Genomic DNA, 72089 nt, shown 5'->3' on the forward strand with positions numbered 1-72089 from the left:
TCGGGACGTCATAGGGAACTCGGATAGGTTTAACTCATAACGCTCACTTCTTTTTAAAGATTCAATCTTTATATATAAAAGGTCCAGAGGACAAAATAAGTCCCTTGATTCAAGTAATTTCAATCAAAGATTCAATCTTTACTCGTTGAAATACTCTTCGGGATGTCATAGGGAACTCGAATAAGTTTAACTCAAAACATTCATTTTCTTTCCAAGATTCAATCTTTATACATTAAAAAGGTCTTGTGACATAATAGGTACCTTTACTAAGGTATTTTCATTCAAAGATTCATTATTTAGTAATTAAAACACTGTTCACGACTTCATAGGTAAATCGAATAAGTTGAACTCAGAACTATCATTTTATTCCAAAGATTCAATCTTTAGACATTAAAAAGGTCTAGTAACATAATAGGTACCTTTATTGAGGTGTTTTCATTCAAAGATTCAATCTCTATTCATTAAAACACTCTTCGCGACTTCATAGGTAACTCGAATAAGTTAAACTCAAAACTCTCACTTTCTTTCCAAGATTCAATCTTTGTACATTAAAAAGGTCTAGTGACATAACAGCTACCTTGATTGAGGTAATTACATTCAAAGATTCAATATTTACTCATTAAAACACTCTTTGGGACGTTACAGGGAACGTGAATAAGTTTAACTCAAAACTCTCATTTTCTTTCAAAGATACAGTCTTTATACATTAAAAAGGTCTACTAACAAAATAAGTACCTTTATTGAGGTATTTTCATTCAAAGATTCAATCTTTAGTCATTAAAACACTCTTCGCAACTTCATAGGTAACTCGAATAAGTTGAGCTCAAAACTCTCATGTTCTTTCAATGATTCAGTCCTTATACATTAAAAAGGTTTAGTGACAGAATAGGTACCTTGATTGAGGTAATTTCATTCAAAGATTCAATCTTTACTCATTAAAACACCCTTCGTGACGTCAAAGGGAACTTGAATAACTTTAACTCGAAACACTCATTTCTTTTCAAAACGTCAATCTTTATAAATTAAAAAGGTCTAGTGATGTAATAGCTACCTTGATTGAGGTAATTTCATTCAATGATTCAATCTTTACTCATTAAGACACTCTTCGGGACGTTACAGGGAACTCGAATAAGTTTAACCCAAAAATCTCATTTTCTTTCAAAGATTCAATCTTTATACATTGGAAAGGTCTAGTAACAGAATTGGTACCTTTATTGTGGTATTTTTCATTCAAAGATTCAATCTTCAGTCATTAAAACACTCTTCGCGATTTCATAGGTAACTCGAATAAGTTAAACTCAAAACACTCATTTTCTTTCAAAGATTCAATCTTTATACATTACAAAGGTCTAGTGGTAGAATAGGTACCTTGATTGAGGTAATTTCATTCAAAGATTCAATCTTTACTCATTAAAACACTCTTCGTGACGTCAAAGGGAACTCGAACAGCTTTAACTCAAAACTCTCATTTCTTTTCAAAGATTCAATCTTTATACAATCAAAATTTCTAGTGACTTAATAGGTACCTCGATTGAGGTAATTTCATTCAAAGATTCAATCTCTATTCATTAAAACACTCTTCGGGATGTCAAAAGGAACTCGAATAAGTTTAACTCAAAACTCTAATTTTCTTTCAAAGATTCAATCTTTATACATCAAAAAGATCTAGTAACATAATAGGTTCCTGTATTGAGGAATTTTCATTAGAAGATTCAATCTTTGGTCATTAAAACACTCTTCGCGACTTCATAGGTAACTCGAATAAGTTAAACTCAATACTCTCATTTTTTTCAATGATTCCATCTTTATACATTAAAAAGGTCTACTGACATAATAGGTACATTGATTGAGATAATTTCGTTCAAAGATTCAATCTTTACTCATTAAAACACGCTTCGTGACGTCAAAGGGAACTCAAATAACTTTAACTCAAAACTCGTAGTTCTTTACAAATATTCAATCTTTATACATTAAAAAGGTCTAGTGACATAATAGGTACCTTGATTGAGGTAATTTCATTCAAAGATTCAATATTTACTCTTTAAAACACTCTTCGAGACGTCGCAGGGAACTCGAATATGTTTAACTCAAAACTCTCATTTTCTTTCAAAGCTTGAACCTTTATACATTAAAAAGGTCTAGTGACATAATAAGTACCTCTATTGAGGTAATTTCATACAAAGATTCCATCCTTACGCGTTAAAACACTATTCGGGACGTCATAGGGAACTCGGATAGGTTTAACTCATAACGCTCACTTCTTTTTAAAGATTCAATCTTTATATATAAAAGGTCCAGAGGACAAAATAAGTCCCTTGATTCAAGTAATTTCAATCAAAGATTCAATCTTTACTCGTTGAAATACTCTTCGGGATGTCATAGGGAACTCGAATAAGTTTAACTCAAAACATTCATTTTCTTTCCAAGATTCAATCTTTATACATTAAAAAGGTCTTGTGACATAATAGGTACCTTTACTAAGGTATTTTCATTCAAAGATTCATTATTTAGTAATTAAAACACTGTTCACGACTTCATAGGTAAATCGAATAAGTTGAACTCAGAACTATCATTTTATTCCAAAGATTCAATCTTTAGACATTAAAAAGGTCTAGTAACATAATAGGTACCTTTATTGAGGTGTTTTCATTCAAAGATTCAATCTCTATTCATTAAAACACTCTTCGCGACTTCATAGGTAACTCGAATAAGTTAAACTCAAAACTCTCACTTTCTTTCCAAGATTCAATCTTTGTACATTAAAAAGGTCTAGTGACATAACAGCTACCTTGATTGAGGTAATTACATTCAAAGATTCAATATTTACTCATTAAAACACTCTTTGGGACGTTACAGGGAACGTGAATAAGTTTAACTCAAAACTCTCATTTTCTTTCAAAGATACAGTCTTTATACATTAAAAAGGTCTACTAACAAAATAAGTACCTTTATTGAGGTATTTTCATTCAAAGATTCAATCTTTAGTCATTAAAACACTCTTCGCAACTTCATAGGTAACTCGAATAAGTTGAGCTCAAAACTCTCATGTTCTTTCAATGATTCAGTCCTTATACATTAAAAAGGTTTAGTGACAGAATAGGTACCTTGATTGAGGTAATTTCATTCAAAGATTCAATCTTTACTCATTAAAACACCCTTCGTGACGTCAAAGGGAACTTGAATAACTTTAACTCGAAACACTCATTTCTTTTCAAAACGTCAATCTTTATAAATTAAAAAGGTCTAGTGATGTAATAGCTACCTTGATTGAGGTAATTTCATTCAATGATTCAATCTTTACTCATTAAGACACTCTTCGGGACGTTACAGGGAACTCGAATAAGTTTAACCCAAAAATCTCATTTTCTTTCAAAGATTCAATCTTTATACATTGGAAAGGTCTAGTAACAGAATTGGTACCTTTATTGTGGTATTTTTCATTCAAAGATTCAATCTTCAGTCATTAAAACACTCTTCGCGATTTCATAGGTAACTCGAATAAGTTAAACTTAAAACACTCATTTTCTTTCAAAGATTCAATCTTTATACATTACAAAGGTCTAGTGGTAGAATAGGTACCTTGATTGAGGTAATTTCATTCAAAGATTCAATCTTTACTCATTAAAACACTCTTCGTGACGTCAAAGGGAACTCGAACAGCTTTAACTCAAAACTCTCATTTCTTTTCAAAGATTCAATCTTTATACAATCAAAATTTCTAGTGACTTAATAGGTACCTCGATTGAGGTAATTTCATTCAAAGATTCAATCTCTATTCATTAAAACACTCTTCGGGATGTCAAAAGGAACTCGAATAAGTTTAACTCAAAACTCTAATTTTCTTTCAAAGATTCAATCTTTATACATCAAAAAGATCTAGTAACATAATAGGTTCCTGTATTGAGGAATTTTCATTCGAAGATTCAATCTTTGGTCATTAAAACACTCTTCGCGACTTCATAGGTAACTCGAATAAGTTAAACTCAATACTCTCATTTTTTTCAAAGATTCCATCTTTATACATTAAAAAGGTCTACTGACATAATAGGTACATTGATTGAGATAATTTCGTTCAAAGATTCAATCTTTACTCATTAAAACACGCTTCGTGACGTCAAAGGGAACTCATATAGCTTTAACTCAAAACTCGTAGTTCTTTACAAATATTCAATCTTTATACATTAAAAAGGTCTAGTGACATAATAGGTACCTTGATTGAGGTAATTTCATTCAAAGATTCAATATTTACTCTTTAAAACACTCTTCGAGACGTCGCAGGGAACTCGAATATGTTTAACTCAAAACTCTCATTTTCTTTCAAAGCTTGAACCTTTATACATTAAAAAGGTCTAGTGACATAATAAGTACCTCTATTGAGGTAATTTCATACAAAGATTCAATCCTTACGCGTTAAAACACTATTCGGGACGTCATTAGGGAACTCGGATCGGTTTAACTCATAACGCTCACTTCTTTTTAAAGATTCAATCTTTATATATAAAAGGTCCAGGGGACAAAATAAGTCCCTTGATTCAAGTAATTTCAATCAAAGATTCAATCTTTACTCGTTGAAATACTCTTCGGGATGTCATAGGGAACTCGAATAAGTTTAACTCAAAACAGTCATTTTCTTTCCAAGATTCAATCTTTATACATTAAAAAGGTCTTGTAACATAATAGGTACCTTTACTAAGGTATTTTCATTCAAAGATTCATTATTTAGTCATTAAAACACAGTTCACGACTTTATAGGTAAATCGAATAAGTTGAACTCAGAACTATCATTTTATTCCAAAGATTCAATCTTTAGACATTAAAAAGGTCTAGTAACATAATAGGTACCTTTATTGAGGTGCTTTCATTCAAAGATTCAATCTTTATTCATTAAAACACTCTTCGCGACTTCATAGGTAACTCGAATAAGTTAAACTCAAAACTCTCACTTTCTTTCCAAGATTCAATCTTTGTACATTAAAAAGGTCTAGTGACATAACAGCTACCTTGATTGAGGTAATTACATTCAAAGATTCAATATTTACTCATTAAAACACTCTTTGGGACGTTACAGGGAACGTGAATAAGTTTAACTCAAAACTCTCATTTTCTTTCAAAGAAACAGTCTTTATACATTAAAAAAGGTCTACTAACAAAATAAGTACCTTTATTGAGGTATTTTCATTCAAAGATTCAATCTTTAGTCATTAAAACACTCTTCGCAACTTCATAGGTAACTCGAATAAGTTGAGCTCAAAACTCTCATGTTCTTTCAAAGATTCAATCCTTATACATTAAAAAGGTTTAGCGACAGAATAGGTACCTTGATTGAGGTAATTTCATTCAAAGATTCAATCTTTACTCATTAAAACACTCTTCGTGACGTCAAAGGGAACTTGAATAACTTTAACTCGAAACACTCATTTCTTTTCAAAACGTCAATCTTTATAAATTAAAAAGGTCTAGTGATGTAATAGCTACCTTGATTGAGGTAATTTCATTCAATGATTCAATCTTTACTCATTAAGACACTCTTCGGGACGTTACAGGGAACTCGAATAAGTTTAACCCAAAAATCTCATTTTCTTTCAAAGATTCAATCTTTATACATTGGAAAGGTCTAGTAACAGAATTGGTACCTTTATTGTGGTATTTTTCATTCAAAGATTCAATCTTCAGTCATTAAAACACTCTTCGCGATTTCATAGGTAACTCGAATAAGTTAAACTCAAAACACTCATTTTCTTTCAAAGATTCAATCTTTATACATTACAAAGGTCTAGTGGTAGAATAGGTACCTTGATTGAGGTAATTTCATTCAAAGATTCAATCTTTACTCATTAAAACACTCTTCGTGACGTCAAAGGGAACTCGAACAGCTTTAACTCAAAACTCTCATTTCTTTTCAAAGATTCAATCTTTATACAATCAAAATTTCTAGTGACTTAATAGGTACCTCGATTGAGGTAATTTCATTCAAAGATTCAATCTCTATTCATTAAAACACTCTTCGGGATGTCAAAAGGAACTCGAATAAGTTTAACTCAAAACTCTAATTTTCTTTCAAAGATTCAATCTTTATACATCAAAAAGATCTAGTAACATAATAGGTTCCTGTATTGAGGAATTTTCATTCGAAGATTCAATCTTTGGTCATTAAAACACTCTTCGCGACTTCATAGGTAACTCGAATAAGTTAAACTCAATACTCTCATTTTTTTCAAAGATTCCATCTTTATACATTAAAAAGGTCTACTGACATAATAGGTACATTGATTGAGATAATTTCGTTCAAAGATTCAATCTTTACTCATTAAAACATGCTTCGTGACGTCAAAGGGAACTCATATAGCTTTAACTCAAAACTCGTAGTTCTTTACAAATATTCAATCTTTATACATTAAAAAGGTCTAGTGACATAATAGGTACCTTGATTGAGGTAATTTCATTCAAAGATTCAATATTTACTCTTTAAAACACTCTTCGAGACGTCGCAGGGAACTCGAATATGTTTAACTCAAAACTCTCATTTTCTTTCAAAGCTTGAACCTTTATACATTAAAAAGGTCTAGTGACATAATAAGTACCTCTATTGAGGTAATTTCATACAAAGATTCAATCCTTACGCGTTAAAACACTATTCGGGACGTCATAGGGAACTCGGATAGGTTTAACTCATAACGCTCACTTCTTTTTAAAGATTCAATCTTTATATATAAAAGGTCCAGGGGACAAAATAAGTCCCTTGATTCAAGTAATTTCAATCAAAGATTCAATCTTTACTCGTTGAAATACTCTTCGGGATGTCATAGGGAACTCGAATAAGTTTAACTCAAAACAGTCATTTTCTTTCCAAGATTCAATCTTTATACATTAAAAAGGTCTTGTAACATAATAGGTACCTTTACTAAGGTATTTTCATTCAAAGATTCATTATTTAGTCATTAAAACACTGTTCACGACTTCAAAGGTAAATCGAATAAGTTGAACTCAGAACTATCATTTTATTCCAAAGATTCAATCTTTAGACATTAAAAAGGTCTAGTAACATAATAGGTACCTTTATTGAGGTGTTTTCATTCAAAGATTCAATCTTTATTCATTAAAACACTCTTCGCGACTTCATAGGTAACTCGAATAAGTTAAACTCAAAACTCTCACTTTCTTTCCAAGATTCAATCTTTGTACATTAAAAAGGTCTAGTGACATAACAGCTACCTTGATTGAGGTAATTACATTCAAAGATTCAATATTTACTCATTAAAACACTCTTTGGGACGTTACAGGGAACGTGAATAAGTTTAACTCAAAACTCTCATTTTCTTTCAAAGAAACAGTCTTTATACATTAAAAAAGGTCTACTAACAAAATAAGTACCTTTATTGAGGTATTTTCATTCAAAGATTCAATCTTTAGTCATTAAAACACTCTTCGCAACTTCATAGGTAACTCGAATAAGTTGAGCTCAAAACTCTCATGTTCTTTCAAAGATTCAATCCTTATACATTAAAAAGGTTTAGCGACAGAATAGGTACCTTGATTGAGGTAATTTCATTCAAAGATTCAATCTTTACTCATTAAAACACTCTTCGTGACGTCAAAGGGAACTTGAATAACTTTAACTCGAAACACTCATTTCTTTTCAAAACGTCAATCTTTATAAATTAAAAAGGTCTAGTGATGTAATAGCTACCTTGATTGAGGTAATTTCATTCAATGATTCAATCTTTACTCATTAAGACACTCTTCGGGACGTTACAGGGAACTCGAATAAGTTTAACCCAAAAATCTCATTTTCTTTCAAAGATTCAATCTTTATACATTGGAAAGGTCTAGTAACAGAATTGGTACCTTTATTGTGGTATTTTTCATTCAAAGATTCAATCTTCAGTCATTAAAACACTCTTCGCGATTTCATAGGTAACTCGAATAAGTTAAACTCAAAACACTCATTTTCTTTCAAAGATTCAATCTTTATACATTACAAAGGTCTAGTGGTAGAATAGGTACCTTGATTGAGGTAATTTCATTCAAAGATTCAATCTTTACTCATTAAAACACTCTTCGTGACGTCAAAGGGAACTCGAACAGCTTTAACTCAAAACTCTCATTTCTTTTCAAAGATTCAATCTTTATACAATCAAAATTTCTAGTGACTTAATAGGTACCTCGATTGAGGTAATTTCATTCAAAGATTCAATCTCTATTCATTAAAACACTCTTCGGGATGTCAAAAGGAACTCGAATAAGTTTAACTCAAAACTCTAATTTTCTTTCAAAGATTCAATCTTTATACATCAAAAAGATCTAGTAACATAATAGGTTCCTGTATTGAGGAATTTTCATTCGAAGATTCAATCTTTGGTCATTAAAACACTCTTCGCGACTTCATAGGTAACTCGAATAAGTTAAACTCAATACTCTCATTTTTTTCAAAGATTCCATCTTTATACATTAAAAAGGTCTACTGACATAATAGGTACATTGATTGAGATAATTTCGTTCAAAGATTCAATCTTTACTCATTAAAACATGCTTCGTGACGTCAAAGGGAACTCATATAGCTTTAACTCAAAACTCGTAGTTCTTTACAAATATTCAATCTTTATACATTAAAAAGGTCTAGTGACATAATAGGTACCTTGATTGAGGTAATTTCATTCAAAGATTCAATATTTACTCTTTAAAACACTCTTCGAGACGTCGCAGGGAACTCGAATATGTTTAACTCAAAACTCTCATTTTCTTTCAAAGCTTGAACCTTTATACATTAAAAAGGTCTAGTGACATAATAAGTACCTCTATTGAGGTAATTTCATACAAAGATTCAATCCTTACGCGTTAAAACACTATTCGGGACGTCATAGGGAACTCGGATAGGTTTAACTCATAACGCTCACTTCTTTTTAAAGATTCAATCTTTATATATAAAAGGTCCAGGGGACAAAATAAGTCCCTTGATTCAAGTAATTTCAATCAAAGATTCAATCTTTACTCGTTGAAATACTCTTCGGGATGTCATAGGGAACTCGAATAAGTTTAACTCAAAACAGTCATTTTCTTTCCAAGATTCAATCTTTATACATTAAAAAGGTCTTGTAACATAATAGGTACCTTTACTAAGGTATTTTCATTCAAAGATTCATTATTTAGTCATTAAAACACTGTTCACGACTTCAAAGGTAAATCGAATAAGTTGAACTCAGAACTATCATTTTATTCCAAAGATTCAATCTTTAGACATTAAAAAGGTCTAGTAACATAATAGGTACCTTTATTGAGGTGTTTTCATTCAAAGATTCAATCTTTATTCATTAAAACACTCTTCGCGACTTCATAGGTAACTCGAATAAGTTAAACTCAAAACTCTCACTTTCTTTCCAAGATTCAATCTTTGTACATTAAAAAGGTCTAGTGACATAACAGCTACCTTGATTGAGGTAATTACATTCAAAGATTCAATATTTACTCATTAAAACACTCTTTGGGACGTTACAGGGAACGTGAATAAGTTTAACTCAAAACTCTCACTTTCTTTCAAACATACAGTCTTTATGCATTAAAAAAGGTCTACTAACAAAATAAGTACCGTTATTGAGGTATTTTCATTCAAAGATTCAATCTTTAGTCATTAAAACACTCTTCGCAACTTCATAGGTAACTCGAATAAGTTGAGCTCAAAACTCTCATGTTCTTTCAAAGATTCAATCCTTATACATTAAAAAGGTTTAGTGACAGAATAGGTACCTTGATTGAGGTAATTTCATTCAAAGATTCAATCTTTACTCATTAAAACACTCTTCGTGACGTCAAAGGGAACTTGAATAACTTTAACTCGAAACACTCATTTCTTTTCAAAACGTCAATCTTTATAAATTAAAAAGGTCTAGTGATGTAATAGCTACCTTGATTGAGGTAATTTCATTCAATGATTCAATCTTTACTCATTAAGACACTCTTCGGGACGTTACAGGGAACTCGAATAAGTTTAACCCAAAATCTCATTTTCTTTCAAAGATTCAATCTTTATACATTGGAAAGGTCTAGTAACAGAATTGGTACCTTTATTGTGGTATTTTTCATTCAAAGATTCAATCTTCAGTCATTAAAACACTCTTCGCGATTTCATAGGTAACTCGAATAAGTTAAACTCAAAACACTCATTTTCTTTCAAAGATTCAATCTTTATACATTACAAAGGTCTAGTGGTAGAATAGGTACCTTGATTGAGGTAATTTCATTCAAAGATTCAATCTTTACTCATTAAAACACTCTTCGTGACGTCAAAGGGAACTCGAACAGCTTTAACTCAAAACTCTCATTTCTTTTCAAAGATTCAATCTTTATACAATCAAAATTTCTAGTGACTTAATAGGTACCTCGATTGAGGTAATTTCATTCAAAGATTCAATCTCTATTCATTAAAACACTCTTCGGGATGTCAAAAGGAACTCGAATAAGTTTAACTCAAAACTCTAATTTTCTTTCAAAGATTCAATCTTTATACATCAAAAAGATCTAGTAACATAATAGGTTCCTGTATTGAGGAATTTTCATTCGAAGATTCAATCTTTGGTCATTAAAACACTCTTCGCGACTTCATAGGTAACTCGAATAAGTTAAACTCAATACTCTCATTTTTTTCAAAGATTCCATCTTTATACATTAAAAAGGTCTACTGACATAATAGGTACATTGATTGAGATAATTTCGTTCAAAGATTCAATCTTTACTCATTAAAACACGCTTCGTGACGTCAAAGGGAACTCATATAGCTTTAACTCAAAACTCGTAGTTCTTTACAAATATTCAATCTTTATACATTAAAAAGGTCTAGTGACATAATAGGTACCTTGATTGAGGTAATTTCATTCAAAGATTCAATATTTACTCTTTAAAACACTCTTCGAGACGTCGCAGGGAACTCGAATATGTTTAACTCAAAACTCTCATTTTCTTTCAAAGCTTGAACCTTTATACATTAAAAAGGTCTAGTGACATAATAAGTACCTCTATTGAGGTAATTTCATACAAAGATTCAATCCTTACGCGTTAAAACACTATTCGGGACGTCATAGGGAACTCGGATAGGTTTAACTCATAACGCTCACTTCTTTTTAAAGATTCAATCTTTATATATAAAAGGTCCAGGGGACAAAATAAGTCCCTTGATTCAAGTAATTTCAATCAAAGATTCAATCTTTACTCGTTGAAATACTCTTCGGGATGTCATAGGGAACTCGAATAAGTTTAACTCAAAACAGTCATTTTCTTTCCAAGATTCAATCTTTATACATTAAAAAGGTCTTGTAACATAATAGGTACCTTTACTAAGGTATTTTCATTCAAAGATTCATTATTTAGTCATTAAAACACTGTTCACGACTTCAAAGGTAAATCGAATAAGTTGAACTCAGAACTATCATTTTATTCCAAAGATTCAATCTTTAGACATTAAAAAGGTCTAGTAACATAATAGGTACCTTTATTGAGGTGTTTTCATTCAAAGATTCAATCTTTATTCATTAAAACACTCTTCGCGACTTCATAGGTAACTCGAATATGTTAAACTCAAAACTCTCACTTTCTTTCCAAGATTCAATCTTTGTACATTAAAAAGGTCTAGTGACATAACAGCTACCTTGATTGAGGTAATTACATTCAAAGATTCAATATTTACTCATTAAAACACTCTTTGGGACGTTACAGGGAACGTGAATAAGTTTAACTCAAAACTCTCACTTTCTTTCAAACATACAGTCTTTATGCATTAAAAAAGGTCTACTAACAAAATAAGTACCGTTATTGAGGTATTTTCATTCAAAGATTCAATCTTTAGTCATTAAAACACTCTTCGCAACTTCATAGGTAACTCGAATAAGTTGAGCTCAAAACTCTCATGTTCTTTCAAAGATTCAATCCTTATACATTAAAAAGGTTTAGTGACTGAATAGGTACCTTGATTGAGGTAATTTCATTCAAAGATTCAATCTTTACTCATTAAAACACTCTTCGTGACGTCAAAGGGAACTTGAATAACTTTAACTCGAAACACTCATTTCTTTTCAAAACGTCAATCTTTATAAATTAAAAAGGTCTAGTGATGTAATAGCTACCTTGATTGAGGTAATTTCATTCAATGATTCAATCTTTACTCATTAAGACACTCTTCGGGACGTTACTGGGAACTCGAATAAGTTTAACCCAAAAATCTCATTTTCTTTCAAAGATTCAATCTTTATACATTGGAAAGGTCTAGTAACAGAATTGGTACCTTTATTGTGGTATTTTTCATTCAAAGATTCAATCTCCAGTCATTAAAACACTCTTCGCGATTTCATAGGTAACTCGAATAAGTTAAACTCAAAACACTCATTTTCTTTCAAAGATTCAATCTTTATACATTACAAAGGTCTAGTGGTAGAATAGGTACCTTGATTGAGGTAATTTCATTCAAAGATTCAATCTTTACTCATTAAAACACTCTTCGTGACGTCAAAGGGAACTCGAACAGCTTTAACTCAAAACTCTCATTTCTTTTCAAAGATTCAATCTTTATACAATTAAAATTTCAAGTGACTTAATAGGTACCTCGATTGAGGTAATTTCATTCAAAGATTCAATCTCTATTCATTAAAACACTCTTCGGGATGTCAAAAGGAGCTCGAATAAGTTTAACTCAAAACTCTAATTTTCTTTCAAAGATTCAATCTTTATACATCAAAAAGATCTAGTAACATAATAGGTTCCTGTATTGAGGAATTTTCATTCGAAGATTCAATCTTTGGTCATTAAAACACTCTTCGCGACTTCATAGGTAACTCGAATAAGTTAAACTCAATACTCTCATTTTTTTCAAAGATTCCATCTTTATACATTACAAAGGTCTACTGACATAATAGGTACATTGATTGAGATAATTTCGTTCAAAGATTCAATCTTTACTCATTAAAACACGCTTCGTGACGTCAAAGGGAACTCAAATAACTTTAACTCAAAACTCGTAGTTCTTTACAAATATTCAATCTTTATACATTAAAAAGGTCTAGTGACATAATAGGTACCTTGATTGAGGTAATTTCATTCAAAGATTCAATATTTACTCTTTAAAACACTCTTCGAGACGTCGCAGGGAACTCGAATATGTTTAACTCAAAACTCTCATTTTCTTTCAAAGCTTGAACCTTTATACATTAAAAAGCTCTAGTGACATAATAAGTACCTCTATTGAGGTAATTTCATACAAAGATTCAATCCTTACGCGTTAAAACACTATTCGGGACGTCATAGGGAACTCGGATAGGTTTAACTCATAACGCTCACTTCTTTTTAAAGATTCAATCTTTATATATAAAAGGTCCAGGGGACAAAATAAGTCCCTTGATTCAAGTAATTTCAATCAAAGATTCAATCTTTACTCGTTGAAATACTCTTCGGGATGTCATAGGGAACTCGAATAAGTTTAACTCAAAACAGTCATTTTCTTTCCAAGATTCAATCTTTATACATTAAAAAGGTCTTGTAACATAATAGGTACCTTTACTAAGGTATTTTCATTCAAAGATTCATTATTTAGTCGTTAAAACACTGTTCACGACTTCATAGGTAAATCGAATAAGTTGAACTCAGAACTATCATTTTATTCCAAAGATTCAATCTTTAGAAATTAAAAAGGTCTAGTAACATAATAGGTACCTTTATTGAGGTATTTTCATTCAAAGATTCAATCTTTATTCATTAAAACACTCTTCGCGACTTCATAGGTAACTCGAATAAGTTAAACTCAAAACTCTCACTTTCTTTCCAAGATTCAATATTTGTACATTAAAAAGGTCTAGTGACATAACAGCTACCTTGATTGAGGTAATTACATTCAAAGATTCAATATTTACTCATTAAAACACTCTTTGGGACGTTACAGGGAACGTGAATAAGTTTAACTCAAAACTCTCATTTTCTTTCAAAGATACAGTCTTTATACATTAAAAAAGGTCTACTAACAAAATAAGTACCTTTATTGAGGTATTTTCATTCAAAGATTCAATCTTTAGTCATTAAAACACTCTTCGCAACTTCATAGGTAACTCGAATAAGTTGAGCTCAAAACTCTCATGTTCTTTCAAAGATTCAATCCTTATACATTAAAAAGGTTTAGTGACTGAATAGGTACCTTGATTGAGGTAATTTCATTCAAAGATTCAATCTTTACTCATTAAAACACTCTTCGTGACGTCAAAGGGAACTTGAATAACTTTAACTCGAAACACTCATTTCTTTTGAATACGTCAATCTTTATAAATTAAAAAGGTCTAGTGATGTAATAGCTACCTTGATTGAGGTAATTTCATTCAATGATTCAATCTTTACTCATTAAGACACTCTTCGGGACGTTACAGGGAACTCGAATAAGTTTAACCCAAAAATCTCATTTTCTTTCAAAGATTCAATCTTTATACATTGGAAAGGTCTAGTAACAGAATTGGTACCTTTATTGTGGTATTTTTCATTCAAAGATTCAATCTTCAGTCATTAAAACACTCTTCGCGATTTCATAGGTAACTCGAATAAGTTAAACTTAAAACACTCATTTTCTTTCAAAGATTCAATCTTTATACATTACAAAGGTCTAGTGGTAGAATAGGTACCTTGATTGAGGTAATTTCATTCAAAGATTCAATCTTTACTCATTAAAACACTCTTCGTGACGTCAAAGGGAACTCGAACAGCTTTAACTCAAAACTCTCATTTCTTTTCAAAGATTCAATCTTTATACAATCAAAATTTCTAGTGACTTAATAGGTACCTCGATTGAGGTAATTTCATTCAAAGATTCAATCTCTATTCATTAAAACACTCTTCGGGATGTCAAAAGGAACTCGAATAAGTTTAACTCAAAACTCTAATTTTCTTTCAAAGATTCAATCTTTATACATCAAAAAGATCTAGTAACATAATAGGTTCCTGTATTGAGGAATTTTCATTCGAAGATTCAATCTTTGGTCATTAAAACACTCTTCGCGACTTCATAGGTAACTCGAATAAGTTAAACTCAATACTCTCATTTTTTTCAATGATTCCATCTTTATACATTAAAAAGGTCTACTGACATAATAGGTACATTGATTGAGATAATTTCGTTCAAAGATTCAATCTTTACTCATTAAAACACGCTTCGTGACGTCAAAGGGAACTCAAATAACTTTAACTCAAAACTCGTAGTTCTTTACAAATATTCAATCTTTATACATTAAAAAGGTCTAGTGACATAATAGGTACCTTGATTGAGGTAATTTCATTCAAAGATTCAATATTTACTCTTTAAAACACTCTTCGAGACGTCGCAGGGAACTCGAATATGTTTAACTCAAAACTCTCATTTTCTTTCAAAGCTTGAACCTTTATACATTAAAAAGGTCTAGTGACATAATAAGTACCTCTATTGAGGTAATTTCATACAAAGATTCAATCCTTACGCGTTAAAACACTATTCGGGACGTCATAGGGAACTCGGATAGGTTTAACTCATAACGCTCACTTCTTTTTAAAGATTCAATCTTTATATATAAAAGGTCCAGGGGACAAAATAAGTCCCTTGATTCAAGTAATTTCAATCAAAGATTCAATCTTTACTCGTTGAAATACTCTTCGGGATGTCATAGGGAACTCGAATAAGTTTAACTCAAAACATTCATTTTCTTTCCAAGATTCAATCTTTATACATTAAAAAGGTCTTGTGACATAATAGGTACCTTTACTAAGGTATTTTCATTCAAAGATTCATTATTTAGTAATTAAAACACTGTTCACGACTTCATAGGTAAATCGAATAAGTTGAACTCAGAACTATCATTTTATTCCAAAGATTCAATCTTTAGACATTAAAAAGGTCTAGTAACATAATAGGTACCTTTATTGAGGTGTTTTCATTCAAAGATTCAATCTTTATTCATTAAAACACTCTTCGCGACTTCATAGGTAACTCGAATAAGTTAAACTCAAAACTCTCACTTTCTTTCCAAGATTCAATCTTTGTACATTAAAAAGGTCTAGTGACATAACAGCTACCTTGATTGAGGTAATTACATTCAAAGATTCAATATTTACTCATTAAAACACTCTTTGGGACGTTACAGGGAACGTGAATAAGTTTAACTCAAAACTCTCATTTTCTTTCAAAGATACAGTCTTTATACATTAAAAAGGTCTACTAACAAAATAAGTACCTTTATTGAGGTATTTTCATTCAAAGATTCAATCTTTAGTCATTAAAACACTCTTCGCAACTTCATAGGTAACTCGAATAAGTTGAGCTCAAAACTCTCATGTTCTTTCAATGATTCAATCCTTATACATTAAAAAGGTTTAGTGACAGAATAGGTACCTTGATTGAGGTAATTTCATTCAAAGATTCAATCTTTACTCATTAAAACACTCTTCGTGACGTCAAAGGGAACTTGAATAACTTTAACTGGAAACACTCATTTCTTTTCAAAACGTCAATCTTTATAAATTAAAAAGGTCTAGTGATGTAATAGCTACCTTGATTGAGGTAATTTCATTCAATGATTCAATCTTTACTCATTAAGACACTCTTCGGGACGTTACAGGAAACTCGAATAAGTTTAACCCAAAAATCTCATTTTCTTTCAAAGACACAATCTTTATACATTGGAAAGGTCTAGTAACAGAATTGGTACCTTTATTGTGGTATTTTTCATTCAAAGATTCAATCTTCAGTCATTAAAACACTCTTCGCGATTTCATAGGTAACTCGAATAAGTTAAACTCAAAACACTCATTTTCTTCCAAAGATTCAATCTTTATACATTACAAAGGTCTAGTGGTAGAATAGGTACCTTGATTGAGGTAATTTCATTCAAAGATTCAATCTTTACTCATTAAAACACTCTTCGTGACGTCAAAGGGAACTCAAACAGCTTTAACTCAAAACTCTCATTTCTTTTCAAAGATTCAATCTTTATACAATCAAAATTTTCTAGTGACTTAATAGGTACCTCGATTGAGGTAATTTCATTCAAAGATTCAATCTTTATTCATTAAAACACTCTTCGGGATGTCAAAAGGAACTCGAATAAGTTTAACTCAAAACTCTAATTTTCTTTCAAAGATTCAATCTTTATACATCAAAAAGATCTAGTAACATAATAGGTTCCTGTATTAAGGAATTTTCATTCGAAGATTCAATCTTTGGTCATTAAAACACTCTTCGCGACTTCATAGGTAACTCGAATAAGTTAAACTCAATACTCTCATTTTTTGCAAAGATTCCATCTTTATACATTAAAAAGGTCTACTGACATAATAGGTACATTGATTGAGATAATTTCGTTCAAAGATTCAATCTTTACTCATTAAAACACGCTTCGTGACGTCAAAAGGAACTCAAATAACTTTAACTCAAAACTCGTAGTTCTTTACAAATATTCAATCTTTATACAGTAAAAAGGTCTAGTGACATAATAGGTACCTTGATTGAGGTAATTTCATTCAAAGATTCAATATTTACTCTTTAAAACACTCTTCGATACGTCGCAGGGAACTCGAATATGTTTAACTCAAAACTCTCATTTTCTTTCAAAGCTTGAACCTTTATACATTAAAAAGGTCTAGTGACATAATAAGTACCTCTATTGAGGTAATTTCAAACAAAGATTCAATCCTTACGCGTTAAAACACTATTCGGGACGTTATAGGGAACTCGGATAGGTTTAACTCATAACGCTCACTTCTTTTTAAAGATTCAATCTTTATATATAAAAGGTCCAGGGGACAAAATAAGTCCCTTGATTCAAGTAATTTCAATCAAAGATTCAATCTTTACTCGTTGAAATACTCTTCGGGATGTCATAGGGAACTCGAATAAGTTTAACTCAAAACAGTCATTTTCTTTCCAAGATTCAATCTTTATACATTAAAAAGGTCTTGTAACATAATAGGTACCTTTACTAAGGTATTTTCATTCAAAGATTCATTATTTAGTAATTAAAACACTGTTCACGACTTCATAGGTAAATCGAATAAGTTGAACTCAGAACTATCATTTTATTCCAAAGATTCAATCTTTAGACATTAAAAAGGTCTAGTAACATAATAGGTACCTTTATTGAGGTGTTTTCATTCAAAGATTCAATCTTTATTCATTAAAACACTCTTCGCGACTTCATAGGTAACTCGAATAAGTTAAACTCAAAACTCTCACTTTCTTTCCAAGATTCAATCTTTGTACATTAAAAAGGTCTAGTGACATAATAGGTACATTGATTGAGATAATTTCGTTCAAAGATTCAATCTTTACTCATTAAAACACGCTTCGTGACGTCAAAGGGAACTCAAATAACTTTAACTCAAAACTCGTAGTTCTTTACAAATATTCAATCTTTATACATTAAAAAGGTCTAGTGACATAATAGGTACCTTGATTGAGGTAATTTCATTCAAAGATTCAATATTTACTCTTTAAAACACTCTTCGAGACGTCGCAGGGAACTCGAATATGTTTAACTCAAAACTCTCATTTTCTTTCAAAGCTTGAACCTTTATACATTAAAAAGGTCTAGTGACATAATAAGTACCTCTATTGAGGTAATTTCATATAAAGATTCAATCCTTACGCGTTAAAACACTATTCGGGACGTCATAGGGAACTCGGATAGGTTTAACTCATAACGCTCACTTCTTTTTAAAGATTCAATCTTTATATATAAAAGGTCCAGGGGACAAAATAAGTCCCTTGATTCAAGTAATTTCAGTCAAAGATTCAATCTTTACTCGTTGAAATACTCTTCGGGATGTCATAGGGAACTCGAATAAGTTTAACTCAAAACATTCATTTTCTTTCCAAGATTCAATCTTTATACATTAAAAAGGTCTTGTGACATAATAGGTACCTTTACTAAGGTATTTTCATTCAAAGATTCATTATTTAGTAATTAAAACACTGTTCACGACTTCATAGGTAAATCGAATAAGTTGAACTCAGAACTATCATTTTATTCCAAAGATTCAATCTTTAGACATTAAAAAGGTCTAGTAACATAATAGGTACCTTTATTGAGGTGTTTTCATTCAAAGATTCAATCTTTATTCATTAAAACACTCTTCGCGACTTCATAGGTAACTCGAATAAGTTAAACTCAAAACTCTCACTTTCTTTCCAAGATTCAATCTTTGTACATTAAAAAGGTCTAGTGACATAACAGCTACCTTGATTGAGGTAATTACATTCAAAGATTCAATATTTACTCATTAAAACACTCTTTGGGACGTTACAGGGAACGTGAATAAGTTTAACTCAAAACTCTCATTTTCTTTCAAAGATACAGTCTTTATACATTAAAAAAGGTCTACTAACAAAATAAGTACCTTTATTGAGGTATTTTCATTCAAAGATTCAATCTTTAGTCATTAAAACACTCTTCGCAACTTCATAGGTAACTCGAATAAGTTGAGCTCAAAACTCTCATGTTCTTTCAATGATTCAATCCTTATACATTAAAAAGGTTTAGTGACAGAATAGGTACCTTGATTGAGGTAATTTCATTCAAAGATTCAATCTTTACTCATTAAAACACTCTTCGTGACGTCAATGGGAACTTGAATAACTTTAACTGGAAACACTCATTTCTTTTCAAAACGTCAATCTTTATAAATTAAAAAGGTCTAGTGATGTAATAGCTACCTTGATTGAGGTAATTTCATTCAATGATTCAATCTTTACTCATTAAGACACTCTTCGGGACGTTACAGGAAACTCGAATAAGTTTAACCCAAAAATCTCATTTTCTTTCAAAGACTCAATCTTTATACATTGGAAAGGTCTAGTAACAGAATTGGTACCTTTATTGTGGTATTTTTCATTCAAAGATTCAATCTTCAGTCATTAAAACACTCTTCGCGATTTCATAGGTAACTCGAATAAGTTAAACTCAAAACACTCATTTTCTTTCAAAGATTCAATCTTTATACATTACAAAGGTCTAGTGGTAGAATAGGTACCTTGATTGAGGTAATTTCATTCAAAGATTCAATCTTTAATCATTAAAACACTCTTCGTGACGTCAAAGGGAACTCAAACAGCTTTAACTCAAAACTCTCATTTCTTTTCAAAGATTCAATCTTTATACAATCAAAATTTTCTAGTGACTTAATAGGTACCTCGATTGAGGTAATTTCATTCAAAGATTCAATCTTTATTCATTAAAACACTCTTCGGGATGTCAAAAGGAACTCGAATAAGTTTAACTCAAAACTCTAATTTTCTTTCAAAGATTCAATCTTTATACATCAAAAAGATCTAGTAACATAATAGGTTCCTGTATTGAGGAATTTTCATTCGAAGATTCAATCTTTGGTCATTAAAACACTCTTCGCGACTTCATAGGTAACTCGAATAATTTAAACTCAATACTCTCATTTTTTGCAAAGATTCCATCTTTATACATTAAAAAGGTCTACTGACATAATAGGTACATTGATTGAGATAATTTCGTTCAAAGATTCAATCTTTACTCATTAAAACACGCTTCGTGACGTCAAAAGGAACTCAAATAACTTTAACTCAAAACTCGTAGTTCTTTACAAATATTTAATCTTTATACATTAAAAAGGTCTAGTGACATAATAGGTACCTTGATTGAGGTAATTTCATTCAAAGATTCAATATTTACTCTTTAAAACACTCTTCGATACGTCGCAGGGAACTCGAATATGTTTAACTCAAAACTCTCATTTTCTTTCAAAGCTTGAACCTTTATACATTAAAAAGGTCTAGTGACATAATAAGTACCTCTATTGAGGTAATTTCAAACAAAGATTCAATCCTTACGCGTTAAAACACTATTCGGGACGTTATAGGGAACTCGGATAGGTTTAACTCATAACGCTCACTTCTTTTTAAAGATTCAATCTTTATATATAAAAGGTCCAGGGGACAAAATAAGTCCCTTGATTCAAGTAATTTCAATCAAAGATTCAATCTTTACTCGTTGAAATACTCTTCGGGATGTCATAGGGAACTCGAATAAGTTTAACTCAAAACAGTCATTTTCTTTCCAAGATTCAATCTTTATACATTAAAAAGGTCTTGTAACATAATAGGTACCTTTACTAAGGTATTTTCATTCAAAGATTCATCATTTAGTAATTAAAACACTGTTCACGACTTCATAGGTAAATCGAATAAGTTGAACTCAGAACTATCATTTTATTCCAAAGATTCAATCTTTAGACATTAAAAAGGTCTAGTAACATAATAGGTACCTTTATTGAGGTGTTTTCATTCAAAGATTCAATCTTTATTCATTAAAACACTCTTCGCGACTTCATAGGTAACTCGAATAAGTTAAACTCAAAACTCTCACTTTCTTTCCAAGATTCAATCTTTGTACATTAAAAAGGTCTAGTGACATAACAGCTACCTTGATTGAGGTAATTACATTCAAAGATTCAATATTTACTCATTAAAACACTCTTTGGGACGTTACAGGGAACGTGAATAAGTTTAACTCAAAACTCTCATTTTCTTTCAAAGATACAGTCTTTATACTTTAAAAAAGGTCTACTAACAAAATAAGTACCTTTATTGAGGTATTTTCATTCAAAGATTCAATCTTTAGTCATTAAAACACTCTTCGCAACTTCATAGGTAACTCGAATAAGTTGAGCTCAAAACTCTCATGTTCTTTCAATGATTCAATCCTTATACATTAAAAAGGTTTAGTGACAGAATAGGTACCTTGATTGAGGTAATTTCATTCAAAGATTCAATCTTTACTCATTAAAACACTCTTCGTGACGTCAAAGGGAACTTGAATAACTTTAACTGGAAACACTCATTTCTTTTCAAAACGTCAATCTTTATAAATTAAAAAGGTCTAGTGATGTAATAGCTACCTTGATTGAGGTAATTTCATTCAATGATTCAATCTTTACTCATTAAGACACTCTTCGGGACGTTACAGGAAACTCGAATAAGTTTAACCCAAAAATCTCATTTTCTTTCAAAGACTCAATCTTTATACATTGGAAAGGTCTAGTAACAGAATTGGTACCTTTATTGTGGTATTTTTCATTCAAAGATTCAATCTTCAGTCATTAAAACACTCTTCGCGATTTCATAGGTAACTCGAATAAGTTAAACTCAGAACACTCATTTTCTTTCAAAGATTCAATCTTTATACATTACAAAGGTCTAGTGGTAGAATAGGTACCTTGATTGAGGTAATTTCATTCAAAGATTCAATCTTTACTCATTAAAACACTCTTCGTGACGTCAAAGGGAACTCAAACAGCTTTAACTCAAAACTCTCATTTCTTTTCAAAGATTCAATCTTTATACAATCAAAATTTTCTAGTGACTTAATAGGTACCTCGATTGAGGTAATTTCATTCAAAGATTCAATCTTTATTCATTAAAACACTCTTCGGGATGTCAAAAGGAACTCGAATAAGTTTAACTCAAAACTCTAATTTTCTTTCAAAGATTCAATCTTTATACATCAAAAAGATCTAGTAACATAATAGGTTCCTGTATTGAGGAATTTTCATTCGAAGATTCAATCTTTGGTCATTAAAACACTCTTCGCGACTTCATAGGTAACTCGAATAAGTTAAACTCAATACTCTCATTTTTTGCAAAGATTCCATCTTTATACATTAAAAAGGTCTACTGACATAATAGGTACATTGATTGAGATAATTTCGTTCAAAGATTCAATCTTTACTCATTAAAACACGCTTCGTGACGTCAAAAGGAACTCAAATAACTTTAACTCAAAACTCGTAGTTCTTTACAAATATTCAATCTTTATACAGTAAAAAGGTCTAGTGACATAATAGGTACCTTGATTGAGGTAATTTCATTCAAAGATTCAATATTTACTCTTTAAAACACTCTTCGATACGTCGCAGGGAACTCGAATATGTTTAACTCAAAACTCTCATTTTCTTTCAAAGCTTGAACCTTTATACATTAAAAAGGTCTAGTGACATAATAAGTACCTCTATTGAGGTAATTTCAAACAAAGATTCAATCCTTACGCGTTAAAACACTATTCGGGACGTTATAGGGAACTCGGATAGGTTTAACTCATAACGCTCACTTCTTTTTAAAGATTCAATCTTTATATATAAAAGGTCCAGGGGACAAAATAAGTCCCTTGATTCAAGTAATTTCAATCAAAGATTCAATCTTTACTCGTTGAAATACTCTTCGGGATGTCATAGGGAACTCGAATAAGTTTAACTCAAAACAGTCATTTTCTTTCCAAGATTCAATCTTTATACATTAAAAAGGTCTTGTAACATAATAGGTACCTTTACTAAGGTATTTTCATTCAAAGATTCATTATTTAGTAATTAAAACACTGTTCACGACTTCATAGGTAAATCGAATAAGTTGAACTCAGAACTATCATTTTATTCCAAAGATTCAATCTTTAGACATTAAAAAGGTCTAGTAACATAATAGGTACCTTTATTGAGGTGTTTTCATTCAAAGATTCAATCTTTATTCATTAAAACACTCTTCGCGACTTCATAGGTAACTCGAATAAGTTAAACTCAAAACTCTCACTTTCTTTCCAAGATTCAATCTTTGTACATTAAAAAGGTCTAGTGACATAATAGGTACATTGATTGAGATAATTTCGTTCAAAGATTCAATCTTTACTCATTAAAACACGCTTCGTGACGTCAAAGGGAACTCAAATAACTTTAACTCAAAACTCGTAGTTCTTTACAAATATTCAATCTTTATACATTAAAAAGGTCTAGTGACATAATAGGTACCTTGATTGAGGTAATTTCATTCAAAGATTCAATATTTACTCTTTAAAACACTCTTCGAGACGTCGCAGGGAACTCGAATATGTTTAACTCAAAACTCTCATTTTCTTTCAAAGCTTGAACCTTTATACATTAAAAAGGTCTAGTGACATAATAAGTACCTCTATTGAGGTAATTTCATATAAAGATTCAATCCTTACGCGTTAAAACACTATTCGGGACGTCATAGGGAACTCGGATAGGTTTAACTCATAACGCTCACTTCTTTTTAAAGATTCAATCTTTATATATAAAAGGTCCAGGGGACAAAATAAGTCCCTTGATTCAAGTAATTTCAGTCAAAGATTCAATCTTTACTCGTTGAAATACTCTTCGGGATGTCATAGGGAACTCGAATAAGTTTAACTCAAAACATTCATTTTCTTTCCAAGATTCAATCTTTATACATTAAAAAGGTCTTGTGACATAATAGGTACCTTTACTAAGGTATTTTCATTCAAAGATTCATTATTTAGTAATTAAAACACTGTTCACGACTTCATAGGTAAATCGAATAAGTTGAACTCAGAACTATCATTTTATTCCAAAGATTCAATCTTTAGACATTAAAAAGGTCTAGTAACATAATAGGTACCTTTATTGAGGTGTTTTCATTCAAAGATTCAATCTTTATTCATTAAAACACTCTTCGCGACTTCATAGGTAACTCGAATAAGTTAAACTCAAAACTCTCACTTTCTTTCCAAGATTCAATCTTTGTACATTAAAAAGGTCTAGTGACATAACAGCTACCTTGATTGAGGTAATTACATTCAAAGATTCAATATTTACTCATTAAAACACTCTTTGGGACGTTACAGGGAACGTGAATAAGTTTAACTCAAAACTCTCATTTTCTTTCAAAGATACAGTCTTTATACATTAAAAAAGGTCTACTAACAAAATAAGTACCTTTATTGAGGTATTTTCATTCAAAGATTCAATCTTTAGTCATTAAAACACTCTTCGCAACTTCATAGGTAACTCGAATAAGTTGAGCTCAAAACTCTCATGTTCTTTCAATGATTCAATCCTTATACATTAAAAAGGTTTAGTGACAGAATAGGTACCTTGATTGAGGTAATTTCATTCAAAGATTCAATCTTTACTCATTAAAACACTCTTCGTGACGTCAATGGGAACTTGAATAACTTTAACTGGAAACACTCATTTCTTTTCAAAACGTCAATCTTTATAAATTAAAAAGGTCTAGTGATGTAATAGCTACCTTGATTGAGGTAATTTCATTCAATGATTCAATCTTTACTCATTAAGACACTCTTCGGGACGTTACAGGAAACTCGAATAAGTTTAACCCAAAAATCTCATTTTCTTTCAAAGACTCAATCTTTATACATTGGAAAGGTCTAGTAACAGAATTGGTACCTTTATTGTGGTATTTTTCATTCAAAGATTCAATCTTCAGTCATTAAAACACTCTTCGCGATTTCATAGGTAACTCGAATAAGTTAAACTCAAAACACTCATTTTCTTTCAAAGATTCAATCTTTATACATTACAAAGGTCTAGTGGTAGAATAGGTACCTTGATTGAGGTAATTTCATTCAAAGATTCAATCTTTAATCATTAAAACACTCTTCGTGACGTCAAAGGGAACTCAAACAGCTTTAACTCAAAACTCTCATTTCTTTTCAAAGATTCAATCTTTATACAATCAAAATTTTCTAGTGACTTAATAGGTACCTCGATTGAGGTAATTTCATTCAAAGATTCAATCTTTATTCATTAAAACACTCTTCGGGATGTCAAAAGGAACTCGAATAAGTTTAACTCAAAACTCTAATTTTCTTTCAAAGATTCAATCTTTATACATCAAAAAGATCTAGTAACATAATAGGTTCCTGTATTGAGGAATTTTCATTCGAAGATTCAATCTTTGGTCATTAAAACACTCTTCGCGACTTCATAGGTAACTCGAATAATTTAAACTCAATACTCTCATTTTTTGCAAAGATTCCATCTTTATACATTAAAAAGGTCTACTGACATAATAGGTACATTGATTGAGATAATTTCGTTCAAAGATTCAATCTTTACTCATTAAAACACGCTTCGTGACGTCAAAAGGAACTCAAATAACTTTAACTCAAAACTCGTAGTTCTTTACAAATATTTAATCTTTATACATTAAAAAGGTCTAGTGACATAATAGGTACCTTGATTGAGGTAATTTCATTCAAAGATTCAATATTTACTCTTTAAAACACTCTTCGATACGTCGCAGGGAACTCGAATATGTTTAACTCAAAACTCTCATTTTCTTTCAAAGCTTGAACCTTTATACATTAAAAAGGTCTAGTGACATAATAAGTACCTCTATTGAGGTAATTTCAAACAAAGATTCAATCCTTACGCGTTAAAACACTATTCGGGACGTTATAGGGAACTCGGATAGGTTTAACTCATAACGCTCACTTCTTTTTAAAGATTCAATCTTTATATATAAAAGGTCCAGGGGACAAAATAAGTCCCTTGATTCAAGTAATTTCAATCAAAGATTCAATCTTTACTCGTTGAAATACTCTTCGGGATGTCATAGGGAACTCGAATAAGTTTAACTCAAAACAGTCATTTTCTTTCCAAGATTCAATCTTTATACATTAAAAAGGTCTTGTAACATAATAGGTACCTTTACTAAGGTATTTTCATTCAAAGATTCATCATTTAGTAATTAAAACACTGTTCACGACTTCATAGGTAAATCGAATAAGTTGAACTCAGAACTATCATTTTATTCCAAAGATTCAATCTTTAGACATTAAAAAGGTCTAGTAACATAATAGGTACCTTTATTGAGGTGTTTTCATTCAAAGATTCAATCTTTATTCATTAAAACACTCTTCGCGACTTCATAGGTAACTCGAATAAGTTAAACTCAAAACTCTCACTTTCTTTCCAAGATTCAATCTTTGTACATTAAAAAGGTCTAGTGACATAACAGCTACCTTGATTGAGGTAATTACATTCAAAGATTCAATATTTACTCATTAAAACACTCTTTGGGACGTTACAGGGAACGTGAATAAGTTTAACTCAAAACTCTCATTTTCTTTCAAAGATACAGTCTTTATACTTTAAAAAAGGTCTACTAACAAAATAAGTACCTTTATTGAGGTATTTTCATTCAAAGATTCAATCTTTAGTCATTAAAACACTCTTCGCAACTTCATAGGTAACTCGAATAAGTTGAGCTCAAAACTCTCATGTTCTTTCAATGATTCAATCCTTATACATTAAAAAGGTTTAGTGACAGAATAGGTACCTTGATTGAGGTAATTTCATTCAAAGATTCAATCTTTACTCATTAAAACACTCTTCGTGACGTCAAAGGGAACTTGAATAACTTTAACTGGAAACACTCATTTCTTTTCAAAACGTCAATCTTTATAAATTAAAAAGGTCTAGTGATGTAATAGCTACCTTGATTGAGGTAATTTCATTCAATGATTCAATCTTTACTCATTAAGACACTCTTCGGGACGTTACAGGAAACTCGAATAAGTTTAACCCAAAAATCTCATTTTCTTTCAAAGACTCAATCTTTATACATTGGAAAGGTCTAGTAACAGAATTGGTACCTTTATTGTGGTATTTTTCATTCAAAGATTCAATCTTCAGTCATTAAAACACTCTTCGCGATTTCATAGGTAACTCGAATAAGTTAAACTCAGAACACTCATTTTCTTTCAAAGATTCAATCTTTATACATTACAAAGGTCTAGTGGTAGAATAGGTACCTTGATTGAGGTAATTTCATTCAAAGATTCAATCTTTACTCATTAAAACACTCTTCGTGACGTCAAAGGGAACTCAAACAGCTTTAACTCAAAACTCTCATTTCTTTTCAAAGATTCAATCTTTATACAATCAAAATTTTCTAGTGACTTAATAGGTACCTCGATTGAGGTAATTTCATTCAAAGATTCAATCTTTATTCATTAAAACACTCTTCGGGATGTCAAAAGGAACTCGAATAAGTTTAACTCAAAACTCTAATTTTCTTTCAAAGATTCAATCTTTATACATCAAAAAGATCTAGTAACATAATAGGTTCCTGTATTGAGGAATTTTCATTCGAAGATTCAATCTTTGGTCATTAAAACACTCTTCGCGACTTCATAGGTAACTCGAATAATTTAAACTCAATACTCTCATTTTTTGCAAAGATTCCATCTTTATACATTAAAAAGGTCTACTGACATAATAGGTACATTGATTGAGATAATTTCGTTCAAAGATTCAATCTTTACTCATTAAAACACGTTTCGTGACGTCAAAAGGAACTCAAATAACTTTAACTCAAAACTCGTAGTTCTTTACAAATATTCAATCTTTATACATTAAAAAGGTCTAGTGACATAATAGGTACCTTGATTGAGGTAATTTCATTCAAAGATTCAATATTTACTCTTTAAAACACTCTTCGATACGTCGCAGGGAACTCAAATATGTTTAACTCAAAACTCTCATTTTCTTTCAAAGCTTGAACCTTTATACATTAAAAAGGTCTAGTGACATAATAAGTACCTCTATTGAGGTAATTTCAAACAAAGATTCAATCCTTACGCGTTAAAACACTATTCGGGACGTTATAGGGAACTCGGATAGGTTTAACTCATAATGCTCACTTCTTTTTAAAGATTCAATCTTTATATATAAAAGGTCCAGGGGACAAAATAAGTCCCTTGATTCAAGTAATTTCAATCAAAGATTCAATCTTTACTCGTTGAAATACTCTTCGGGATGTCATAGGGAACTCGAATAAGTTTAACTCAAAACAGTCATTTTCTTTCCAAGATTCAATCTTTATACATTAAAAAGGTCTTGTAACATAATAGGTACCTTTACTAAGGTATTTTCATTCAAAAATTCATCATTTAGTAATTAAAACACTGTTCACGACTTCATAGGTAAATCGAATAAGTTGAACTCAGAACTATCATTTTATTCCAAAGATTCAATCTTTAGACATTAAAAAGGTCTAGTAACATAATAGGTACCTTTATTGAGGTGTTTTCATTCAAAGATTCAATCTTTATTCATTAAAACACTCTTCGCGACTTCATAGGTAACTCGAATAAGTTAAACTCAAAACTCTCACTTTCTTTCCAAGATTCAATCTTTGTACATTAAAAAGGTCTAGTGACATAACAGCTACCTTGATTGAGGTAATTACATTCAAAGATTCAATATTTACTCATTAAAACACTCTTTGGGACGTTACAGGGAACGTGAATAAGTTTAACTCAAAACTCTCATTTTCTTTCAAAGATACAGTCTTTATACATTAAAAAAGGTCTACTAACAAAATAAGTACCTTTATTGAGGTATTTTCATTCAAAGATTCAATCTTTAGTCATTAAAACACTCTTCGCAACTTCATAGGTAACTCGAATAAGTTGAGCTCAAAACTCTCATGTTCTTTCAAAGATTCAATCCTTATACATTAAAAAGGTTTAGTGACAGAATAGGTACCTTGATTGAGGTAATTTCATTCAAAGATTCAATCTTTACTCATTAAAACACTCTTCGTGACGTCAAAGGGAACTTGAATAACTTTAACTCGAAACACTCATTTCTTTTCAAAACGTCAATCTTTATAAATTAAAAAGGTCTAGTGATGTAATAGCTACCTTGATTGAGGTAATTTCATTCAATGATTCAATCTTTACTCATTAAGACACTCTTCGGGACGTTACAGGGAACTCGAATAAGTTTAACCCAAAAATCTCATTTTCTTTCAAAGATTCAATCTTTATACATTGGAAAGGTCTAGTAACAGAATTGGTACCTTTATTGTGGTATTTTTCATTCAAAGATTCAATCTTCAGTCATTAAAACACTCTTCGCGATTTCATAGGTAACTCGAATAAGTTAAACTCAAAACACTCATTTTCTTTCAAAGATTCAATCTTTATACATTACAAAGGTCTAGTGGTAGAATAGGTACCTTGATTGAGGTAATTTCATTCAAAGATTCAATCTTTACTCATTAAAACACTCTTCGTGACGTCAAAGGGAACTCGAACAGCTTTAACTCAAAACTCTCATTTCTTTTCAAAGATTCAATCTTTATACAATCAAAATTTCTAGTGACTTAATAGGTACCTCGATTGAGGTAATTTCATTCAAAGATTCAATCTCTATTCATTAAAACACTCTTCGGGATGTCAAAAGGAACTCGAATAAGTTTAACTCAAAACTCTAATTTTCTTTCAAAGATTCAATCTTTATACATCAAAAAGATCTAGTAACATAATAGGTTCCTGTATTGAGGAATTTTCATTCGAAGATTCAATCTTTGGTCATTAAAACACTCTTCGCGACTTCATAGGTAACTCGAATAAGTTAAACTCAATACTCTCATTTTTTTCAACGATTCCATCTTTATACATTAAAAAGGTCTACTGACATAATAGGTACATTGATTGAGATAATTTCGTTCAAAGATTCAATCTTTACTCATTAAAACACGCTTCGTGACGTCAAAGGGAACTCAAATAACTTTAACTCAAAACTCGTAGTTCTTTACAAATATTCAATCTTTATACATTAAAAAGGTCTAGTGACATAATAGGTACCTTGATTGAGGTAATTTCATTCAAAGATTCAATATTTACTCTTTAAAACACTCTTCGAGACGTCGCAGGGAACTCGAATATGTTTAACTCAAAACTCTCATTTTCTTTCAAAGCTTGAACCTTTATACATTAAAAAGGTCTAGTGACATAATAAGTACCTCTATTGAGGTAATTTCATACAAAGATTCCATCCTTACGCGTTAAAACACTATTCGGGACGTCATAGGGAACTCGGATAGGTTTAACTCATAACGCTCACTTCTTTTTAAAGATTCAATCTTTATATATAAAAGGTCCAGAGGACAAAATAAGTCCCTTGATTCAAGTAATTTCAATCAAAGATTCAATCTTTACTCGTTGAAATACTCTTCGGGATGTCATAGGGAACTCGAATAAGTTTAACTCAAAACATTCATTTTCTTTCCAAGATTCAATCTTTATACATTAAAAAGGTCTTGTGACATAATAGGTACCTTTACTAAGGTATTTTCATTCAAAGATTCATTATTTAGTAATTAAAACACTGTTCACGACTTCATAGGTAAATCGAATAAGTTGAACTCAGAACTATCATTTTATTCCAAAGATTCAATCTTTAGACATTAAAAAGGTCTAGTAACATAATAGGTACCTTTATTGAGGTGTTTTCATTCAAAGATTCAATCTTTATTCATTAAAACACTCTTCGCGACTTCATAGGTAACTCGAATAAGTTAAACTCAAAACTCTCACTTTCTTTCCAAGATTCAATCTTTGTACATTAAAAAGGTCTAGTGACATAACAGCTACCTTGATTGAGGTAATTACATTCAAAGATTCAATATTTACTCATTAAAACACTCTTTGGGACGTTACAGGGAACGTGAATAAGTTTAACTCAAAACTCTCATTTTCTTTCAAAGATACAGTCTTTATACATTAAAAAGGTCTACTAACAAAATAAGTACCTTTATTGAGGTATTTTCATTCAAAGATTCAATCTTTAGTCATTAAAACACTCTTCGCAACTTCATAGGTAACTCGAATAAGTTGAGCTCAAAACTCTCATGTTCTTTCAATGATTCAGTCCTTATACATTAAAAAGGTTTAGTGACAGAATAGGTACCTTGATTGAGGTAATTTCATTCAAAGATTCAATCTTTACTCATTAAAACACCCTTCGTGACGTCAAAGGGAACTTGAATAACTTTAACTCGAAACACTCATTTCTTTTCAAAACGTCAATCTTTATAAATTAAAAAGGTCTAGTGATGTAATAGCTACCTTGATTGAGGTAATTTCATTCAATGATTCAATCTTTACTCATTAAGACACTCTTCGGGACGTTACAGGGAACTCGAATAAGTTTAACCCAAAAATCTCATTTTCTTTCAAAGATTCAATCTTTATACATTGGAAAGGTCTAGTAACAGAATTGGTACCTTTATTGTGGTATTTTTCATTCAAAGATTCAATCTTCAGTCATTAAAACACTCTTCGCGATTTCATAGGTAACTCGAATAAGTTAAACTCAAAACACTCATTTTCTTTCAAAGATTCAATCTTTATACATTACAAAGGTCTAGTGGTAGAATAGGTACCTTGATTGAGGTAATTTCATTCAAAGATTCAATCTTTACTCATTAAAACACTCTTCGTGACGTCAAAGGGAACTCGAACAGCTTTAACTCAAAACTCTCATTTCTTTTCAAAGATTCAATCTTTATACAATCAAAATTTCTAGTGACTTAATAGGTACCTCGATTGAGGTAATTTCATTCAAAGATTCAATCTCTATTCATTAAAACACTCTTCGGGATGTCAAAAGGAACTCGAATAAGTTTAACTCAAAACTCTAATTTTCTTTCAAAGATTCAATCTTTATACATCAAAAAGATCTAGTAACATAATAGGTTCCTGTATTGAGGAATTTTCATTCGAAGATTCAATCTTTGGTCATTAAAACACTCTTCGCGACTTCATAGGTAACTCGAATAAGTTAAACTCAATACTCTCATTTTTTTCAATGATTCCATCTTTATACATTAAAAAGGTCTACTGACATAATAGGTACATTGATTGAGATAATTTCGTTCAAAGATTCAATCTTTACTCATTAAAACACGCTTCGTGACGTCAAAGGGAACTCAAATAACTTTAACTCAAAACTCGTAGTTCTTTACAAATATTCAATCTTTATACATTAAAAAGGTCTAGTGACATAATAGGTACCTTGATTGAGGTAATTTCATTCAAAGATTCAATATTTACTCTTTAAAACACTCTTCGAGACGTCGCAGGGAACTCGAATATGTTTAACTCAAAACTCTCATTTTCTTTCAAAGCTTGAACCTTTATACATTAAAAAGGTCTAGTGACATAATAAGTACCTCTATTGAGGTAATTTCATACAAAGATTCCATCCTTACGCGTTAAAACACTATTCGGGACGTCATAGGGAACTCGGATAGGTTTAACTCATAACGCTCACTTCTTTTTAAAGATTCAATCTTTATATATAAAAGGTCCAGGGGACAAAATAAGTCCCTTGATTCAAGTAACTTCAATCAAAGATTCAATCTTTACTCGTTGAAATACTCTTCGGGATGTCATAGGGAACTCGAATAAGTTTAACTCAAAACATTCATTTTCTTTCCAAGATTCAATCTTTATACATTAAAAAGGTCTTGTGACATAATAGGTACCTTTACTAAGGTATTTTCATTCAAAGATTCATCATTTAGTAATTAAAACACTGTTCACGACTTCATAGGTAAATCGAATAAGTTGAACTCAGAACTATCATTTTATTCCAAAGATTCAATCTTTAGACATTAGAAAGGTCTAGTAACATAATAGGTACCTTTATTGAGGTGTTTTCATTCAAAGATTCAATCTTTATTCATTAAAACACTCTTCGCGACTTCATAGGTAACTCGAATAAGTTAAACTCAAAACTCTCACTTTCTTTCCAAGATTCAATCTTTGTACATTAAAAAGGTCTAGTGACATAACAGCTACCTTGATTGAGGTAATTACATTCAAAGATTCAATATTTACTCATTAAAACACTCTTTGGGACGTTACAGGGAACGTGAATAAGTTTAACTCAAAACTCTCATTTTCTTTCAAAGATACAGTCTTTATACATTAAAAAGGTCTACTAACAAAATAAGTACCTTTATTGAGGTATTTTCATTCAAAGATTCAATCTTTAGTCATTAAAACACTCTTCGCAACTTCATAGGTAACTCGAATAAGTTGAGCTCAAAACTCTCATGTTCTTTCAATGATTCAGTCCTTATACATTAAAAAGGTTTAGTGACAGAATAGGTACCTTGATTGAGGTAATTTCATTCAAAGATTCAATCTTTACTCATTAAAACACCCTTCGTGACGTCAAAGGGAACTTGAATAACTTTAACTCGAAACACTCATTTCTTTTCAAAACGTCAATCTTTATAAATTAAAAAGGTCTAGTGATGTAATAGCTACCTTGATTGAGGTAATTTCATTCAATGATTCAATCTTTACTCATTAAGACACTCTTCGGGACGTTACAGGGAACTCGAATAAGTTTAACCCAAAAATCTCATTTTCTTTCAAAGATTCAATCTTTATACATTGGAAAGGTCTAGTAACAGAATTGGTACCTTTATTGTGGTATTTTTCATTCAAAGATTCAATCTTCAGTCATTAAAACACTCTTCGCGATTTCATAGGTAACTCGAATAAGTTAAACTCAAAACACTCATTTTCTTTCAAAGATTCAATCTTTATACATTACAAAGGTCTAGTGGTAGAATAGGTACCTTGATTGAGGTAATTTCATTCAAAGATTCAATCTTTACTCATTAAAACACTCTTCGTGACGTCAAAGGGAACTCGAACAGCTTTAACTCAAAACTCTCATTTCTTTTCAAAGATTCAATCTTTATACAATCAAAATTTCTAGTGACTTAATAGGTACCTCGATTGAGGTAATTTCATTCAAAGATTCAATCTCTATTCATTAAAACACTCTTCGGGATGTCAAAAGGAACTCGAATAAGTTTAACTCAAAACTCTAATTTTCTTTCAAAGATTCAATCTTTATACATCAAAAAGATCTAGTAACATAATAGGTTCCTGTATTGAGGAATTTTCATTCGAAGATTCAATCTTTGGTCATTAAAACACTCTTCGCGACTTCATAGGTAACTCGAATAAGTTAAACTCAATACTCTCATTTTTTTCAATGATTCCATCTTTATACATTAAAAAGGTCTACTGACATAATAGGTACATTGATTGAGATAATTTCGTTCAAAGATTCAATCTTTACTCATTAAAACACGCTTCGTGACGTCAAAGGGAACTCAAATAACTTTAACTCAAAACTCGTAGTTCTTTACAAATATTCAATCTTTATACATTAAAAAGGTCTAGTGACATAATAGGTACCTTGATTGAGGTAATTTCATTCAAAGATTCAATATTTACTCTTTAAAACACTCTTCGAGACGTCGCAGGGAACTCGAATATGTTTAACTCAAAACTCTCATTTTCTTTCAAAGCTTGAACCTTTATACATTAAAAAGGTCTAGTGACATAATAAGTACCTCTATTGAGGTAATTTCATACAAAGATTCCATCCTTACGCGTTAAAACACTATTCGGGACGTCATAGGGAACTCGGATAGGTTTAACTCATAACGCTCACTTCTTTTTAAAGATTCAATCTTTATATATAAAAGGTCCAGGGGACAAAATAAGTCCCTTGATTCAAGTAACTTCAATCAAAGATTCAATCTTTACTCGTTGAAATACTCTTCGGGATGTCATAGGGAACTCGAATAAGTTTAACTCAAAACATTCATTTTCTTTCCAAGATTCAATCTTTATACATTAAAAAGGTCTTGTGACATAATAGGTACCTTTACTAAGGTATTTTCATTCAAAGATTCATCATTTAGTAATTAAAACACTGTTCACGACTTCATAGGTAAATCGAATAAGTTGAACTCAGAACTATCATTTTATTCCAAAGATTCAATCTTTAGACATTAAAAAGGTCTAGTAACATAATAGGTACCTTTATTGAGGTGTTTTCATTCAAAGATTCAATCTTTATTCATTAAAACACTCTTCGCGACTTCATAGGTAACTCGAATAAGTTAAACTCAAAACTCTCACTTTCTTTCCAAGATTCAATCTTTGTACATTAAAAAGGTCTAGTGACATAACAGCTACCTTGATTGAGGTAATTACATTCAAAGATTCAATATTTACTCATTAAAACACTCTTTGGGACGTTACAGGGAACATGAATAAGTTTAACTCAAAACTCTCATTTTCTTTCAAAGATACAGTCTTTATACATTAAAAAGGTCTACTAACAAAATAAGTACCTTTATTGAGGTATTTTCATTCAAAGATTCAATCTTTAGTCATTAAAACACTCTTCGCAACTTCATAGGTAACTCGAATAAGTTGAGCTCAAAACTCTCATGTTCTTTCAATGATTCAGTCCTTATACATTAAAAAGGTTTAGTGACAGAATAGGTACCTTGATTGAGGTAATTTCATTCAAAGATTCAATCTTTACTCATTAAAACACCCTTCGTGACGTCAAAGGGAACTTGAATAACTTTAACTCGAAACACTCATTTCTTTTCAAAACGTCAATCTTTATAAATTAAAAAGGTCTAGTGATGTAATAGCTACCTTGATTGAGGTAATTTCATTCAATGATTCAATCTTTACTCATTAAGACACTCTTCGGGACGTTACAGGGAACTCGAATAAGTTTAACCCAAAAATCTCATTTTCTTTCAAAGATTTAATCTTTATACATTGGAAAGGTCTAGTAACAGAATTGGTACCTTTATTGTGGTATTTTTCATTCAAAGATTCAATCTTCAGTCATTAAAACACTCTTCGCGATTTCATAGGTAACTCGAATAAGTTAAACTCAAAACACTCATTTTCTTTCAAAGATTCAATCTTTATACATTACAAAGGTCTAGTGGTAGAATAGGTACCTTGATTGAGGTAATTTCATTCAAAGATTCAATCTTTACTCATTAAAACACTCTTCGTGACGTCAAAGGGAACTCGAACAGCTTTAACTCAAAACTCTCATTTCTTTTCAAAGATTCAATCTTTATACAATCAAAATTTCTAGTGACTTAATAGGTACCTCGATTGAGGTAATTTCATTCAAAGATTCAATCTCTATTCATTAAAACACTCTTCGGGATGTCAAAAGGAACTCGAATAAGTTTAACTCAAAACTCTAATTTTCTTTCAAAGATTCAATCTTTATACATCAAAAAGATCTAGTAACATAATAGGTTCCTGTATTGAGGAATTTTCATTCGAAGATTCAATCTTTGGTCATTAAAACACTCTTCGCGACTTCATAGGTAACTCGAATAAGTTAAACTCAATACTCTCATTTTTTTCAATGATTCCATCTTTATACATTAAAAAGGTCTACTGACATAATAGGTACATTGATTGAGATAATTTCGTTCAAAGATTCAATCTTTACTCATTAAAACACGCTTCGTGACGTCAAAGGGAACTCAAATAACTTTAACTCAAAACTCGTAGTTCTTTACAAATATTCAATCTTTATACATTAAAAAGGTCTAGTGACATAATAGGTACCTTGATTGACGTAATTTCATTCAAAGATTCAATATTTACTCTTTAAAACACTCTTCGAGACGTCGCAGGGAACTCGAATATGTTTAACTCAAAACTCTCATTTTCTTTCAAAGCTTGAACCTTTATACATTAAAAAGGTCTAGTGACATAATAAGTACCTCTATTGAGGTAATTTCATACAAAGATTCCATCCTTACGCGTTAAAACACTATTCGGGACGTCATAGGGAACTCGGATAGGTTTAACTCATAACGCTCACTTCTTTTTAAAGATTCAATCTTTATATATAAAAGGTCCAGGGGACAAAATAAGTCCCTTGATTCAAGTAACTTCAATCAAAGATTCAATCTTTACTCGTTGAAATACTCTTCGGGATGTCATAGGGAACTCGAATAAGTTTAACTCAAAACATTCATTTTCTTTCCAAGATTCAATCTTTATACATTAAAAAGGTCTTGTGACATAATAGGTACCTTTACTAAGGTATTTTCATTCAAAGATTCATTATTTAGTAATTAAAACACTGTTCACGACTTCATAGGTAAATCGAATAAGTTGAACTCAGAACTATCATTTTATTCCAAAGATTCAATCTTTAGACATTAAAAAGGTCTAGTAACATAATAGGTACCTTTATTGAGGTGTTTTCATTCAAAGATTCAATCTTTATTCATTAAAACACTCTTCGCGACTTCATAGGTAACTCGAATAAGTTAAACTCAAAACTCTCACTTTCTTTCCAAGATTCAATCTTTGTACATTAAAAAGGTCTAGTGACATAACAGCTACCTTGATTGAGGTAATTACATTCAAAGATTCAATATTTACTCATTAAAACACTCTTTGGGACGTTACAGGGAACGTGAATAAGTTTAACTCAAAACTCTCATTTTCTTTCAAAGATACAGTCTTTATACATTAAAAAAGGTCTACTAACAAAATAAGTACCTTTATTGAGGTATTTTCATTCAAAGATTCAATCTTTAGTCATTAAAACACTCTTCGCAACTTCATAGGTAACTCGAATAAGTTGAGCTCAAAACTCTCATGTTCTTTCAATGATTCAATCCTTATACATTAAAAAGGTTTAGTGACAGAATAGGTACCTTGATTGAGGTAATTTCATTCAAAGATTCAATCTTTACTCATTAAAACACTCTTCGTGACGTCAAAGGGAACTTGAATAACTTTAACTCGAAACACTCATTTCTTTTCAAAACGTCAATCTTTATAAATTAAAAAGGTCTAGTGATGTAATAGCTACCTTGATTGAGGTAATTTCATTCAATGATTCAATCTTTACTCATTAAGACACTCTTCGGGACGTTACAGGGAACTCGAATAAGTTTAACCCAAAAATCTCATTTTCTTTCAAAGATTCAATCTTTATACATTGGAAAGGTCTAGTAACAGAATTGGTACCTTTATTGTGGTATTTTTCATTCAAAGATTCAATCTTCAGTCATTAAAACACTCTTCGCGATTTCATAGGTAACTCGAATAAGTTAAACTCAAAACACTCATTTTCTTTCAAAGATTCAATCTTTATACATTACAAAGGTCTAGTGGTAGAATAGGTACCTTGATTGAGGTAATTTCATTCAAAGATTCAATCTTTACTCATTAAAACACTCTTCGTGACGTCAAAGGGAACTCGAACAGCTTTAACTCAAAACTCTCATTTCTTTTCAAAGATTCAATCTTTATACAATCAAAATTTCTAGTGACTTAATAGGTACCTCGATTGAGGTAATTTCATTCAAAGATTCAATCTCTATTCATTAAAACACTCTTCGGGATGTCAAAAGGAACTCGAATAAGTTTAACTCAAAACTCTAATTTTCTTTCAAAGATTCAATCTTTATACATCAAAAAGATCTAGTAACATAATAGGTTCCTGTATTGAGGAATTTTCATTCGAAGATTCAATCTTTGGTCATTAAAACACTCTTCGCGACTTCATAGGTAACTCGAATAAGTTAAACTCAATACTCTCATTTTTTTCAATGATTCCATCTTTATACATTAAAAAGGTCTACTGACATAATAGGTACATTGATTGAGATAATTTCGTTCAAAGATTCAATCTTTACTCATTAAAACACGCTTCGTGACGTCAAAGGGAACTCAAATAACTTTAACTCAAAACTCGTAGTTCTTTACAAATATTCAATCTTTATACATTAAAAAGGTCTAGTGACATAATAGGTACCTTGATTGAGGTAATTTCATTCAAAGATTCAATATTTACTCTTTAAAACACTCTTCGAGACGTCGCAGGGAACTCGAATATGTTTAACTCAAAACTCTCATTTTCTTTCAAAGCTTGAACCTTTATACATTAAAAAGGTCTAGTGACATAATAAGTACCTCTATTGAGGTAATTTCATACAAAGATTCCATCCTTACGCGTTAAAACACTATTCGGGACGTCATAGGGAACTCGGATAGGTTTAACTCATAACGCTCACTTCTTTTTAAAGATTCAATCTTTATATATAAAAGGTCCAGAGGACAAAATAAGTCCCTTGATTCAAGTAATTTCAATCAAAGATTCAATCTTTACTCGTTGAAATACTCTTCGGGATGTCATAGGGAACTCGAATAAGTTTAACTCAAAACATTCATTTTCTTCCCAAGATTCAATCTTTATACATTAAAAAGGTCTTGTGACATAATAGGTACCTTTACTAAGGTATTTTCATTCAAAGATTCATTATTTAGTAATTAAAACACTGTTCACGACTTCATAGGTAAATCGAATAAGTTGAACTCAGAACTATCATTTTATTCCAAAGATTCAATCTTTAGACATTAAAAAGGTCTAGTAACATAATAGGTACCTTTATTGAGGTGTTTTCATTCAAAGATTCAATCTTTATTCATTAAAACACTCTTCGCGACTTCATAGGTAACTCGAATAAGTTAAACTCAAAACTCTCACTTTCTTTCCAAGATTCAATCTTTGTACATTAAAAAGGTCTAGTGACATAACAGCTACCTTGATTGAGGTAATTACATTCAAAGATTCAATATTTACTCATTAAAACACTCTTTGGGACGTTACAGGGAACGTGAATAAGTTTAACTCAAAACTCTCATTTTCTTTCAAAGATACAGTCTTTATACATTAAAAAGGTCTACTAACAAAATAAGTACCTTTATTGAGGTATTTTCATTCAAAGATTGAATCTTTAGTCATTAAAACACTCTTCGCAACTTCATAGGTAACTCGAATAAGTTGAGCTCAAAACTCTCATGTTCTTTCAATGATTCAGTCCTTATACATTAAAAAGGTTTAGTGACAGAATAGGTACCTTGATTGAGGTAATTTCATTCAAAGATTCAATCTTTACTCATTAAAACACCCTTCGTGACGTCAAAGGGAACTTGAATAACTTTAACTCGAAACACTCATTTCTTTTCAAAACGTCAATCTTTATAAATTAAAAAGGTCTAGTGATGTAATAGCTACCTTGATTGAGGTAATTTCATTCAATGATTCAATCTTTACTCATTAAGATACTCTTCGGGACGTTACAGGGAACTCGAATAAGTTTAACCCAAAAATCTCATTTTCTTTCAAAGATTCAATCTTTATACATTGGAAAGGTCTAGTAACAGAATTGGTACCTTTATTGTGGTATTTTTCATTCAAAGATTCAATCTTCAGTCATTAAAACACTCTTCGCGATTTCATAGGTAACTCGAATAAGTTAAACTCAAAACACTCATTTTCTTTCAAAGATTCAATCTTTATACATTACAAAGGTCTAGTGGTAGAATAGGTACCTTGATTGAGGTAATTTCATTCAAAGATTCAATCTTTACTCATTAAAACACTCTTCGTGACGTCAAAGGGAACTCGAACAGCTTTAACTCAAAACTCTCATTTCTTTTCAAAGATTCAATCTTTATACAATCAAAATTTCTAGTGACTTAATAGGTACCTCGATTGAGGTAATTTCGTTCAAAGATTCAATCTCTATTCATTAAAACACTCTTCGGGATGTCAAAAGGAACTCGAATAAGTTTAACTCAAAACTCTAATTTTCTTTCAAAGATTCAATCTTTATACATCAAAAAGATCTAGTAACATAATAGGTTCCTGTATTGAGGAATTTTCATTCGAAGATTCAATCTTTGGTCATTAAAACACTCTTCGCGACTTCATAGGTAACTCGAATAAGTTAAACTCAATACTCTCATTTTTTTCAATGATTCCATCTTTATACATTAAAAAGGTCTACTGACATAATAGGTACATTGATTGAGATAATTTCGTTCAAAGATTCAATCTTTACTCATTAAAACACGCTTCGTGACGTCAAAGGGAACTCAAATAACTTTAACTAAAAACTCGTAGTTCTTTACAAATATTCAATCTTTATACATTAAAAAGGTCTAGTGACATAATAGGTACCTTGATTGAGGTAATTTCATTCAAAGATTCAATATTTACTCTTTAAAACACTCTTCGAGACGTCGCAGGGAACTCGAATATGTTTAACTCAAAACTCTCATTTTCTTTCAAAGCTTGAACCTTTATACATTAAAAAGGTCTAGTGACATAATAAGTACCTCTATTGAGGTAATTTCATACAAAGATTCCATCCTTACGCGTTAAAACACTATTCGGGACGTCATAGGGAACTCGGATAGGTTTAACTCATAACGCTCACTTCTTTTTAAAGATTCAATCTTTATATATAAAAGGTCCAGGGGACAAAATAAGTCCCTTGATTCAAGTAACTTCAATCAAAGATTCAATCTTTACTCGTTGAAATACTCTTCGGGATGTCATAGGGAACTCGAATAAGTTTAACTCAAAACATTCATTTTCTTTCCAAGATTCAATCTTTATACATTAAAAAGGTCTTGTGACATAATAGGTACCTTTACTAAGGTATTTTCATTCAAAGATTCATTATTTAGTAATTAAAACACTGTTCACGACTTCATAGGTAAATCGAATAAGTTGAACTCAGAACTATCATTTTATTCCAAAGATTCAATCTTTAGACATTAAAAAGGTCTAGTAACATAATAGGTACCTTTATTGAGGTGTTTTCATTCAAAGATTCAATCTTTATTCATTAAAACACTCTTCGCGACTTCATAGGTAACTCGAATAAGTTAAACTCAAAACTCTCACTTTCTTTCCAAGATTCAATCTTTGTACATTAAAAAGGTCTAGTGACATAACAGCTACCTTGATTGAGGTAATTACATTCAAAGATTCTATATTTACTCATTAAAACACTCTTTGGGACGTTACAGGGAACGTGAATAAGTTTAACTCAAAACTCTCATTTTCTTTCAAAGATACAGTCTTTATACATTAAAAAAGGTCTACTAACAAAATAAGTACCTTTATTGAGGTATTTTCATTCAAAGATTCAATCTTTAGTCATTAAAACACTCTTCGCAACTTCATAGGTAACTCGAATAAGTTGAGCTCAAAACTCTCATGTTCTTTCAATGATTCAATCCTTATACATTAAAAAGGTTTAGTGACAGAATAGGTACCTTGATTGCGGTAATTTCATTCAAAGATTCAATCTTTACTCATTAAAACACTCTTCGTGACGTCAAAGGGAACTTGAATAACTTTAACTGGAAACACTCATTTCTTTTCAAAACGTCAATCTTTATAAATTAAAAAGGTCTAGTGATGTAATAGCTACCTTGATTGAGGTAATTTCATTCAATGATTCAATCTTTACTCATTAAGACACTCTTCGGGACGTTACAGGAAACTCGAATAAGTTTAACCCAAAAATCTCATTTTCTTTCAAAGACTCAATCTTTATACATTGGAAAGGTCTAGTAACAGAATTGGTACCTTTATTGTGGTATTTTTCATTCAAAGATTCAATCTTCAGTCATTAAAACACTCTTCGCGATTTCATAGGTAACTCGAATAAGTTAAACTCAAAACACTCATTTTCTTTCAAAGATTCAATCTTTATACATTACAAAGGTCTAGTGGTAGAATAGGTACCTTGATTGAGGTAATTTCATTCAAAGATTCAATCTTTACTCATTAAAACACTCTTCGTGACGTCAAAGAGAACTCAAACAGCTTTAACTCAAAACTCTCATTTCTTTTCAAAGATTCAATCTTTATACAATCAAAATTTTCTAGTGACTTAATAGGTACCTCGATTGAGGTAATTTCATTCAAAGATTCAATCTTTATTCATTAAAACACTCTTCGGGATGTCAAAAGGAACTCGAATAAGTTTAACTCAAAACTCTAATTTTCTTTCAAAGATTCAATCTTTATACATCAAAAAGATCTAGTAACATAATAGGTTCCTGTATTGAGGAATTTTCATTCGAAGATTCAATCTTTGGTCATTAAAACACTCTTCGCGACTTCATAGGTAACTCGAATAATTTAAACTCAATACTCTCATTTTTTGCAAAGATTCCATCTTTATACATTAAAAAGGTCTACTGACATAATAGGTACATTGATTGAGATAATTTCGTTCAAAGATTCAATCTTTACTCATTAAAACACGCTTCGTGACGTCAAAAGGAACTCAAATAACTTTAACTCAAAACTCGTAGTTCTTTACAAATATTCAATCTTTATACATTAAAAAGGTCTAGTGACATAATAGGTACCTTGATTGAGGTAATTTCATTCAAAGATTCAATATTTACTCTTTAAAACACTCTTCGATACGTCGCAGGGAACTCGAATATGTTTAACTCAAAACTCTCATTTTCTTTCAAAGCTTGAACCTTTATACATTAAAAAGGTCTAGTGACATAATAAGTACCTCTATTGAGGTAATTTCAAACAAAGATTCAATCCTTACGCGTTAAAACACTATTCGGGACGTTATAGGGAACTCGGATAGGTTTAACTCATAACGCTCACTTCTTTTTAAAGATTCAATCTTTATATATAAAAGGTCCAGGGGACAAAATAAGTCCCTTGATTCAAGTAATTTCAATCAAAGATTCAATCTTTACTCGTTGAAATACTCTTCGGGATGTCATAGGGAACTCGAATAAGTTTAACTCAAAACAGTCATTTTCTTTCCAAGATTCAATCTTTATACATTAAAAAGGTCTTGTAACATAATAGGTACCTTTACTAAGGTATTTTCATTCAAAGATTCATCATTTAGTAATTAAAACACTGTTCACGACTTCATAGGTAAATCGAATAAGTTGAACTCAGAACTATCATTTTATTCCAAAGATTCAATCTTTAGACATTAAAAAGGTCTAGTAACATAATAGGTACCTTTATTGAGGTGTTTTCATTCAAAGATTCAATCTTTATTCATTAAAACACTCTTCGCGACTTCATAGGTAACTCGAATAAGTTAAACTCAAAACTCTCACTTTCTTTCCAAGATTCAATCTTTGTACATTAAAAAGGTCTAGTGACATAACAGCTACCTTGATTGAGGTAATTACATTCAAAGATTCAATATTTACTCATTAAAACACTCTTTGGGACGTTACAGGGAACGTGAATAAGTTTAACTCAAAACTCTCATTTTCTTTCAAAGATACAGTCTTTATACATTAAAAAAGGTCTACTAACAAAATAAGTACCTTTATTGAGGTATTTTCATTCAAAGATTCAATCTTTAGTCATTAAAACACTCTTCGCAACTTCATAGGTAACTCGAATAAGTTGAGCTCAAAACTCTCATGTTCTTTCAAAGATTCAATCCTTATACATTAAAAAGGTTTAGTGACAGAATAGGTACCTTGATTGAGGTAATTTCATTCAAAGATTCAATCTTTACTCATTAAAACACTCTTCGTGACGTCAAAGGGAACTTGAATAACTTTAACTCGAAACACTCATTTCTTTTCAAAACGTCAATCTTTATAAATTAAAAAGGTCTAGTGATGTAATAGCTACCTTGATTGAGGTAATTTCATTCAATGATTCAATCTTTACTCATTAAGACACTCTTCGGGACGTTACAGGGAACTCGAATAAGTTTAACCCAAAAATCTCATTTTCTTTCAAAGATTCAATCTTTATACATTGGAAAGGTCTAGTAACAGAATTGGTACCTTTATTGTGGTATTTTTCATTCAAAGATTCAATCTTCAGTCATTAAAACACTCTTCGCGATTTCATAGGTAACTCGAATAAGTTAAACTCAAAACACTCATTTTCTTTCAAAGATTCAATCTTTATACATTACAAAGGTCTAGTGGTAGAATAGGTACCTTGATTGAGGTAATTTCATTCAAAGATTCAATCTTTACTCATTAAAACACTCTTCGTGATGTCAAAGGGAACTCGAACAGCTTTAACTCAAAACTCTCATTTCTTTTCAAAGATTCAATCTTTATACAATCAAAATTTCTAGTGACTTAATAGGTACCTGGATTGAGGTAATTTCATTCAAAAATTCAATCTCTATTCATTAAAACACTCTTCGGGATGTCAAAAGGAACTCGAATAAGTTTAACTCAAAACTCTAATTTTCTTTCAAAGATTCAATCTTTATACATCAAAAAGATCTAGTAACATAATAGGTTCCTGTATTGAGGAATTTTCATTCGAAGATTCAATCTTTGGTCATTAAAACACTCTTCGCGACTTCATAGGTAACTCGAATAAGTTAAACTCAATACTCTCATTTTTTTCAATGATTCCATCTTTATACATTAAAAAGGTCTACTGACATAATAGGTACATTGATTGAGATAATTTCGTTCAAAGATTCAATCTTTACTCATTAAAACACGCTTCGTGACGTCAAAGGGAACTCAAATAACTTTAACTCAAAACTCGTAGTTCTTTACAAATATTCAATCTTTATACATTAAAAAGGTCTAGTGACATAATAGGTACCTTGATTGAGGTAATTTCATTCAAAGATTCAATATTTACTCTTTAAAACACTCTTCGAGACGTCGCAGGGAACTCGAATATGTTTAACTCAAAACTCTCATTTTCTTTCAAAGCTTGAACCTTTATACATTAAAAAGGTCTAGTGACGTAATAAGTACCTCTATTGAGGTAATTTCATACAAAGATTCCATCCTTACGCGTTAAAACACTATTCGGGACGTCATAGGGAACTCGGATAGGTTTAACTCATAACGCTCACTTCTTTTTAAAGATTCAATCTTTATATATAAAAGGTCCAGGGGACAAAATAAGTCCCTTGATTCAAGTAATTTCAATCAAAGATTCAATCTTTACTCGTTGAAATACTCTTCGGGATGTCATAGGGAACTCGAATAAGTTTAACTCAAAACATTCATTTTCTTTCCAAGATTCAATCTTTATACATTAAAAAGGTCTTGTGACATAATAGGTACCTTTACTAAGGTATTTTCACTCAAAGATTCATTATTTAGTAATTAAAACACTGTTCACGACTTCATAGGTAAATCGAATAAGTTGAACTCAGAACTATCATTTTATTCCAAAGATTCAATCTTTAGACATTAAAAAGGTCTAGTAACATAATAGGTACCTTTATTGAGGTGTTTTCATTCAAAGATTCAATCTTTATTCATTAAAACACTCTTCGCGACTTCATAGGTAACTCGAATAAGTTAAACTCAAAACTCTCACTTTCTTTCCAAGATTCAATCTTTGTACATTAAAAAGGTCTAGTGACATAACAGCTACCTTGATTGAGGTAATTACATTCAAAGATTCAATATTTACTCATTAAAACACTCTTTGGGACGTTACAGGGAACGTGAATAAGTTTAACTCAAAACTCTCATTTTCTTTCAAAGATACAGTCTTTATACATTAAAAAGGTCTACTAACAAAATAAGTACCTTTATTGAGGTATTTTCATTCAAAGATTCAATCTTTAGTCATTAAAACACTCTTCGCAACTTCATAGGTAACTCGAATAAGTTGAGCTCAAAACTCTCATGTTCTTTCAAAGATTCAATCCTTATACATTAAAAAGGTTTAGTGACAGAATAGGTACCTTGATTGAGGTAATTTCATTCAAAGATTCAATCTTTACTCATTAAAACACTCTTCGTGACGTCAAAGGGAACTTGAATAACTTTAACTCGAAACACTCATTTCTTTTCAAAACGTCAATCTTTATAAATTAAAAAGGTCTAGTGATGTAATAGCTACCTTGATTGAGGTAATTTCATTCAATGATTCAATCTTTACTCATTAAGACACTCTTCGGGACGTTACAGGGAACTCGAATAAGTTTAACCCAAAAATCTCATTTTCTTTCAAAGATTCAATCTTTATACATTGGAAAGGTCTAGTAACAGAATTGGTACCTTTATTGTGGTATTTTTCATTCAAAGATTCAATCTTCAGTCATTAAAACACTCTTCGCGATTTCATAGGTAACTCGAATAAGTTAAACTCAAAACACTCATTTTCTTTCAAAGATTCAATCTTTATACATTACAAAGGTCTAGTGGTAGAATAGGTACCTTGATTGAGGTAATTTCATTCAAAGATTCAATCTTTACTCATTAAAACACTCTTCGTGACGTCAAAGGGAACTCGAACAGCTTTAACTCAAAACTCTCATTTCTTTTCAAAGATTCAATCTTTATACAATCAAAATTTCTAGTGACTTAATAGGTACCTGGATTGAGGTAATTTCATTCAAAGATTCAATCTCTATTAATTAAAACACTCTTCGGGATGTCAAAAGGAACTCGAATAAGTTTAACTCAAAACTCTAATTTTCTTTCAAAGATTCAATCTTTATACATCAAAAAGATCTAGTAACATAATAGGTTCCTGTATTGAGGAATTTTCATTCGAAGATTCAATCTTTGGTCATTAAAACACTCTTCGCGACTTCATAGGTAACTCGAATAAGTTAAACTCAATACTCTCATTTTTTTCAATGATTCCATCTTTATACATTAAAAAGGTCTACTGACATAATAGGTACATTGATTGAGATAATTTCGTTCAAAGATTCAATCTTTACTCATTAAAACACGCTTCGTGACGTCAAAGGGAACTCAAATAACTTTAACTCAAAACTCGTAGTTCTTTACAAATATTCAATCTTTATACATTAAAAAGGTCTAGTGACATAATAGGTACCTTGATTGAGGTAATTTCATTCAAAGATTCAATATTTACTCTTTAAAACACTCTTCGAGACGTCGCAGGGAACTCGAATATGTTTAACTCAAAACTCTCATTTTCTTTCAAAGCTTGAACCTTTATACATTAAAAAGGTCTAGTGACATAATAAGTACCTCTATTGAGGTAATTTCATACAAAGATTCCATCCTTACGCGTTAAAACACTATTCGGGACGTCATAGGGAACTCGGATAGGTTTAACTCATAACGCTCACTTCTTTTTAAAGATTCAATCTTTATATATAAAAGGTCCAGGGGACAAAATAAGTCCCTTGATTCAAGTAATTTCAATCAAAGATTCAATCTTTACTCGTTGAAATACTCTTCGGGATGTCATAGGGAACTCGAATAAGTTTAACTCAAAACATTCATTTTCTTTCCAAGATTCAATCTTTATACATTAAAAAGGTCTTGTGACATAATAGGTACCTTTACTAAGGTATTTTCATTCAAAGATTCATTATTTAGTAATTAAAACACTGTTCACGACTTCATAGGTAAATCGAATAAGTTGAACTCAGAACTATCATTTTATTCCAAAGATTCAATCTTTAGACATTAAAAAGGTCTAGTAACATAATAGGTACCTTTATTGAGGTGTTTTCATTCAAAGATTCAATCTTTATTCATTAAAACACTCTTCGCGACTTCATAGGTAACTCGAATAAGTTAAACTCAAAACTCTCACTTTCTTTCCAAGATTCAATCTTTGTACATTAAAAAGGTCTAGTGACATAACAGCTACCTTGATTGAGGTAATTACATTCAAAGATTCAATATTTACTCATTAAAACACTCTTTGGGACGTTACAGGGAACGTGAATAAGTTTAACTCAAAACTCTCATTTTCTTTCAAAGATACAGTCTTTATACATTAAAAAGGTCTACTAACAAAATAAGTACCTTTATTGAGGTATTTTCATTCAAAGATTCAATCTTTAGTCATTAAAACACTCTTCGCAACTTCATAGGTAACTCGAATAAGTTGAGCTCAAAACTCTCATGTTCTTTCAATGATTCAATCCTTATACATTAAAAAGGTTTAGTGACAGAATAGGTACCTTGATTGAGGTAATTTCATTCAAAGATTCAATCTTTACTCATTAAAACACCCTTCGTGACGTCAAAGGGAACTTGAATAACTTTAACTCGAAACACTCATTTCTTTTCAAAACGTCAATCTTTATAAATTAAAAAGGTCTAGTGATGTAATAGCTACCTTGATTGAGGTAATTTCATTCAATGATTCAATCTCTACTCATTAAGACACTCTTCGGGACGTTACAGGGAACTCGAATAAGTTTAACCCAAAAATCTCATTTTCTTTCAAAGATTCAATCTTTATACATTGGAAAGGTCTAGTAACAGAATTGGTACCTTTATTGTGGTATTTTTCATTCAAAGATTCAATCTTCAGTCATTAAAACACTCTTCGCGATTTCATAGGTAACTCGAATAAGTTAAACTCAAAACACTCATTTTCTTTCAAAGATTCAATCTTTATACATTACAAAGGTCTAGTGGTAGAATAGGTACCTTGATTGAGGTAATTTCATTCAAAGATTCAATCTTTACTCATTAAAACACTCTTCGTGACGTCAAAGGGAACTCGAACAGCTTTAACTCAAAACTCTCATTTCTTTTCATAGATTCAATCTTTATACAATCAAAATTTCTAGTGACTTAATAGGTACCTCGATTGAGGTAATTTCATTCAAAGATTCAATCTCTATTCATTAAAACACTCTTCGGGATGTCAAAAGGAACTCGAATAAGTTTAACTCAAAACTCTAATTTTCTTTCAAAGATTCAATCTTTATACATCAAAAAGATCTAGTAACATAATAGGTTCCTGTATTGAGGAATTTTCATTCGAAGATTCAATCTTTGGTCATTAAAACACTCTTCGCGACTTCATAGGTAACTCGAATAAGTTAAACTCAATACTCTAATTTTTTTCAATGATTCCATCTTTATACATTAAAAAGGTCTACTGACATAATAGGTACATTGATTGAGATAATTTCGTTCAAAGATTCAATCTTTACTCATTAAAACACGCTTCGTGACGTCAAAGGGAACTCAAATAACTTTAACTCAAAACTCGTAGTTCTTTACAAATATTCAATCTTTATACATTAAAAAGGTCTAGTGACATAATAGGTACCTTGATTGAGGTAATTTCATTCAAAGATTCAATATTTACTCTTTAAAACACTCTTCGAGACGTCGCAGGGAACTCGAATATGTTTAACTCAAAACTCTCATTTTCTTTCAAAGCTTGAACCTTTATACATTAAAAAGGTCTAGTGACATAATAAGTACCTCTATTGAGGTAATTTCATACAAAGATTCCATCCTTACGCGTTAAAACACTATTCGGGACGTCATAGGGAACTCGGATAGGTTTAACTCATAACGCTCACTTCTTTTTAAAGATTCAATCTTTATATATAAAAGGTCCAGGGGACAAAATAAGTCCCTTGATTCAAGTAACTTCAATCAAAGATTCAATCTTTACTCGTTGAAATACTCTTCGGGATGTCATAGGGAACTCGAATAAGTTTAACTCAAAACATTCATTTTCTTTCCAAGATTCAATCTTTATACATTAAAAAGGTCTTGTGACATAATAGGTACCTTTACTAAGGTATTTTCATTCAAAGATTCATTATTTAGTAATTAAAACACTGTTCACGACTTCATAGGTAAATCGAATAAGTTGAACTCAGAACTATCATTTTATTCCAAAGATTCAATCTTTAGACATTAAAAAGGTCTAGTAACATAATAGGTACCTTTATTGAGGTGTTTTCATTCAAAGATTCAATCTTTATTCATTAAAACACTCTTCGCGACTTCATAGGTAACTCGAATAAGTTAAACTCAAAACTCTCACTTTCTTTCCAAGATTCAATCTTTGTACATTAAAAAGGTCTAGTGACATAACAGCTACCTTGATTGAGGTAATTACATTCAAAGATTCAATATTTACTCATTAAAACACTCTTTGGGACGTTACAGGGAACGTGAATAAGTTTAACTCAAAACTCTCATTTTCTTTCAAAGATACAGTCTTTATACATTAAAAAGGTCAACTAACAAAATAAGTACCTTTATTGAGGTATTTTCATTCAAAGATTCAATCTTTAGTCATTAAAACACTCTTCGCAACTTCATAGGTAACTCGAATAAGTTGAGCTCAAAACTCTCATGTTCTTTCAAAGATTCAATCCTTATACATTAAAAAGGTTTAGTGACAGAATAGGTACCTTGATTGAGGTAATTTCATTCAAAGATTCAATCTTTACTCATTAAAACACTCTTCGTGACGTCAAAGGGAACTTGAATAACTTTAACTCGAAACACTCATTTCTTTTCAAAACGTCAATCTTTATAAATTAAAAAGGTCTAGTGATGTAATAGCTACCTTGATTGAGGTAATTTCATTCAATGATTCAATCTTTACTCATTAAGACACTCTTCGGGACGTTACAGGGAACTCGAATAAGTTTAACCCAAAAATCTCATTTTCTTTCAAAGATTCAATCTTTATACATTGGAAAGGTCTAGTAACAGAATTGGTACCTTTATTGTGGTATTTTTCATTCAAAGATTCAATCTTCAGTCATTAAAACACTCTTCGCGATTTCATAGGTAACTCGAATAAGTTAAACTCAAAACACTCATTTTCTTTCAAAGATTCAATCTTTATACATTACAAAGGTCTAGTGGTAGAATAGGTACCTTGATTGAGGTAATTTCATTCAAAGATTCAATCTTTACTCATTAAAACACTCTTCGTGACGTCAAAGGGAACTCGAACAGCTTTAACTCAAAACTCTCATTTCTTTTCATAGATTCAATCTTTATACAATCAAAATTTCTAGTGACTTAATAGGTACCTCGATTGAGGTAATTTCATTCAAAGATTCAATCTCTATTCATTAAAACACTCTTCGGGATGTCAAAAGGAACTCGAATAAGTTTAACTCAAAACTCTAATTTTCTTTCAAAGATTCAATCTTTATACATCAAAAAGATCTAGTAACATAATAGGTTCCTGTATTGAGGAATTTTCATTCGAAGATTCAATCTTTGGTCATTAAAACACTCTTCGCGACTTCATAGGTAACTCGAATAAGTTAAACTCAATACTCTCATTTTTTTCAAAGATTCCATCTTTATACATTAAAAAGGTCTACTGACATAATAGGTACATTGATTGAGATAATTTCGTTCAAAGATTCAATCTTTACTCATTAAAACACGCTTCGTGACGTCAAAGGGAACTCAAATAACTTTAACTCAAAACTCGTAGTTCTTTACAAATATTCAATCCTTATACATTAAAAAGGTCCAGTGACATAATAGGTACCTTGATTGAGGTAATTTCATTCAAAGATTCAATATTTACTCTTTAAAACACTCTTCGAGACGTCGCAGGTAACTCGAATATGTTTAACTCAAAACTCTCATTTTCTTTCAAAGCTTGAACCTTTATACATTAAAAAGGTCTAGTGACATAATAAGTACCTCTATTGAGGTAATTTCATACAAAGATTCAATCCTTACGCGTTAAAACACTATTCGGGACGTCATAGGGAACTCGGATAGGTTTAACTCATAACGCTCACTTCTTTTTAAAGATTCAATCTTTATATATAAAAGGTCCAGGGGACAAAATAAGTCCCTTGATTCAAGTAATTTCAATCAAAGATTCAATCTTTACTCGTTGAAATACTCTTCGGGATGTCATAGGGAACTCGAATAAGTTTAACTCAAAACAGTCATTTTCTTTCCAAGATTCAATCTTTATACATTAAAAAGGTCTTGTAACATAATAGGTACCTTTACTAAGGTATTTTCATTCAAAGATTCATTATTTAGTCGTTAAAACACTGTTCACGACTTCATAGGTAAATCGAATAAGTTGAACTCAGAACTATCATTTTATTCCAAAGATTCAATCTTTAGACATTAAAAAGGTCTAGTAACATAATAGGTACCTTTATTGAGGTGTTTTCATTCAAAGATTCAATCTTTATTCATTAAAACACTCTTCGCGACTTCATAGGTAACTCGAATAAGTTAAACTCAAAACTCTCACTTTCTTTCCAAGATTCAATCTTTGTACATTAAAAAGGTCTAGTGACATAACAGCTACCTTGATTGAGGTAATTACATTCAAAGATTCAATATTTACTCATTAAAACACTCTTTGGGACGTTACAGGGAACTCGAATAAGTTTAACTCAAAACTCTCATTTTCTTTCAAAGATACAGTCTTTATACATTAAAAAGGTCTACTAACAAAATAAGTACCTTTATTGAGGTATTTTCATCCAAAGATTCAATCTTTAGTCATTAAAACACTCTTCGCAACTTCATAGGTAACTCGAATAAGTTGAGCTCAAAACTCTCATGTTCTTTCAAAGATTCAATCCTTATACATTAAAAAGGTTTAGTGACAGAATAGGTACCTTGATTGAGGTAATTTCATTCAAAGATTCAATCTTTACTCATTAAAACACTCTTCGTGACGTCAAAGGGAACTTGAATAACTTTAAGTCGAAACACTCATTTCTTTTCAAAACGTCAATCTTTATAAATTAAAAAGGTCTAGTGATGTAATAGCTACCTTGATTGAGGTAATTTCATTGAATGATTCAATCTTTACTCATTAAGACACTCTTCGGGACGTTACAGGGAACTCGAATAAGTTTAACCCAAAAATCTCATTTTCTTTCAAAGATTCAATCTTTATACATTGGAAAGGTCTAGTAACAGAATTGGTACCTTTATTGTGGTATTTTTCATTCAAATATTCAATCTTCAGTCATTAAAACACTCTTCGCGATTTCATAGGTAACTCGAATAAGTTAAACTCAAAACACTCATTTTCTTTCAAAGATTCAATCTTTATACATTACAAAGGTCTAGTGGTAGAATAGGTACCTTGATTGAGGTAATTTCATTCAAAGATTCAATCTTTACTCATTAAAACACTCTTCGTGACGTCAAAGGGAACTCGAACAGCTTTAACTCAAAACTCTCATTTCTTTTCAAAGATTCAATCTTTAAACAATCAAAATTTCTAGTGACGTAATAGGTACCTCGATTGAGGTAATTTCATTCAAAGATTCAATCTCTATTCATTAAAACACTCTTCGGGATGTCAAAAGGAACTCGAATAAGTTTAACTCAAAACTCTAATTTTCTTTCAAAGATTCAATCTTTATACATCAAAAAGATCTAGTAACATAATAGGTTCCTGTATTGAGGAATTTTCATTCGAAGATTCAATCTTTGGTCATTAAAACACTCTTCGCGACTTCATAGGTAACTCGAATAAGTTAAACTCAATACTCTCATTTTTTTCAAAGATTCCATCTTTATACATTAAAAAGGTCTACTGACATAATAGGTACATTGATTGAGATAATTTCGTTCAAAGATTCAATCTTTACTCATTAAAACACGCTTCGTGACGTCAAAGGGAACTCAAATAACTTTAACTCAAAACTCGTAGTTCTTTACAAATATTCAATCTTTATACATTAAAAAGGTCTAGTGACATAATAGGTACCTTGATTGAGGTAATTTCATTCAAAGATTCAATATTTACTCTTTAAAACACTCTTCGAGACGTCGCAGGGAACTCGAATATGTTTAACTCAAAACTCTCATTTTCTTTCAAAGCTTGAACCTTTATACATTAAAAAGGTCTAGTGACATAATAAGTACCTCTATTGAGGTAATTTCATACAAAGATTCAATCCTTACGCGTTAAAACACTATTCGGGACGTCATAGGGAACTCGGATAGGTTTAACTCATAACGCTCACTTCTTTTTAAAGATTCAATCTTTATATATAAAAGGTCCAGGGGACAAAATAAGTCCCTTGATTCAAGTAATTTCAATCAAAGATTCAATCTTTACTCGTTGAAATACTCTTCGGGATGTCATAGGGAACTCGAATAAGTTTAACTCAAAACAGTCATTTTCTTTCCAAGATTCAATCTTTATACATTAAAAAGGTCTTGTAACATAATAGGTACCTTTACTAAGGTATTTTCATTCAAAGATTCATTATTTAGTCGTTAAAACACTGTTCACGACTTCATAGGTAAATCGAATAAGTTGAACTCAGAACTATCATTTTATTCCAAAGATTCAATCTTTAGACATTAAAAAGGTCTAGTAACATAATAGGTACCTTTATTGAGGTGTTTTCATTCAAAGATTCAATCTTTATTCATTAAAACACTCTTCGCGACTTCATAGGTAACTCGAATAAGTTAAACTCAAAACTCTCACTTTCTTTCCAAGATTCAATCTTTGTACATTAAAAAGGTCTAGTGACATAACAGCTACCTTGATTGAGGTAATTACATTCAAAGATTCAATATTTACTCATTAAAACACTCTTTGGGACGTTACAGGGAACTCGAATAAGTTTAACTCAAAACTCTCATTTTCTTTCAAAGATACAGTCTTTATACATTAAAAAGGTCTACTAACAAAATAAGTACCTTTATTGAGGTATTTTCATTCAAAGATTCAATCTTTAGTCATTAAAACACTCTTCGCAACTTCATAGGAAACTCGAATAAGTTGAGCTCAAAACTCTCATGTTCTTTCAAAGATTCAATCCTTATACATTAAAAAGGTTTAGTGACAGAATAGGTACCTTGATTGAGGTAATTTCATTCAAAGATTCAATCTTTACCCATTAAAACACTCTTCGTGACGTCAAAGGGAACTTGAATAACTTTAACTCGAAACACTCATTTCTTTTCAAAACGTCAATCTTTATAAATTAAAAAGGTCTAGTGATGTAATAGCTACCTTGATTGAGGTAATTTCATTCAATGATTCAATCTTTACTCATTAAGACACTCTTCGGGAAGTTACAGGGAACTCGAATAAGTTTAACCCAAAAATCTCATTTTCTTTCAAAGATTCAATCTTTATACATTGGAAAGGTCTAGTAACAGAATTGGTACCTTTATTGTGGTATTTTTCATTCAAAGATTCAATCTTCAGTCATTAAAACACTCTTCGCGATTTCAAAGGTAACTCGAATAAGTTAAACTCAAAACACTCATTTTCTTTCAAAGATTCAATCTTTATACATTGCAAAGGTCTAGTGGTAGAATAGGTACCTTGATTGAGGTAATTTCATTCAAAGATTCAATCTTTACTCATTAAAACACTCTTCGTGACGTCAAAGGGAACTCGAACAGCTTTAACTCAAAACTCTCATTTCTTTTCAAAGATTCAATCTTTATACAATCAAAATTTCTAGTGACTTAATAGGTACCTCGATTGAGGTAATTTCATTCAAAGATTCAATCTCTATTCATTAAAACACTCTTCGGGATGTCAAAAGGAACTCGAATAAGTTTAACTCAAAACTCTAATTTTCTTTCAAAGATTCAATCTTTATACATCAAAAAGATCTAGTAACATAATAGGTTCCTGTATTGAGGAATTTTCATTCGAAGATTCAATCTTTGGTCATTAAAACACTCTTCGCGACTTCATAGCTAACTCGAATAAGTTAAACTCAATACTCTCATTTTTTTCAAAGATTCCATCTTTATACATTAAAAAGGTCTACTGACATAATAGGTACATTGATTGAGATAATTTCGTTCAAAGATTCAATCTTTACTCATTAAAACACGCTTCGTGACGTCAAAGGGAACTCAAATAACTTTAACTCAAAACTCGTAGTTCTTTACAAATATTCAATCTTTATACATTAAAAAGGTCTAGTGACATAATAGGTACCTTGATTGAGGTAATTTCATTCAAAGATTCAATATTTACTCTTTAAAACACTCTTCGAGACGTCGCAGGGAACTCGAATATGTTTAACTCAAAACTCTCATTTTCTTTCAAAGCTTGAACCTTTATACATTAAAAAGGTCTAGTGACATAATAAGTACCTCTATTGAGGTAATTTCATACAAAGATTCAATCCTTACGCGTTAAAACACTATTCGGGACGTCATAGGGAACTCGGATAGGTTTAACTCATAACGCTCACTTCTTTTTAAAGATTCAATCTTTATATATAAAAGGTCCAGGGGACAAAATAAGTCCCTTGATTCAAGTAATTTCAATCAAAGATTCAATCTTTACTCGTTGAAATACTCTTCGGGATGTCATAGGGAACTCGAATAAGTTTAACTCAAAACAGTCATTTTCTTTCCAAGATTCAATCTTTATACATTAAAAAGGTCTTGTAACATAATAGGTACCTTTACTAAGGTATTTTCATTCAAAGATTCATTATTTAGTCGTTAAAACACTGTTCACGACTTCATAGGTAAATCGAATAAGTTGAACTCAGAACTATCATTTTATTCCAAAGATTCAATCTTTAGACATCAAAAAGGTCTAGTAACATAATAGGTACCTTTATTGAGGTGTTTTCATTCAAAGATTCAATCTTTATTCATTAAAACACTCTTCGCGACTTCATAGGTAACTCGAATAAGTTAAACTCAAAACTCTCACTTTCTTTCCAAGATTCAATCTTTGTACATTAAAAAGGTCTAGTGACATAACAGCTACCTTGATTGAGGTAATTACATTCAAAGATTCAATATTTACTCATTAAAACACTCTTTGGGACGTTACAGGGAACTCGAATAAGTTTAACTCAAAACTTTCATTTTCTTTCAAAGATACAGTCTTTATACATTAAAAAGGTCTACTAACAAAATAAGTACCTTTATTGAGGTATTTTCATCCAAAGATTCAATCTTTAGTCATTAAAACACTCTTCGCAACTTCATAGGTAACTCGAATAAGTTGAGCTCAAAACTCTCATGTTCTTTCAAAGATTCAATCCTTATACATTAAAAAGGTTTAGTGACAGAATAGGTACCTTGATTGAGGTAATTTCATTCAAAGATTCAATCTTTACTCATTAAAACACTCTTCGTGACGTCAAAGGGAACTTGAATAACTTTAACTCGAAACAATCATTTCTTTTCAAAACGTCAATCTTTATAAATTAAAAAGGTCTAGTGATGTAATAGCTACCTTGATTGAGGTAATTTCATTCAATGATTCAATCTTTACTCATTAAGACACTCTTCGGGACGTTACAGGGAACTCGAATAAGTTTAACCCAAAAATCTCATTTTCTTTCAAAGATTCGATCTTTATACATTGGAAAGGTCTAGTAACAGAATTGGTACCTTTATTGTGGTATTTTTCATTCAAAGATTCAATCTTCAGTCATTAAAACACTCTTCGCGATTTCATAGGTAACTCGAATAAGTTAAACTCAAAACACTCATTTTCTTTCAAAGATTCAATCTTTATACATTACAAAGGTCTAGTGGTAGAATAGGTACCTTGATTGAGGTAATTTCATTCAAAGATTCAATCTTTACTCATTAAAACACTCTTCGTGACGTCAAAGGGAACTCGAACAGCTTTAACTCAAAACTCTCATTTCTTTTCAAAGATTCAATCTTTATACAATCAAAATTTCTAGTGACTTAATAGGTACCTCGATTGAGGTAATTTCATTCAAAGATTCAATCTCTATTCATTAAAACACTCTTCGGGATGTCAAAAGGAACTCGAATAAGTTTAACTCAAAACTCTAATTTTCTTTCAAAGATTCAATCTTTATACATCAAAAAGATCTAGTAACATAATAGGTTCCTGTATTGAGGAATTTTCATTCGAAGATTCAATCTTTGGTCATTAAAACACTCTTCGCGACTTCATAGGTAACTCGAATAAGTTAAACTCAATACTCTCATTTTTTTCAAAGATTCCATCTTTATACATTAAAAAGGTCTACTGACATAATAGGTACATTGATTGAGATAATTTCGTTCAAAGATTCAATCTTTACTCATTAAAACACGCTTCGTGACGTCAAAGGGAACTCAAATAACTTTAACTCAAAACTCGTAGTTCTTTACAAATATTCAATCTTTATACATTAAAAAGGTCTAGTGACATAATAGGTACCTTGATTGAGGTAATTTCATTCAAAGATTCAATATTTACTCTTTAAAACACTCTTCGAGACGTCGCAGGGAACTCGAATATGTTTACCTCAAAACTCTCATTTTCTTTCAAAGCTTGAACCTTTATACATTAAAAAGGTCTAGTGACATAATAAGTACCTCTATTGAGGTAATTTCATACAAAGATTCAATCCTTACGCGTTAAAACACTATTCGGGACGTCATAGGGAACTCGGATAGGTTTAACTCATAACGCTCACTTCTTTTTAAAGATTCAATCTTTATATATAAAAGGTCCAGGGGACAAAATAAGTCCCTTGATTCAAGTAATTTCAATCAAAGATTCAATCTTTACTCGTTGAAATACTCTTCGGGATGTCATAGGGAACTCGAATAAGTTTAACTCAAAACAGTCATTTTCTTTCCAAGATTCAATCTTTATACATTAAAAAGGTCTTGTAACATAATAGGTACCTTTACTAAGGTATTTTCATTCAAAGATTCATTATTTAGTCGTTAAAACACTGTTCACGACTTCATAGGTAAATCGAATAAGTTGAACTCAGAACTATCATTTTATTCCAAAGATTCAATCTTTAGACATTAAAAAGGTCTAGTAACATAATAGGTACCTTTATTGAGGTGTTTTCATTCAAAGATTCAATCTTTATTCATTAAAACACTCTTCGCGACTTCATAGGTAACTCGAATAAGTTAAACTCAAAACTCTCACTTTCTTTCCAAGATTCAATCTTTGTACATTAAAAAGGTCTAGTGACATAACAGCTACCTTGATTGAGGTAATTACATTCAAAGATTCAATATTTACTCATTAAAACACTCTTTGGGACGTTACAGGGAGCTCGAATAAGTTTAACTCAAAACTCTCATTTTCTTTCAAAGATACAGTCTTTATACATTAAAAAGGTCTACTAACAAAATAAGTACCTTTATTGAGGTATTTTCATCCAAAGATTCAATCTTTAGTCATTAAAACACTCTTCGCAACTTCATAGGAAACTCGAATAAGTTGAGCTCAAAACTCTCATGTTCTTTCAAAGATTCAATCCTTATACATTAAAAAGGTTTAGTGACAGAATAGGTACCTTGATTGAGGTAATTACATTCAAAGATTCAATATTTACTCATTAAAACACTCTTTGGGACGTTACAGGGAACTCGAATAAGTTTAACTCAAAACTCTCATTTTCTTTCAAAGATACAGTCTTTATACATTAAAAAGGTCTACTAACAAAATAAGTACCTTTATTGAGGTATTTTCATTCAAAGATTCAATCTTTAGTCATTAAAACACTCTTCGCAACTTCATAAGAAACTCGAATAAGTTGAGCTCAAAACTCTCATGTTCTTTCAAAGATTCAATCCTTATACATTAAAAAGGTTTAGTGACAGAATAGGTACCTTGATTGAGGTAATTTCATTCAAAGATTCAATCTTTACTCATTAAAACACTCTTCGTGACGTCAAAGGGAACTTGAATAACTTTAACTCGAAACACTCATTTCTTTTCAAAACGTCAATCTTTATAAATTAAAAAGGTCTAGTGATGTAATAGCTACCTTGATTGAGGTAATTTCATTCAATGATTCAATCTTTACTCATTAAGACACTCTTCGGGAAGTTACAGGGAACTCGAATAAGTTTAACCCAAAAATCTCATTTTCTTTCAAAGATTCAATCTTTATACATTGGAAAGGTCTAGTAACAGAATTGGTACCTTTATTGTGGTATTTTTCATTCAAAGATTCAATCTTCAGTCATTAAAACACTCTTCGCGATTTCAAAGGTAACTCGAATAAGTTAAACTCAAAACACTCATTTTCTTTCAAAGATTCAATCTTTATACATTGCAAAGGTCTAGTGGTAGAATAGGTACCTTGATTGAGGTAATTTCATTCAAAGATTCAATCTTTACTCATTAAAACACTCTTCGTGACGTCAAAGGGAACTCGAACAGCTTTAACTCAAAACTCTCATTTCTTTTCAAAGATTCAATCTTTATACAATCAAAATTTCTAGTGACTTAATAGGTACCTCGATTGAGGTAATTTCATTCGAAGATTCAATCTCTATTCATTAAAACACTCTTCGGGATGTCAAAAGGAACTCGAATAAGTTTAACTCAAAACTCTAATTTTCTTTCAAAGATTCAATCTTTATACATCAAAAAGATCTAGTAACATAATAGGTTCCTGTATTGAGGAATTTTCATTCGAAGATTCAATCTTTGGTCATTAAAACACTCTTCGCGACTTCATAGGTAACTCGAATAAGTTAAACTCAATACTCTCATTTTTTTCAAAGATTCCATCTTTATACATTAAAAAGGTCTACTGACATAATAGGTACATTGATTGAGATAATTTCGTTCAAAGATTCAATCTTTACTCATTAAAACACGCTTCGTGACGTCAAAGGGAACTCAAATAACTTTAACTCAAAACTCGTAGTTCTTTACAAATATTCAATCTTTATACATTAAAAAGGTCTAGTGACATAATAGGTACCTTGATTGAGGTAATTTCATTCAAAGATTCAATATTTACTCTTTAAAACACTCTTCGAGACGTCGCAGGGAACTCGAATATGTTTAACTCAAAACTCTCATTTTCTTTCAAAGCTTGAACCTTTATACATTAAAAAGGTCTAGTGACATAATAAGTACCTCTATTGAGGTAATTTCATACAAAGATTCAATCCTTACGCGTTAAAACACTATTCGGGACGTCATAGGGAACTCGGATAGGTTTAACTCATAACGCTCACTTCTTTTTAAAGATTCAATCTTTATATATAAAAGGTCCAGGGGACAAAATAAGTCCCTTGATTCAAGTAATTTCAATCAAAGATTCAATCTTTACTCGTTGAAATACTCTTCAGGATGTCATAGGGAACTCGAATAAGTTTAACTCAAAACAGTCATTTTCTTTCCAAGATTCAATCTTTATACATTAAAAAGGTCTTGTAACATAATAGGTACCTTTACTAAGGTATTTTCATTCAAAGATTCATTATTTAGTCGTTAAAAAACTGTTGACGACTTCATAGGTAAATCGAATAAGTTGAACTCAGAACTATCATTTTATTCCAAAGATTCAATCTTTAGACATCAAAAAGGTCTAGTAACATAATAGGTACCTTTATTGAGGTGTTTTCATTCAAAGATTCAATCTTTATTCATTAAAACACTCTTCGCGACTTCATAGGTAACTCGAATAAGTTAAACTCAAAACTCTCACTTTCTTTCCAAGATTCAATCTTTGTACATTAAAAAGGTCTAGTGACATAACAGCTACCTTGATTGAGGTAATTACATTCAAAGATTCAATATTTACTCATTAAAACACTCTTTGGGACGTTACAGGGAACTCGAATAAGTTTAACTCAAAACTCTCATTTTCTTTCAAAGATACAGTCTTTATACATTAAAAAGGTCTACTAACAAAATAAGTACCTTTATTGAGGTATTTTCATCCAAAGATTCAATCTTTAGTCATTAAAACACTCTTCGCAACTTCATAGGTAACTCGAATAAGTTGAGCTCAAAACTCTCATATTATTTCAAAGATTCAATCCTTATACATTAAAAAGGTTTAGTGACAGAATAGGTACCTTGATTGAGGTAATTTCATTCAAAGATTCAATCTTTACTCATTAAAACACTCTTCGTGACGTCAAAGGGAACTTGAATAACTTTAACTGGAAACACTCATTTCTTTTCAAAACGTCAATCTTTATAAATTAAAAAGGTCTAGTGATGTAATAGCTACCTTGATTGAGGTAATTTCATTCAATGATTCAATCTTTACTCATTAAGACACTCTTCGGGACGTTACAGGGAACTCGAATAAGTTTAACCCAAAAATCTCATTTTCTTTCAAAGATTCAATCTTTATACATTGGAAAGGTCTAGTAACAGAATTGGTACCTTTATTGTGGTATTTTTCATTCAAAGATTCAATCTTCAGTCATTAAAACACTCTTCGCGATTTCATAAGTAACTCGAATAAGTTAAACTCAAAACACTCATTTTCTTTCAAAGATTCAATCTTTATACATTACAAAGGTCTAGTGGTAGAATAGGTACCTTGATTGAGGTAATTTCATTCAAAGATTCAATCTTTACTCATTAAAACACCCTTCGTGACGTCAAAGGGAACTCGAACAGCTTTAACTCAAAACTCTCATTTCTTTTCAAAGATTCAATCTTTATACAATCAAAATTTCTAGTGACTTAATAGGTACCTCGATTGAGGTAATTTCATTCAAAGATTCAATCTCTATTCATTAAAACACTCTTCGGGATGTCAAAAGGAACTCGAATAAGTTTAACTCAAAACTCTAATTTTCCTTCAAAGATTCAATCTTTATACATCAAAAAGATCTAGTAACATAATAGGTTCCTGTATTGAGGAATTTTCATTCGAAGATTCAATCTTTGGTCATTAAAACACTCTTCGCGACTTCATAGGTAACTCGAATAAGTTAAACTCAATACTCTCATTTTTTTCAAAGATTCCATCTTTATACATTAAAAAGGTCTACTGACATAATAGGTACATTGATTGAGATAATTTCGTTCAAAGATTCAATCTTTACTCATTAAAACACGCTTCGTGACGTCAAAGGGAACTCAAATAACTTTAACTCAAAACTCGTAGTTCTTTACAAATATTCAATCTTTATACATTAAAAAGGTCTAGTGACATAATAGGTACCTTGATTGAGGTAATTTCATTCAAAGATTCAATATTTACTCTTTAAAACACTCTTCGAGACGTCGCAGGGAACTCGAATATGTTTAACTCAAAACTCTCATTTTCTTTCAAAGCTTGAACCTTTATACATTAAAAAGGTCTAGTGACATAATACATACCTCTATTGAGGTAATTTCATACAAAGATTCAATCCTTACGCGTTAAAACACTATTCGGGACGTCATAGGGAACTCGGATAGGTTTAACTCATAACGCTCACTTCTTTTTAAAGATTCAATCTTTATATATAAACGGTCCAGGGGACAAAATAAGTCCCTTGATTCAAGTAATTTCAATCAAAGATTCAATCTTTACTCGTTGAAATACTCTTCGGGATGTCATAGGGAACTCGAATAAGTTTAACTCAAAACAGTCATTTTCTTTCCAAGATTCAATCTTTATACATTAAAAAGGTCTTCTAACATAATAGGTACCTTTACTAAGGTATTTTCATTCAAAGATTCATTATTTAGTCGTTAAAACACTGTTCACGACTTCATAGGTAAATCGAATAAGTTGAACTCAGAACTATCATTTTATTCCAAAGATTCAATCTTTAGACATTAAAAAGGTCTAGTAACATAATAGGTACCTTTATTGAGGTGTTTTCATTCAAAGATTCAATCTTTATTCATTAAAACACTCTTCGCGACTTCATAGGTAACTCGAATAAGTTAAACTCAAAACTCTCACTTTCTTTCCAAGATTCAATCTTTGTACATTAAAAAGGTCTAGTGACATAACAGCTACCTTGATTGAGGTAATTACATTCAAAGATTCAATATTTACTCATTAAAACACTCTTTGGGACGTTACAGGGAACTCGAATAAGTTTAACTCAAAACTCTCATTTTCTTTCAAAGATACAGTCTTTATACATTAAAAAGGTCTACTAACAAAATAAGTACCTTTATTGAGGTATTTTCATCCAAAGATTCAATCTTAAGTCATTAAAACACTCTTCGCAACTTCATAGGTAACTCGAATAAGTTGAGCTCAAAACTCTCATGTTCTTTCAAAGATTCAATCCTTATACATTAAAAAGGTTTAGTGACAGAATAGGTACCTTGATTGAGGTAATTTCATTGAAAGATTCAATCTTTACTCATTAAAACACTCTTCGTGACGTCAAAGGGAACTTGAATAACTTTAACTGGAAACACTCATTTCTTTTCAAAACGTCAATCTCTATAAATTAAAAAGGTCTAGTGATGTAATAGCTACCTTGATTGAGGTAATTTCATTCAATGATTCAATCTTTACTCATTAAGACACTCTTCGGGACGTTACAGGGAACTCGAATAAGTTTAACCCAAAAATCTCATTTTCTTTCAAAGATTCAATCTTTATACATTGGAAAGGTCTAGTAACAGAATTGGTACCTTTATTGTGGTATTTTTCATTCAAAGATTCAATCTTCAGTCATTAAAACACTCTTCGCGATTTCATAAGTAACTCGAATAAGTTAAACTCAAAACACTCATTTTCTTTCAAAGATTCAATCTTTATACATTACAAAGGTCTAGTGGTAGAATAGGTACCTTGATTGAGGTAATTTCATTCAAAGATTCAATCTTTACTCATTAAAACACCCTTCGTGACGTCAAAGGGAACTCGAACAGCTTTAACTCAAAACTCTCATTTCTTTTCAAAGATTCAATCTTTATACAATCAAAATTTCTAGTGACTTAATAGGTACCTCGATTGAGGTAATTTCATTCAAAGATTCAATCTCTATTCATTAAAACACTCTTCGGGATGTCAAAAGGAACTCGAATAAGTTTAACTCAAAACTCTAATTTTCTTTCAAAGATTCAATCTTTATACATCAAAAAGATCTAGTAACATAATAGGTTCCTGTATTGAGGAATTTTCATTCGAAGATTCAATCTTTGGTCATTAAAACACTCTTCGCGACTTCATAGGTAACTCGAATAAGTTAAACTCAATACTCTCATTTTTTTCAAAGATTCCATCTTTATACATTAAAAAGGTCTACTGACATAATAGGTACATTGATTGAGATAATTTCGTTCAAAGATTCAATCTTTACTCATTAAAACACGCTTCGTGACGTCAAAGGGAACTCAAATAACTTTAACACAAAACTCGTAGTTCTTTACAAATATTCAATCTTTATACATTAAAAAGGTCTAGTGACATAATAGGTACCTTGATTGAGGTAATTTCATTCAAAGATTCAATATTTACTCTTTAAAACACTCTTCGAGACGTCGCAGGGAACTCGAATATGTTTAACTCAAAACTCTCATTTTCTTTCAAAGCTTGAACCTTTATACATTAAAAAGGTCTAGTGACATAATACGTATCTCTATTGAGGTAATTTCATACAAAGATTCAATCCTTACGCGTTAAAACACTATTCGGGACGTCATAGGGAACTCGGATAGGTTTAACTCATAACGCTCACTTCTTTTTAAAGATTCAATCTTTATATATAAACGGTCCAGGGGACAAAATAAGTCCCTTGATTCAAGTAATTTCAATCAAAGATTCAATCTTTACTCGTTGAAATACTCTTCGGGATGTCATAGGGAACTCGAATAAGTTTAACTCAAAACAGTCATTTTCTTTCCAAGATTCAATCTTTATACATTAAAAAGGTCTTGTAACATAATAGGTACCTTTACTAAGGTATTTTCATTCAAAGATTCATTATTTAGTCATTAAAACACTGTTCACGACTTCATAGGTAAATCGAATAAGTTGAACTCAGAACGATCATTTTATTCCAAAGATTCAATCTTAGACATTAAAAAGGTCTAGTAACATAATAGGTACCTTTATTGAGGTGTTTTCATTCAAAGATTCAATCTTTATTCATTAAAACACTCTTCGCGACTTCATAGGTAACTCGAATAAGTTAAACTCAAAACTCTCACTTTCTTTCCAAGATTCAATCTTTGTACATTAAAAAGGTCTAGTGACATAACAGCTACCTTGATTGAGGTAATTACATTCAAAGATTCAATATTTACTCATTAAAACACTCTTTGGGACGTTACAGGGAACTCGAATAAGTTTAACTCAAAACTCTCATTTTCTTTCAAAGATACAGTCTTTATACATTAAAAAGGTCTACTAACAAAATAAGTACCTTTATTGAGGTATTTTCATCCAAAGATTCAATCTTAAGTCATTAAAACACTCTTCGCAACTTCATAGGTAACTCGAATAAGTTGAGCTCAAAACTCTCATGTTCTTTCAAAGATTCAATCCTTATACATTAAAAAGGTTTAGTGACAGAATAGGTACCTTGATTGAGGTAATTTCATTCAAAGATTCAATCTTTACTCATTAAAACACTCTTCGTGACGTCAAAGGGAACTTGAATAACTTTAACTGGAAACACTCATTTCTTTTCAAAACGTCAATCTTTATAAATTAAAAAGGTCTAGTGATGTAATAGCTACCTTGATTGAGGTAATTTCATTCAATGATTCAATCTTTACTCATTAAGACACTCTTCGGGACGTTACAGGGAACTCGAATAAGTTTAACCCAAAAATCTCATTTTCTTTCAAAGATTCAATCTTTATACATTGGAAAGGTCTAGTAACAGAATTGGTACCTTTATTGTGGTATTTTTCATTCAAAGATTCAATCTTCAGTCATTAAAACACTCTTCGCGATTTCATAGGTAACTCGAATAAGTTAAACTCAAAACACTCATTTTCTTTCAAAGATTCAATCTTTATACATTACAAAGGTCTAGTGGTAGAATAGGTACCTTGATTGAGGTAATTTCATTCAAAGATTCAATCTTTACTCATTAAAACACCCTTCGTGACGTCAAAGGGAACTCGAACAGCTTTAACTCAAAACTCTCATTTCTTTTCAAAGATTCAATCTTTATGCAATCAAAATTTCTAGTGACTTAATAGGTACCTCGATTGATGTAATTTCATTCAAAGATTCAATCTCTATTCATTAAAACACTCTTCGGGATGTCAAAAGGAACTCGAATAAGTTTAACTCAAAACTCTAATTTTCTTTCAAAGATTCAATCTTTATACATCAAAAAGATCTAGTAACATAATAGGTTCCTGTATTGAGGAATTTTCATTCGAAGATTCAATCTTTGGTCATTAAAACACTCTTCGCGACTTCATAGGTAACTCGAATAAGTTAAACTCAATACTCTCATTTTTTTCAAAGATTCCATCTTTATACATTAAAAAGGTCTACTGACATAATAGGTACATTGATTGAGATAATTTCGTTCAAAGATTCAATCTTTACTCATTAAAACACGCTTCGTGACGTCAAAAGGAACTCAAATAACTTTAACTCAAAACTCGTAGTTCTTTACAAATATTCAATCTTTATACATTAAAAAGGTCTAGTGACATAATAGGTACCTTGATTGAGGTAATTTCATTCAAAGATTCAATATTTACTCTTTAAAACACTCTTCGAGACGTCGCAGGGAACTCGAATATGTTTAACTCAAAACTCTCATTTTCTTTCAAAGCATGAACCTTTATACATTAAAAAGGTCTAGTGACATAATAAGTACCTCTATTGAGGTAATTTCATACAAAGATTCAATCCTTACGCGTTAAAACACTATTCGGGACGTCATAGGGAACTCGGATAGGTTTAACTCATAACGCTCACTTCTTTTTAAAGATTCAATCTTTATATATAAAAGGTCCAGGGGACAAAATAAGTCCCTTGATTCAAGTAATTTCAATCAATGATTCAATCTTTACTCGTTGAAATACTCTTCGGGATGTCATAGGGAACTCGAATAAGTTTAACTCAAAACAGTCATTTTCTTTCCAAGATTCAATTTTATACATTAAAAAGGTCTTGTAACATAATAGGTACCTTTACTAAGGTATTTGCATTCAAAGATTCATTATTTAGTCGTTAAAACACTGTTCACGACTTCATAGGTAAATCGAATAAGTTGAACTCAGAACTATCATTTTATTCCAAAGATTCAATCTTTAGACATTAAAAAGGTCTAGTAACAGAATAGGTACCTTTATTGAGGTGTTTTCATTCAAAGATTCAATCTTTATTCATTAAAACACTCTTCGCGACTTCATAGGTAACTCGAATAAGTTAAACTCAAAACTCTCACTTTCTTTCCAAGATTCAATCTTTGTACATTAAAAAGGTCTAGTGACATAACAGCTACCTTGATTGAGGTAATTACATTCAAAGATTCAATATTTACTCATTAAAACACTCTTTGGGACGTTACAGGGAACTCGAATAAGTTTAACTCAAAACTCTCATTTTCTTTCAAAGATACAGTCTTTATACATTAAAAAGGTCTACTAACAAAATAAGTACCTTTATTGAGGTATTTTCATCCAAAGATTCAATCTTTAGTCATTAAAACACTCTTCGCAACTTCATAGGTAACTCGAATAAGTTGAGCTCAAAACTCTCATATTATTTCAAAGATTCAATCCTTATACATTAAAAAGGTTTAGTGACAGAATAGGTACCTTGATTGAGGTAATTTCATTCAAAGATTCAATCTTTACTCATTAAAACACTCTTCGTGACGTCAAAGGGAACTTGAATAACTTTAACTGGAAACACTCATTTCTTTTCAAAACGTCAATCTTTATAAATTAAAAAGGTCTAGTGATGTAATTGCTACCTTGATTGAGGTAATTTCATTCAATGATTCAATCTTTACTCATTAAGACACTCTTCGGGACGTTACAGGGAACTCGAATAAGTTTAACCCAAAAATCTCATTTTCTTTCAAAGATTCAATCTTTATACATTGGAAAGGTCTAGTAACAGAATTGGTACCTTTATTGTGGTATTTTTCATTCAAAGATTCAATCTTCAGTCATTAAAACACTCTTCGCGATTTCATAAGTAACTCGAATAAGTTAAACTCAAAACACTCATTTTCTTTCAAAGATTCAATCTTTATACATTACAAAGGTCTAGTGGTAGAATAGGTACCTTGATTGAGGTAATTTCATTCAAAGATTCAATCTTTACTCATTAAAACACCCTTCGTGACGTCAAAGGGAACTCGAACAGCTTTAACTCAAAACTCTCATTTCTTTTCAAAGATTCAATCTTTATACAATCAAAATTTCTAGTGACTTAATAGGTACCTCGATTGAGGTAATTTCATTCAAAGATTCAATCTCTATTCATTAAAACACTCTTCGGGATGTCAAAAGGAACTCGAATAAGTTTAACTCAAAACTCTAATTTTCTTTCAAAGATTCAATCTTTATACATCAAAAAGATCTAGTAACATAATAGGTTCCTGTATTGAGGAATTTTCATTCGAAGATTCAATCTTTGGTCATTAAAACACTCTTCGCGACTTCATAGGTAACTCGAATAAGTTAAACTCAATACTCTCATTTTTTTCAAAGATTCCATCTTTATACATTAAAAAGGTCTACTGACATAATAGGTACATTGATTGAGATAATTTCGTTCAAAGATTCAATCTTTACTCATTAAAACACGCTTCGTGACGTCAAAGGGAACTCAAATAACTTTAACTCAAAACTCGTAGTTCTTTACAAATATTCAATCTTTATACATTAAAAAGGTCTAGTGACATAATAGGTACCTTGATTGAGGTAATTTCATTCAAAGATTCAATATTTACTCTTTAAAACACTCTTCGAGACGTCGCAGGGAACTCGAATATGTTTAACTCAAAACTCTCATTTTCTTTCAAAGCTTGAACCTTTATACATTAAAAAGGTCTAGTGACATAATACGTACCTCTATTGAGGCAATTTCATACAAAGATTCAATCCTTACGCGTTAAAACACTATTCGGGACGTCATAGGGAACTCGGATAGGTTTAACTCATAACGCTCACTTCTTTTTAAAGATTCAATCTTTATATATAAACGGTCCAGGGGACAAAATAAGTCCCTTGATTCAAGTAATTTCAATCAAAGATTCAATCTTTACTCGTTGAAATACTCTTCGGGATGTCATAGGGAACTCGAATAAGTTTAACTCAAAACAGTCATTTTCTTTCCAAGATTCAATTTTATACATTAAAAAGGTCTTGTAACATAATAGGTACCTTTACTAAGGTATTTGCATTCAAAGATTCATTATTTAGTCGTTAAAACACTGTTCACGACTTCATAGGTAAATCGAATAAGTTGAACTCAGAACTATCATTTTATTCCAAAGATTCAATCTTTAGACATTAAAAAGGTCTAGTAACAGAATAGGTACCTTTATTGAGGTGTTTTCATTCAAAGATTCAATCTTTATTCATTAAAACACTCTTCGCGACTTCATAGGTAACTCGAATAAGTTAAACTCAAAACTCTCACTTTCTTTCCAAGATTCAATCTTTGTACATTAAAAAGGTCTAGTGACATAACAGCTACCTTGATTGAGGTAATTACATTCAAAGATTCAATATTTACTCATTAAAACACTCTTTGGGACGTTACAGGGAACTCGAATAAGTTTAACTCAAAACTCTCATTTTCTTTCAAAGATACAGTCTTTATACATTAAAAAGGTCTACTAACAAAATAAGTACCTTTATTGAGGTATTTTCATCCAAAGATTCAATCTTTAGTCATTAAAACACTCTTCGCAACTTCATAGGTAACTCGAATAAGTTGAGCTCAAAACTCTCATATTATTTCAAAGATTCAATCCTTATACATTAAAAAGGTTTAGTGACAGAATAGGTACCTTGATTGAGGTAATTTCATTCAAAGATTCAATCTTTACTCATTAAAACACTCTTCGTGACGTCAAAGGGAACTTGAATAACTTTAACTGGAAACACTCATTTCTTTTCAAAACGTCAATCTTTATAAATTAAAAAGGTCTAGTGATGTAATTGCTACCTTGATTGAGGTAATTTCATTCAATGATTCAATCTTTACTCATTAAGACACTCTTCGGGACGTTACAGGGAACTCGAATAAGTTTAACCCAAAAATCTCATTTTCTTTCAAAGATTCAATCTTTATACATTGGAAAGGTCTAGTAACAGAATTGGTACCTTTATTGTGGTATTTTTCATTCAAAGATTCAATCTTCAGTCATTAAAACACTCTTCGCGATTTCATAAGTAACTCGAATAAGTTAAACTCAAAACACTCATTTTCTTTCAAA

Source organism: Cornus florida, unplaced genomic scaffold (assembly GCF_030987335.1).
Source record: "Cornus florida cultivar Cherokee Brave unplaced genomic scaffold, ASM3098733v1 CherokeeBrave_3.0.0_Hap2_scaffold_13, whole genome shotgun sequence".
NCBI classification, from domain to species: Eukaryota; Viridiplantae; Streptophyta; class Magnoliopsida; order Cornales; family Cornaceae; genus Cornus; species Cornus florida.